Below are 71,563 nucleotides of genomic sequence, written 5' to 3'. Positions count from 1 at the left end.
AATCCATAGCGGAGAAGGATCTGGGGGAATCCATAGCGGAGAAGGATCTGGGGGAATCCATAGCGGAGAAGGATCTGGGGGAGTCCATAGCGGAGAAGGATCTGGGAGAATCCATAGTGGAGAAGGGTCGGGGGGAATCCATAGCGGAGAAGGATCTGGGGGAGTCCATAGCGGAGAAGGATCTGGGGGAATCCATAGCGGAGAAGGATCTGGGGGAGTCCATAGCGGAGAAGGATCTGGGGGAATCCATAGTGGAGAAGGATCTGGGGGAATCCATAGCGGAGAAGGATCTGGGGGAATCCATAGCGGAGAAGGATCTGGGGGAATCCATAGCGGAGAAGGATCTGGGGGAATCCATAGCGGAGAAGATTCTGGGGGAATCCATAGCGGAGAAGGATCTGGGGGAATCCATAGCGGAGACGGATCTGGGGGAATCCATAGCGGAGACGGATCTGGGGGAATCCATAGCGGAGAAGATTCTGGGGGAATCCATAGCGGAGAAGGATCTGGGGAATCCATATCGGAGAAGGATCTGGGGGAATCCATAGCAGAGAAGGATCTGGGGGAATCCATAGTGGAGAAGGATCGGGTGGAATCCATAGCAGAGAAGGATCTGGGGGAATCCATAGTGGAGAAGGATCGGGTGGAATCCATAGCGGAGAAGGATCTGGGGGAATCCATAGCGGAGAAGGATCTGGGGGAATCCATAGCGGAGAAGGATCTGGGGGAGTCCATAGCGGAGAAGGATCTGGGGGAGTCCATAGCGGAGAAGGATCTGGGAGAATCCATAGTGGAGAAGGGTCGGGGGGAATCCATAGCGGAGAAGGATCTGGGGGAGTCCATAGCGGAGAAGGATCTGGGGGAATCCATAGCGGAGAAGGATCTGGGGGAGTCCATAGCGGAGAAGGATCTGGGGGAATCCATAGTGGAGAAGGATCTGGGGGAATCCATAGCGGAGAAGGATCTGGGGGAATCCATAGCGGAGAAGGATCTGGGGGAGTCCATAGGGGAGAAGGATCTGGGGGAGTCCATAGTGGAGAAGGATCTGGGGGAATCCATAGCGGAGAAGGATCTGGGGGAATCCATAGGGGAGAAGGATCTGGGGGAGTCCATAGGGGAGAAGAATCTGGGGGAGTCCATAGCGGAGAAGGATCTGGGGGAATCCATAGCGGAGAAGGATCTGGGGGAGTCCATAGCGGAGAAGGATCTGGGGGAGTCCATAGCGGAGAAGGATCTGGGGGAGTCCATAGCGGAGAAGGATCTGGAGGAGTCCATAGTGGAGAAGGATCTGGGGGAATCCATAGCGGAGAAGGATCTGGGGGAGTCCATAGCGGAGAAGGATCTGGGGGAGTCCATAGCGGAGAAGGATCTGGGGGAGTCCATAGCGGAGAAGGGTCGGGGGAATCCATAGCGGAGAAGGATCTGGGGGAATCCATAGCGGAGAAGGATCTGGGGGTTCTGGTAGATCCTAAGCTTAATAATATCATGCAATGCCAAGCTGCGGTTTCCTTCTTGTATAATAGAGGCATGGACTCCAGAGAGAGATATCCCCCCCCCCCCCCCCCCCCTCTGTACAATCATTAGTAAGACCTCATCTGGAATATGCAGTTCAGTTTTGGGCTCCAGTTCTCAGAAAGGATATCAGGGAACTGGAGAAAGTGCAGAGAAGGGCAACCAAACTGATAAGAGGCATGGAGGAGCTCAGCTATGAGGAGAGATTAGAGGAACTGAATGTATTCTCTCCTGAGGAGAGGAGATTAAGGGGGGGGGGGTTTATGATCTCCATGTATAAATACATAAGGGGGATATGATCTCCATGTATAAATACATAAGGGGGGATATGATCACCATGTATAAATACATAAGGGGGGACATGATCACCATGTATAAATACATAAGGGGGGACATGATCTCCATGTATAAATACATAAGGGGGGATATGATCTCCATGTATAAATACATAAGGGGGGGATATGATCTCCATATATAAATACATAAGGGGGGATATGATCTCCATGTACAAATACATAAGGGGGACATGATCTCCACGTATAAATACATAAGGGGGGGATATGATCACCATGTATAAATACATAAGGGGGGGATATGATCTCCATATATAAATACATAAGGGGGGGATATGATCTCCATGTATAAATACATAAGGGGGGGACATGATCTCCACGTATAAATACATAAGGGGGGACATGATCACCATGTATAAATACATAAGGGGGGACATGATCTCCATGTATAAATACATAAGGGGGGATATGATCTCCATGTATAAATACAAAGGGGGGGATATGATCACCATGTATAAATACATAAGGGGGGGATATGATCTCCATATATAAATACATAAGGGGGGGGATATGATCTCCATGTATAAATACATAAGGGGGGGGGCATGATCTCCACGTATAAATACATAAGGGGGGGGATATGATCTCTATGTATAAATACATAAGGGGGGATATGATCTCCATGTATAAATACATAAGGGGGGATATGATCTCCATGTATAAATACATAAGGGGGGGGATATGATCTCCATGTATAAATACATAAGGGGGGGACATGATCTCCACGTATAAATACATAAGGGGGGGATATGATCACCATGTATAAATACATAAGGGGGGGATATGATCTCCATGTATAAATACATAAGGGGGGATATGATCTCCATGTATAAATACATAAGGGGGGATATGATCTCCATGTATAAATACATAAGGGGGGATATGATCTCCATGTATAAATACATAAGGGGGATATGATCTCCATGTATAAATACATAAGGGGGATATGATCTCCATGTATAAATACATAAGGGGGGGGGTATGATCTCCATGTATAAATACATAAGGGGGGGATATGATCTCCATGTATAAATACATAAGGGGGGGATATGATCTCCATGTAGAAATACATAAGGGGGGATATGATCTCCATGTAGAAATACATAAGGGGGGATATGATCTCTATGTATAAATACATAAGGGGGGGGATATGATCTCCATGTATAAATACATAAGGGGGGGGATATGATCTCCATGTAGAAATACATAAGGGGGGGGTGGTATGATATCCATGTATAAATACATAAGGGGGGGGGATATGATCTCCATGTATAAATACATAAGGGGGGGGGTATGATATCCATGTATAAATACATAAGGGGGGATATGATATCCATGTATAAATACATAAGGGGGGGGGGATATGATCTCCATGTATAAATACATAAGGGGGGGATATGATCTCCATGTAGAAATACATAAGGGGGGGGATATGATCTCCATGTAGAAATACATAAGGGGGGGGTATGATATCCATGTATAAATACATAAGGGGGGGGTATGATATCCATGTATAAATACATAAGGGGGGGGGGGGGTATGATATCCATGTATAAATACATAAGGGGGGATATGATCCCCATGTATAAATACATAAGGGGGGATATGATCCCCATGTATAAATACATAAGGGGGGATATGATCTCCATATATAAATACATAAGGGGGGATATGATATCCATGTATAAATACATAAGGGGGGATATGATATCCATATATAAATACATAAGGGGGGGGTATGATCCCCATGTATAAATACATAAGGGGGGATATGATCTCCATGTATAAATACATAAGGGGGGATATGATCTCCATGTATAAATACATAAGGGGGGATATGATCTCCATGTATAAATACATAAGGGGGGATATGATCTCCATGTATAAATACATAAGGGGGGATATGATCTCCATGTATAAATACATAAGGGGGGATATGATCTCCATGTATAAATACATAAGGGGGGGGTATGATCTCCATGTATAAATACATAAGGGGGGGATATGATCTCCATGTATAAATACATAAGGGGGGGATATGATCTCCATGTAGAAATACATAAGGGGGATATGATCTCCATGTAGAAATACATAAGGGGGGGATATGATCTCCATGTAGAAATACATAAGGGGGGGGATATGATCTCCATGTAGAAATACATAAGGGGGGGGATATGATCTCCATGTAGAAATACATAAGGGGGGGATATGATATCCATGTATAAATACATAAGGGGGGGGGGTATGATATCCATGTATAAATACATAAGGGGGGATATGATATCCATGTATAAATACATAAGGGGGGATATGATCTCCATATATAAATACATAAGGGGGGATATGATCTCCATGTATAAATACATAAGGGGGGACATGATCTCCATGTATAAATATATAAGGGGGGATATGATCTCCATGTATAAATACATAAGGGGGGGGGGGGGTATGATCTCCATGTATAAATACATAAGGGGGGGATATGATCTCCATGTATAAATACATAAGGGGGGGATATGATCTCCATGTAGAAATACATAAGGGGGGATATGATCTCCATGTAGAAATACATAAGGGGGGATATGATCTCTATGTATAAATACATAAGGGGGGGGATATGATCTCCATGTATAAATACATAAGGGGGGGGATATGATCTCCATGTAGAAATACATAAGGGGGGGGGTATGATATCCATGTATAAATACATAAGGGGGGGGGATATGATCTCCATGTATAAATACATAAGGGGGGGGGTATGATATCCATGTATAAATACATAAGGGGGGATATGATATCCATGTATAAATACATAAGGGGGGGGGGGTATGATATCCATGTATAAATACATAAGGGGGGATATGATATCCATGTATAAATACATAAGGCGGGGGTATGATCCCCATGTATAAATACATAAGGGGGGATATGATCCCCATGTATAAATACATAAGGGGGGATATGATCTCCATATATAAATACATAAGGGGGGGATATGATCTCCATATATAAATACATAAGGGGGGATATGATATCCATGTATAAATACATAAGGGGGGATATGATCTCCATATATAAATACATAAGGGTGGGGTATGATCCCCATGTATAAATACATAAGGGGGGGTATGATCCCCATGTATAAATACATAAGGGGGGATATGATCTCCATGTATAAATACATAAGGGGGGATATGATCTCCATGTATAAATACATAAGGGGGGATATGATCTCCATGTATAAATACATAAGGGGGGGGGTATGATCCCCATGTATAAATACATAAGGGGGGATATGATCTCCATGTATAAATACATAAGGGGGGATATGATCTCCATGTATAAATACATAAGGGGGGATATGATCTCCATGTATAAATACATAAGGGGGGATATGATCTCCATGTATAAATACATAAGGGGGGATATGATCTCCATGTATAAATACATAAGGGGGGATATGATCTCCATGTATAAATACATAAGGGGGATATGATCTCCATGTATAAATACATAAGGGGGGATATGATCTCCATGTATAAATACATAAGGGGGATATGATCTCCATGTATAAATACATAAGGGGGGATATGATCTCCATGTATAAATACATAAGGGGGGGGATATGATCTCCATATATAAATACATAAGGGGGGGATATGATCTCCATGTATAAATACATAAGGGGGGGGGCATGATCTCCACGTATAAATACATAAGGGGGGGATATGATCTCTATGTATAAATACATAAGGGGGGATATGATCTCCATGTATAAATACATAAGGGGGGATATGATCTCCATGTATAAATACATAAGGGGGGGATATGATCTCCATGTATAAATACATAAGGGGGGGACATGATCTCCACGTATAAATACATAAGGGGGGGATATGATCACCATGTATAAATACATAAGGGGGGGATATGATCTCTATGTATAAATACATAAGGGGGGATATGATCTCCATGTATAAATACATAAGGGGGGATATGATCTCCATGTATAAATACATAAGGGGGGATATGATCTCCATGTATAAATACATAAGGGGGATATGATCTCCATGTATAAATACATAAGGGGGATATGATCCATGTATAAATACATAAGGGGGATATGATCTCCATGTATAAATACATAAGGGGGGGGTATGATCTCCATGTATAAATACATAAGGGGGGATATGATCTCCATGTATAAATACATAAGGGGGGGGATATGATCTCCATGTAGAAATACATAAGGGGGGGATATGATCTCCATGTATAAATACATAAGGGGGGGATATGATCTCCATGTAGAAATACATAAGGGGGGATATGATCTCCATGTAGAAATACATAAGGGGGGATATGATCTCTATGTATAAATACATAAGGGGGGGGATATGATCTCCATGTATAAATACATAAGGGGGGGGATATGATCTCCATGTAGAAATACATAAGGGGGGGGTGGTATGATATCCATGTATAAATACATAAGGGGGGGGGGTATGATATCCATGTATAAATACATAAGGGGGGATATGATCTCCATGTATAAATACATAAGGGGGGATATGATCTCCATGTATAAATACATAAGGGGGGGGTATGATCTCCATGTATAAATACATAAGGGGGGGATATGATCTCCATGTATAAATACATAAGGGGGGGATATGATCTCCATGTAGAAATACATAAGGGGGATATGATCTCCATGTAGAAATACATAAGGGGGGGATATGATCTCCATGTAGAAATACATAAGGGGGGGGATATGATCTCCATGTAGAAATACATAAGGGGGGGGATATGATATCCATGTATAAATACATAAGGGGGGGGGGTATGATATCCATGTATAAATACATAAGGGGGGATATGATATCCATGTATAAATACATAAGGGGGGGATATGATCTCCATGTATAAATACATAAGGGGGGACATGATCTCCATGTATAAATATATAAGGGGGGATATGATCTCCATGTATAAATACATAAGGGGGGGGGTATGATCTCCATGTATAAATACATAAGGGGGGGATATGATCTCCATGTATAAATACATAAGGGGGGGATATGATCTCCATGTAGAAATACATAAGGGGGGATATGATCTCCATGTAGAAATACATAAGGGGGGATATGATCTCTATGTATAAATACATAAGGGGGGGGGATATGATCTCCATGTATAAATACATAAGGGGGGGATATGATCTCCATGTAGAAATACATAAGGGGGGGGTATGATATCCATGTATAAATACATAAGGGGGGGGGATATGATCTCCATGTATAAATACATAAGGGGGGGGGTATGATATCCATGTATAAATACATAAGGGGGGATATGATATCCATGTATAAATACATAAGGGGGGGGGGGTATGATATCCATGTATAAATACATAAGGGGGGATATGATCCCCATGTATAAATACATAAGGCGGGGGTATGATCCCCATGTATAAATACATAAGGGGGGATATGATCCCCATGTATAAATACATAAGGGGGGATATGATCTCCATATATAAATACATAAGGGGGGGATATGATCTCCATATATAAATACATAAGGGGGGATATGATCTCCATATATAAATACATAAGGGGGGATATGATATCCATGTATAAATACATAAGGGGGGATATGATCTCCATATATAAATACATAAGGGGGGGGTATGATCCCCATGTATAAATACATAAGGGGGGGTATGATCCCCATGTATAAATACACAAGGGGGGATATGATCTCCATGTATAAATACATAAGGGGGGATATGATCTCCATGTATAAATACATAAGGGGGGATATGATCTCCATGTATAAATACATAAGGGGGGATATGATCTCCATGTATAAATACATAAGGGGGGATATGATCTCCATGTATAAATACATAAGGGGGGATATGATCTCCATGTATAAATACATAAGGGGGGATATGATCTCCATGTATAAATACATAAGGGGGATATGATCTCCATGTATAAATACATAAGGGGGGATATGATCTCCATGTATAAATACATAAGGGGGATATGATCTCCATGTATAAATACATAAGGGGGATATGATCTCCATGTATAAATACATAAGGGGGGGATATGATCTCCATGTATAAATACATAAGGGGGGGATATGATCTCCATGTATAAATACATAAGGGGGGGATATGATCTCCATGTAGAAATACATAAGGGGGGATATGATCTCTATGTATAAATACATAAGGGGGGGGTATGATCCCCATGTATAAATACATAAGGGGGGGGTATGATCCCCATGTATAAATACATAAGGGGGGATATGATCTCCATGTATAAATACATAAGGGGGGATATGATCTCCATGTATAAATACATAAGGGGGGATATGATCTCCATGTATAAATACATAAGGGGGGATATGATCTCCATGTATAAATACATAAGGGGGGATATGATCTCTATGTATAAATACATAAGGGGGGATATGATCTCCATGTATAAATACATAAGGGGGGATATGATCTCCATGTATAAATACATAAGGGGGGATATGATCTCCATGTATAAATACATAAGGGGGATATGATCTCCATGTATAAATACATAAGGGGGATATGATCTCCATGTATAAATACATAAGGGGGGGGGGGGTATGATCTCCATGTATAAATACATAAGGGGGGGATATGATCTCCATGTATAAATACATAAGGGGGGGATATGATCTCCATGTAGAAATACATAAGGGGGGATATGATCTCCATGTAGAAATACATAAGGGGGGATATGATCTCTATGTATAAATACATAAGGGGGGGGATATGATCTCCATGTATAAATACATAAGGGGGGGGATATGATCTCCATGTAGAAATACATAAGGGGGGGGGTGGTATGATATCCATGTATAAATACATAAGGGGGGGGGATATGATCTCCATGTATAAATACATAAGGGGGGGATATGATCTCCATGTAGAAATACATAAGGGGGGGGATATGATCTCCATGTAGAAATACATAAGGGGGGATATGATATCCATGTATAAATACATAAGGGGGGATATGATCCCCATGTATAAATACATAAGGGGGGATATGATCTCCATATATAAATACATAAGGGGGGGATATGATCTCCATATATAAATACATAAGGGGGGATATGATATCCATGTATAAATACATAAGGGGGGATATGATCTCCATATATAAATACATAAGGGGGGGGTATGATCCCCATGTATAAATACATAAGGGGGGGTATGATCCCCATGTATAAATACATAAGGGGGGATATGATCTCCATGTATAAATACATAAGGGGGGATATGATCTCCATGTATAAATACATAAGGGGGGATATGATCTCCATGTATAAATACATAAGGGGGGATATGATCTCCATGTATAAATACATAAGGGGGGATATGATCTCCATGTATAAATACATAAGGGGGGATATGATCTCCATGTATAAATACATAAGGGGGGATATGATCTCCATGTATAAATACATAAGGGGGATATGATCTCCATGTATAAATACATAAGGGGGGATATGATCTCCATGTATAAATACATAAGGGGGATATGATCTCCATGTATAAATACATAAGGGGGATATGATCTCCATGTATAAATACATAAGGGGGGGATATGATCTCCATGTATAAATACATAAGGGGGGGATATGATCTCCATGTATAAATACATAAGGGGGGGATATGATCTCCATGTAGAAATACATAAGGGGGGATATGATCTCTATGTATAAATACATAAGGGGGGGGTATGATCCCCATGTATAAATACATAAGGGGGGATATGATCTCCATGTATAAATACATAAGGGGGGATATGATCTCCATGTATAAATACATAAGGGGGGATATGATCTCCATGTATAAATACATAAGGGGGGATATGATCTCCATGTATAAATACATAAGGGGGGATATGATCTCCATGTATAAATACATAAGGGGGGATATGATCTCCATGTATAAATACATAAGGGGGATATGATCTCCATGTATAAATACATAAGGGGGGATATGATCTCCATGTATAAATACATAAGGGGGATATGATCTCCATGTATAAATACATAAGGGGGGATATGATCTCCATGTATAAATACATAAGGGGGGATATGATCTCCATGTATAAATACATAAGGGGGGATATGATCTCCATGTATAAATACATAAGGGGTCCATATAGTGAGCTTTAAGGTCATCACAGAGGACAAGGGGGCGCTCTTTACGTCTGGAGGAAAACAGATTTTGTCTCCAAATACAGAAAGGTTTCTTCACAGTAAGAGCTGTGAAAATGTGGAATAGACTCCCTCCAGAGGTGGGTCTAGTAGGGTCAGTAGATTGCTATAAAAAGTCCTGGATTCTTTCCTAGGTGTACATAATATAAATGGGGAATAACATTTATAGGTAAAGTTGATCTAGGGAATATCCGATTGCCTCTCGGGGGATCAGGAAGGAATTTTTCCCCCTGCTGTAGTAAATTGCTTTGCTGGGGTTTATTTTCACCTTCCTCTGTATCAACAGCGAGTATAGGATTGTGTATTGGGGGCTTCCCCCTGGGGGGGAGGGGCTTGTGTATTGGGGGCTTCCCCCTGGGGGGGAGGGGCTTGTGTATTGGGGGCTTCCCCCTTGGGGGAGGGGCTTGTGTATTGGGGGCTTCCCCCTTGGGGGAGGGGCTTGTGTATTGGGGGCTTCATCCTGGGGGGAGGGGCTGGTTGTGTATTGGGGGCTTCCTCCTGGGGGGGAGGGGCTGGTTGTGTATTGGGGGAGGGGCTGGTTGTGTATTGGGGGCTTCCTCCTGGGGGGGGGAGGGGCTGGTTGTGTATTGGGGAGGGGCTTGTGTATTGGGGGCTTCCTCCGGGGGGAGGGGCTGGTTTTGTATTGGGGGCTTCCTCCTGGGGGGGAGGAGCTGGTTGTGTATTGGGGGAGGGGCTGGTTGTGTATTGGGGGTTTCCTCCTTGGGGGGAGGGTTGTGTATTGGGGGAGGGGCTGGCCTCAGTATATTGGGAGGTAATAACACACCATCTTGTCTTGCAGGACCCGGAAGTCGCCGCTCATGTCGCAGAACGGCGTTCTAGCGGGCAATGTCTGCTTATGCTCCTGGGATTGGCCTTCATCCTTGCCGGGCTGATTGTGGGCGGAGCCTGCATCTACAAGTTCTTCATGCCACGGGTAAGGTAACGCCCCCACACCTCCCATCTGTGCGTCTCTAAATGAGATAATTGTGGGGAGGAGCCCAGAAAGATGGAGGGGGTGGAGATGTGTGTACAGGCGGAGCTGTATTATGGAGGGATTCCAGGTCCTCATTCTTTAGGTGACCCCCCCCCCCCCCCCTCAACATCCTTCTCATTGATTTATAACCCCGCCCTTCAGCTGTGGTTGAACTACAGGTCCCAGGAGGCGATGCAAGACTCCCAGCCCCCCCCCCCCCCATTGGGGGGGAGTCACCAGTAATGACCCAGAGCCTTGGGGGGGGGGGGGGAGTCACCAGTAATGACCCAGAGCCTTGGGGGGGGAGTCACCAGTAATGACCCAGAGCCCTGGGAGGGGGGGGTCACCAGTAATGACCCAGAGCCTTGGGGGGGGGAGTCACCAGTAATGACCCAGAGCCTTGGGGGGGGGGGGGAGTCACCAGTAATGACCCAGAGCCTTGGGGGGGGGGGAGGGGGTCACTAGTAATGAGCCGGGGGGGGGGGGGTCAATAGTAATGGGGGAGGGGGGGTCACCAGTAATAACTGTGAACATCCCTATTTTGCAGCACAAGGTGTTGGAGGGTCACCTCTCATACATGGAGAATAGGAAGGATGTGATGGAGCCGTATTATCTCCCCGTGTCGGAGGAAGCCGATATCCGGGAGGAGGAGAACGTCGCCTTCATCAATGTCCCCGTACCGAGCTTCTCCGAGGGGGACTCCGCCGCCATCGTCCACGACTTCGACAGAGTGAGTGCCGCTTCCTCCCTCTTATACAGTGTGCGGGTTGTGGGTGGAGCTTCCCCCGGGGGGAGTGTTGTGGGTGGAGCTTACCCCGGGGGGAGTGTTGTGGGTGGAGCTCCTCTGATCTCTGCTGTGTTTTTCAGCTCCTGACGGCGTACCTGGATCTGCAGATTCAGAAATGTTACATCATTAATCTGAACACATCGGTGGTCCTTCCCCCGCGGAGCCTGCTGGACCTCTTCATGAAGCTGGCGGTATGTAAGGGGGAGGAGACAAGGATCTGTGCTTTCTGATTGGTGCTTCGGGTTGATCTGGAATGGTGGGGGGAATTGAATGTTCCATTGTATGTATGTATGTATGTAAATACAGTATATAGAGGGGGGGTGTATAATATAGGGGGTGTATATACAGTATATAGAGGGGGGGTGTATAATATAGGGGGTATATACAGTATATAGAGGGGGGTGTATAATATAGGGGGTATATACAGTATATAGAGGGGGGGTGTATAATATAGGGGGTATATACAGTATATAGAGGGGGGTGTATAATATAGGGGGTATATACAGTATATAGAGGGGGGGTGTATAATATAGGGGGTATATACAGTATATAGAGGGGGGTGTATAATATAGGGGGTATATAGACAGTATATATATAGGGGGTGTATAGACAGTATATAGAGGGGGTATATACAGTATATAGAGGGGGGTGTATAATATAGGGGGTATATACAGTATATAGAGGGGGGTGTATAATATAGGGGGTATATACAGTATATAGAGGGGGGTGTATAATATAGGGGGTATATACAGTATATAGAGGGGGGTGTATAATATAGTGGGGTGTATATAGAGGGGGGGTGTATAATATGGGGGGTATATACAGTATGTAGAGGGGGGTGTATAATATAGTGGGGTGTATATAGAGGGGGGGGTGTATAATATGGGGGGTATATACAGTATGTAGAGGGGGGTGTATAATATAGTGGGGTGTATATAGAGGGGGGTGTATAATATAGGGGGTATATACAGTATATAGAGGGGGGTGTATAATATAGGGGGGTATATACAGTATATAGAGGGGGGTGTATAAAATGGGGGGTATATACAGTATGTAGAGGGGGGGTGTATAATATAGGGGGTATATACAGTATGTAGAGGGGGGGTGTATAATATAGTGGGGTGTATATAGAGGGGGGGTGTATAATATGGGGGTATATACAGTATGTAGAGGGGGGTGTATAATATAGGGGGGTATATACAGTATATAGAGGGGGGTGTATAATATAGGGGGGTATATACAGTATATAGAGGGGGGTGTATAAAATGGGGGTTATATACAGTATATAGAGGGGGGTGTATAATATAGGGGGTATATACAGTATGTAGAGGGGGGGTGTATAATATAGTGGGGTGTATATAGAGGGGGGTGTATAATATAGGGGGGTATATACAGTATATAGAGGGGGGTGTATAATATAGGGGGGTATATACAGTATATAGAGGGGGGTGTATAATATAGGGGGGTATATACAGTATATAGAGGGGGGTGTATAATATAGGGGGGTATATAGAGGGGGGTGTATAAAATGGGGGGTATATAGAGGGGGGTGTATAATATAGGGGGTATATACAGTATATAGAGGGGGGTGTATAATATAGGGGGTATATATAGAGGGGGGTGTATAATATAGGGGGTATATATATACAGTATATAGAGAGGGGGGTGTATAATATAGGGGGTATATACAGTATATAGAGGGGGGTGTATAATATAGGGGGTATATACAGTATATAGAGGGGGTGTATAATATAGGGGTGTATATAGAGGGGGTGTATAATATAGGGGGTATATAGACAGTATATATATATAGGGGGTGTATAGACAGTATATAGAGGGGGTGTATAATATAGGGGGTATATACAGTATATAGAGGGGGGTGTATAATATAGGGGTGTATATAGAGGGGGTGTATAATATAGGGGGTATATAGACAGTATATACAGTATATAGAGGGGGGTGTATAGACAGTATATAGAGGGGGTGTATAATATAGGGGGGTATATACAGTATATAGAGGGGGGTGTATAATATAGGGGGTATATAGACAGTGTATAATATAGGGGGTGTATACAGTATATAGGGGGGTGTATAATATAGGGGGGGTGTATATAGAGGGGGGGGTGTATAATATAGGGGGGTATATACAGTATATAGAGGGGGGTGTATAATATAGGGGGGTATATACAGTATATAGAGGGGGGTGTATATACAGTATATAGAAGGGGGGTGTATAATATAGTGGGGTATAATATAGGGGGTATATACAGTATATAGAGGGGGGTGTATAATATAGGGGGTGTATATACAGTATATAGAGGGTGTATAATATAGGGGGGTATATACAGTATATAGAGAGGGGGGTGTGTATAATATAGGGGGTATATACAGTATATAGAGGGGGGGTGTATAATATAGGGGGTGTATATACAGTATATAGAGGAGGGTGTATAATATAGGGGGTATATACAGTATATAGAGGGGGGTGTATAATATAGGGGGTGTATATACAGTATATAGAGGAGGGTGTATAATATAGGGGGGTATATACAGTATATAGAGGGGGGTGTATAATATAGGGGGTATATACAGTATATAGAGAGGGGGTGTGTATAATATAGGGGGTATATACAGTATATAGAGGGGGGTGTATAATATAGGGGGGTATATACAGTATATAGAGAGGGGTGTGTGTATAATATAGGGGGTATATACAGTATATAGAAGGGGGTGTATAATATAGGGGGTATATACAGTATATATAGGGGGTGTATATACAGTATATAGGGGGTATGTAGAGGAGATATATCTCTCTATCTATCAGAGATTGCCGCAGTCGGGGTTCGGCGCTCCTCCTCCTCATTGGTCAGGAAATCCTCGGATTTATACCGGAGGGGGAGAACGGAACAATCAGAGATCATAAATCAGATAAACGTCCCGCACTGAGGGGGGAGGGGGGCATGAAAGAGGGGGGGGGTCGGCCCCCCAGTGTACAGATGGGGGAGGGGGGGCGGATGGAGACAGATGATTGGCTGTCTAGTAAGTGTGAATCATTCAGAACAATGCATGATGGGAAGAATGTAACGCTGTTCTCTGCCCCTCCCCCCAGTCCGGATCGTACCTCCCCCAGACCTACCTGGTGAGCGAGGAGTTGGTGGTGACGGAGAAGATCGATGATTTGTCGGATCTCGGGATCTTCATTTATCAGCACTGTGTGGGGAGGGAGACCTACCGACTGCAACGTCGGGACCAGATCACTGGTGAGTCCATCATAGGAGGGGGGGGAGGGGGATGCATATTATTACAGGAGGGGGGGGGGGGGAGGATGCATATTACAGGAGGAGGGGGGCGGGGGAGGAGAGGATGCATATTACAGGGGGGCGGGGGGGGGGGGAGAGGATGCATATTACATGAGGGGGCCGGGGGGGATGCATATTACAGAAGGGGTCGGGGGGGGAGAGGATGCATATTACAGGGTGAGGGGGGGATGCATATTACACGAGGGGGGTGGGGGGGGAGAGGATGCATATTACAGGGTGAGGGGGGATGCATATTACAGGAGGGGGGCGGGGGGGGAGAGGTTGCATATTACAGGAGGGGGGTGGGGGGGGGAGAGGATGCATATTACAGGGTGAGGGGGGGATGCATATTACAGGAGGGGGCGGGGGGGGGGGAGAGGATGCATATTACAGGAGGGGGGTGGGGGGAGAGATGCATAATCCGGGGTTAGGGGGGGGAGGGGATGCATATTACAGGAGGGGGGGGAGGGGATGCGTATTACAGGAGGGGGGCGGGGGGGAGAGGATGCATATTACAGGAGGGGGGTGGGGGGGGGGGGGGGAGAGGATGCATATTACAGGAGGGGGGGTGGGGGGAGAGATGCATAATCCGGGGTTAGGGGGGGGAGGGGATGCATATTACAGGAGGGGGGGAGGGGATGCGTATTACAGGAGGGGGGCGGGGGGGAGAGGATGCATATTACAGGAGGGGGGTGGGGGGGGAGAGGATGCATATTACATGGTGAGGGGGGGATGCATATTACATGGTGAGGGGGGGATGCATATTACGGGGGGGGGGGGAGGATGCATATTACAGGAGGGTGGGGGGGAGAGGATGCATATTACAGGGTGAGGGGGGGATGCATATTACAGGAGGGGGGGGAGGATGCATATTAAAGGGGGGGGGTAGAGGATGCATATTACAGGAGGGGGGTGGGGGGGAGAGGATGCATAATCTGGGGTTAGGCGCTGGGGGATGCATATTGCATGAGGGGGGGAGGGGATGCATAATACAGGGGGGGAGAGGGGGGCGGGGGGGAAGAGGACGCATATTACAGGAGGGGGGCGGAGGGGAGAGGGGGGCGGGGGGGAAGAGGACGCATATTACAGGAGGGGGGGCGGGGGGGAGAGGACGCATATTACAGGAGGGGGGCGGGGGGGAAGAGGACGCATATTACAGGAGGGGGGCGGGGGGGAAGAGGACGCATATTACAGGAGGGGGGCGGGGGGGAAGAGGATGCATATTACAGGAGGGGGGCGGGGGGGGAAGAGGACACATATTACAGGAGGGGGGTGGGGGAGGGGAGATGCATAATCCGGGATTAGGCGCGGGGGGGGATGCATATTGCATGAGGGTGGGAGGGGATGCATATTCCGGGGTGGGGGGGAGTTGACATCTTAGTATGTTGTAGTTTTGGGCGGAGTTTGTCTTTATTAACCCCTCCCCCATCTTTCAGGACTCCAGAAGCGATCGGCTGAGGTTTGTCGCAGCATCCTTCACTTCGGAACAACTTTGTGACTCAGACTTCCATCTGTGAGCTGTGAGCGGCGCCCCGCCCCCCCCCCTCCCCCCCACGTGCAGTGATAATCAATGCGGTATTTTTTTCTTAGTCGTGTGTGCGTCCGCTTCTAGCTTCAGTAACCGCCTGACGTGACCTCGGCGGGAAGGTGGCTCAGGAATCGTGTAACCTCACTCGCCCATCCCCCGATCCGTCACCATGGTAATGATCCGCACATACGCCCCCCCACAGACCCTACTAATCAATCAGCGCATGTCTGATTCTGTGTGCTACTACTGTATACCGCACCTCCCCCGCCTGGAGGACGCTCCGCATTTATTTGTACTACTATTAAATGTCCCCCCCCCCCTCCCCCGCTACCCCTATATATGATCTATTTTCTATATAGAGATATAAATGGAATATAATGAGTTTGTGATTTGCGTTCCGTCGTCTTTCCTGCCGCGGGGCCCCGCCTGCCCCTCCCCCAGCCTGCCGATAGAATCTGGAGACCCTCATAATGTGGACATTTTTTTTTTTTGATGATTTTTTCTTTGTTACGTTTTGTGCACTGAGGAGCTGAAGGGGTTAAAGACGATGTGAGAGCCAATAAAACGTCTTTCTGTAATCCGTGTCTGTCATCAATAAAGTTCATTCAAGAATTGGAGGGTTACACCCCCAAATGGCTGAGCACGCCCACTCTGTAGATGCTCACGCCCCGCTCTGGGTGTGTGTGAAGGGGCCCTCCCCCGCTCTGTGTGTGGAGGGGCCCTCCCCCGCTCTGTGTGTGTGTGGAGGGGCCCTCCCCCGCTCTGTGTGTGTGTGTGGAGGGGCCCACCCCCGCTCTGTGTGTGTGTGTGTGGAGGGGCCCTCCCCCGCTCTGTGTGTGTGGAGGGGCCCTCCCCCGCTCTGTGTGTGTGGAGGGAGCTCTCCCCCGCTGTGTGTGTGTGTGTGTGTGTGTGTGTGTGTGTGTGTGTGGAGGGGCCCTCCCCCGCTCTGTGTGTGTGTGGAGGGGCCCTCCCCCGCTCTGTGTGTGTGTGGAGGGGCCCTCCCCCGCTCTGTGTGTGTGTGTGTGGAGGGGCCCTCCCCCGCTCTGTGTGTGTGTGTGTGGAGGGGCCTTCCCCCGCTCTGTGTGTGTGTGTGTGTGTGGAGGGGCCTTCCCCCGCTCTGTGTGTGTGTGTGGAGGGGCCCTCCCCCGCTCTGTGTGTGTGTGTGTGGAGGGGCCCTCCCCCGCTCTGTGTGTGTGTGTGTGTGTGTGGAGGGGCCTTCCCCCGCTCTGTGTGTGTGTGTGTGGAGGGGCCTTCCCCCGCTCTGTGTGTGTGTGGAGGGGCCTTCCCCCGCTCTGTGTGTGTGTGTGGAGGGGCCTTCCCCCGCTCTGGGTGTGTGTGTGGAGGGGCCCACCCCTGCTCTGTGTGTGTGTGTGTGGAGGGGCCCTCCCCCGCTCTCTGTGTGTGGACTAAGCGGTGGCGGTGTGAGAGGTGACATCACTCCACTGGCAAGAGTCATGGTGACCGTTGGCTCTTCGTTGTATGTTGCCGGTGCGGTGGATTGATGTCATTTCCTGCGCCACCACCGCTTCAGCTGTCTGGTGCAAGTGTTTCCTGTATCGGTTGTTGTGCGTTTTTATACGTTCGAGAATATTATTCTGATTATTTTCATTTATTACTAAAAGGCGATGTCTGAACTATCAATAGAATTATGACGCGGTGCCTCCAGCCGATTACGGCAAATAATTTTAATAACTAAGAAAAACCCAATCAATTTTGTTCAGACACTCATAGTATACCACAGCAATGCGCAGCTGATAGTCACTTCACTGCAGATGAAGCGAGAATAGGCCATGCAAAACGTGAGACTAATACACCAATATGCGCTAAATCTGATATTAATAAAAATTTTTATAAAAACAAAAATCATCTCTTTAGAGAAAAATCGACATATGGTTTATACGGCTGGGATTGTACTCTCGTTACTGTTAAATATGCAATGTAAAACATTTAAGGAAGTACATAAACAATATAGAATAATAATCAATTAATTAGCAAGGAATATTTACCATATTTAAATGGTGGCTAACTTAAAATGGTCGTTACCAGAGTCCTTAAGATGGCTGCATTTCCAAGATGGTGGCCAATTAGGGAGGAGTTTCATTGACATCCCTCCAAGTTTCAGGTACATGGTGGAGAAAGATGGAGTCTGTATAGATGAGCCTATGCATAGCTGTAGTAGTGTGTGTGTTGTATGTGTCGTGATGTCTGATGTGTTGTCCTATTACATCTCTGGTTCCTTTTTATATTGTGTTGAACAAAAGGGCAGTAAAAATTACCATAAACCAAACCCAGTGGGAGGAACATTATCCCCATTGGTTGGGATTACTCAACCATTAACTGACGAGGTCATTGGGCGACACCTCTACTGGTTAACCAAGATATGGGATATTAAATCTGTATAATTTCTCCATTTAAGATCATAACTAACAACATAATAATTTATCCATGCTCTCATCCTCTATACGTGTCCATCTAATATCCAATATGAAGTAAAGATTGGACCTGGTAATACCATTGAATTAAGAATATTACTAATACAATATATATATTGATTGGAAATGACTGATTTACCCATATACTTTACATTTAGTAGCAGTAGGAATGATATAGATACATATACAGTTATATATATATATATATATATTGCTACACAACAGCTTGTATATGTAAACTTTTCTACACATGGGTTATTTCCAATCAGAATATTATCCGTTAAGGGATTATTATGTTAACCACAATACATTCATGATTTGGGACTGGACATAAAATATGGGAGAAATTCTGACCATTTGACACTACTATATGATATACTGTACTTCTCAATAGAAGATTATCCTAACATTCTAAGTTCCACACCCCCCCTTTTGTATATGATGGGACAAGGATGTTGTATAAGCTTATGATTATATGAATTCCATTTGAAGATATACAGTGGGTACGGAAAGTATTCAGACCCCCTTAAATTTTTCACTCTTTGTTATATTGCAGCCATTCTTCTTCCTCATGAATGTACACATAGCACCCCATACTGACAGAAAAACACAGAATTGTTGACATTGTTGCAGATTTATTAAAAAAGAAAAACTGAAATATCACATGGTCCTAAGTATTCAGACCCTTTGCTGTGACACTAAGTATTCAGACCCTTTGCTGTGACACTCATATATTTAACTCAGGTGCTTTCCATTTCTTCTGATCATCCTTGAGATGGTTCTACACCTTCATTTGAGTCCAGCTGTGTTTGATTATACTGATTGGACTTGATTAGGAAAGCCACACACCTGTCTATATAAGACCTTCCAGATCACAATGCATGTCAGAGCAAATGAGAATCAGGAGGTCAAAGGAACTGCCTGAAGAGCTCAGAGACAGAATTGTGGCAAGGCACAGATCTGGCCAAGGTTACAAAAAGATTTCTGCTGCACTTAAGGTTCCTAAGAGCACAGTGGCCTCCATAATCCTCAAATGGAAGACGTTTGGGACGACCAGAACCCTTCCTAGAGCTGGCCGTCCGGCCAAACTGAGCTATCGGGGGAGAAGAGCCTTGGTGAGAGAGGTAAAGAAGAACCCAAAGATCACTGTGGCTGAGCTCCAGAGATGCAGTCAGGAGATGGGAGAAAGTTGTAGAAAGTCAACCATCACTGCAGCCCTCCACCAGTCGGGGCTTTATGGCAGAGTGGCCCGACGGAAGCCTCTCCTCAGTGTAAGACACATGAAAGCCCGCATGGAGTTTGCTAAAAAAAACACCTGAAGGACTCCAAGATGGTGAGAAATAAGATTCTCTGGTCTGATGAGACCAAAATAGAACTTTTTGGCCTTAATTCTAAGCGGTATGTGTGGAGAAAACCATGCACTGCTCATCACCTGTCCAATACAGTCCCAACAGTGAAGCATGGTGGTGGCAGCATCATGCTGTGGGGGTGTTTTTCAGCTGCAGGGACAGGACGACTGGTTGCAATCGAGGGAAAGATGAATGCGGCCAACTACAGGGATATCCTGGACAAAAACCTTCTCCAGAGTGCTCTGGACCTCAGACTGGGCCGAAGGTTTACCTTCCAACAAGACAATGACCCTAAGCACACAGCTAAAATAACGAAGGAGTGGCTTCACAACAACTCCGTGACTGTTCTTGAATGGCCCAGCCAGAGCCCTGACTTAAACCCAATTGAGCATCTCTGGAGAGACCTAAAAATGGCTGTCCACCAATGTTTACCATCCAACCTGACAGAACTGGAGAGGATCTGCAAGGAGGAATGGCAGAGGATCCCCAAATCCAGGTGTGAAAGACTTGTTGCATCTTTCCCAAAAAGACTTCTGGCTGTATTAGATCAAAAGGGGGCTTCTACTAAATACTGAGCAAAGGGTCTGAATACTTAGGACCATGTGATATTTCAGTTTTTCTTTTTTAATAAATCTGCAACAATGTCAACAATTCTGTGTTTTTCTGTCAGTATGGGGTGCTATGTGTACATTCATGAGGAAGAAGAATGAACTTAAATCATTTTAGCAAATGGCTGCAATATAACAAAGAGTGAAAAATTGAAGGGGGTCTGAATACTTTCCGTACCCACTGTAGTTCTCATCAGTCTGTCTCTTTAATACCATTTAATTTTCAATGGACAATTGTCTGTATGACACAATCTTTACCACCATGTAAGTGTAGGGGAATGAATTACAAATTCTAGTCTTTGTCCAGGCTGATTTCCATTTGTTTGTCTTCTCATGGTTAAGACAATAGTTTATCTGCTGGTGGATGGGTGAACACAGGTGTTATCCTCAATTTGAGTTTTGGCCATGGTGTGATAAACGTCTCATGGCCCGAACATAATGTTTTATGATCCTTCTGGCTCCTCTCATTTCATGACCAGGTATAAGCAATTTAGTTGCCTGCCTTCCCGAGCATTGTATTCAAAGTTTGTCAAACACAATTACCTTTTGTGGGCAGATGACATAGCTTCTCATCTCAAAGTACATGTAAATAAAACCATTTCAACAATGGACGCAATGTGTGCTCCAAACTGAAGGGGTTTTCACTCAATCTGTAACAAGGACAATTGAGGCCTCAAAGTTCACAATTCTTGACCTGTAATAGGAAAATGTATTTCTATTTCGTACTGAAAGTCTAACACGGTCTGTGTACCATTTGTCCACCTGGAGCCCTGTTACATCATCCATCCATCATCCGTGTGACGGCACGGACGTCTGCTGGCGACGTTGACTGGCCAGAAACCCAGATAGCAGTACATCGGGGGGGGGGGCCTCAGCCTGACATCCGACCAGTGTGGGTTTTACCTTCTATTGATTTTCTGCAATAAACGGTTATTGGACTTTCCCTGGAGTGGCGCCTTTTCTACGTTTTCCCACCACAACGCCGTTTCCCATCAGCAGTCTGTGACGGATTTCATGAATAGAATTATTACTAGAAGCTCCCGAACTTCCATACTTCTCACTGCTCCAGAATCTCCTGAACTTCCATCCTTCTCACTGCTCCCGAACTTCCATCCTTCTCACTGCTCCAGAATCTCCCGAACTTCCATCCTTCTCACTGCTCCAGAAGCTCCCGAACTTCCATCCTTCTCACTGCTCCAGAACTTCCATCCTTCTCACTGCTCCAGAATCTCCCGAACTTCCATCCTTCTCACTGCTCCAGAATCTCCTGAACTTCCATCCTTCTCACTGCTCCCGAACTTCCATCCTTCTCACTGCTCCAGAATCTCCCGAACTTCCATCCTTCTCACTGCTCCAGAATCTCCCGAACTTCCATCCTTCTCACTGCTCCAGAAGCTCCCGAACTTCCATCCTTATCACTGCTCCAGAACTTCCATCCTTCTCACTGCTCCAGAAGCTTCTGAACTTCCATCCTTCTCACTGCTCCAGGAGCTCCCGAACTTCCATCCTTCTCACTGCTTCAGAATCTCCTGATCTTCCATCCTTCTCACTGCTCCCGAACTTCCATCCTTCTCACTGCTCCCCAACTTCCACCCTCACTGCTCCCCAACTTCCATCCTTCTCACTGCTCCCCAACTTCCATCCTTCTCACTGCTCCCCAACTTCCATCCTTCTCGCTGCTCCAGAAGCTCCCGAACTTCCATCCTTCTCACTGCTCCAGAATCTCCCAAACTTCCATCCTTCTCACTGCTCCCGAACTTCCATCCTTCTCACTGCTCCAGAAGCTCCCGAACTTCCATCCTTCTCACTGCTCCAGAACTTCCATCCTTCTCACTGCTCCAGAAGCTCCTGAACTTCCATCCTTCTCACTGCTCCAGGAGCTCCCGAACTTCCATCCTTCTCACTGCTTCAGAATCTCCTGATCTTCCATCCTTCTCACTGCTCCCGAACTTCCATCCTTCTCACTGCTCCCCAACTTCCATCCTTCTCACTGCTCCCGAAGCTCCCGAACTTCCATCCTTCTCACTGCTCTAGAAGCTCCCGAACTTCCATCCTTCTCACTGCTCCAGAATTTCCATCCTTCTCACTGCTCCAGAAGCTCCTGAACTTCCATCCTTCTCACTGCTCCAGGAGCTCCCGAATTTCCATCCTTCTCACTGCTCCAGAAGCTCCTGAACTTCCATCCTTCTCACTGCTCCAGGAGCTCCCGAACTTCCATCCTTCTCACTGCTTCAGAATCTCCTGATCTTCCATCCTTCTCACTGCTCCCGAACTTCCATCCTTCTCACTGCTCCTGAACTTCCATCCTTCTCACTGCTCCAGAAGCTCCCGAACTTCCATCCTTCTCACTGCTCCAGAATCTCCCAAACTTCCATCCTCCTCACTGCTTCCAAACTTCCATCCTTCTCACTGCTCTGCCCATGGGTCCCCATTGGAGTTGCTGATGTTCATCCACGGCTTGTTGGGCGCCCTCCACCAGTACCTGTCAAGTAAAAAATTGTTTTGAAATGTACGAAGATATCGGCCAATAGGTATTGGCAAAAATATTGGTATCCGCAATGAAAAACTGATATTGGTTGATCACTACGGCCTTGTATCACCAGTTCAGGCTGGTGATGGCGGTGTAATGATGTGGGGGGGGGGGCAGGGGGTAATGGTTCAGGTTGGTAGTGGTGGGATAATGGTGTGTGGGGAAGGGGGGGGGATAATGGTTCAGGGTGGTGGTGGTATGGTGTGGGGGAGGGGGGGTAGCGGTTCAGGCTGGTGGTGTAATGGTGTGGGGGAGGAGGGGGGACAACTGTTCAGGCTGGTGGTGGTGTAATGGGGAGGGGGGGAGTAATGGTTTAGGCTGGTGGGGGGGATTAAGGTTTAGGCTGGTTGTGGTGGAGGGGGTAACGGTTCACGCTGGTGGTGGTGTGTAATGGTGTGGGGGAGGAGGGAGGTGGGTAATGGTTCAGGCTGGTGGTGGTGTAATGGTGTGGAGGGGGATGGGGGTATAGGTTCAGGCTGGTGGTGGTGTAATGGTGTGGGAGAGGGGGGGGGGGTAATGGTTTAGGCTGGTGGTGGTGTAATGGTGTGGGGGAGGAGGAGGAGGGGGGTATTAGCTCAGGGTGGTGATGGTGTGGGGGAGGAAGAGGGGGGTAATAGTTCAGGTTGGTAGTGGTGGTGTAATGGTGTCGTGGGAGAGGGGGTGGTGGTGAGTATGTGAGGGGAGGGCAGAGTAGGGTGAGTGAGGGGGAGGGGGAAAGTGTATGGGGGGGGGAGGGGATATTGGGACCTTATTTTATTTTGGGAACAATTTTTATAAAAAGTAGAAAGAAATCTTTATTGAATTGATTGGAGAGATCGGTGGAATGGAAAGATTTTATAGAGGGATACAATGTATAACTCTTCCCTCCATGGAGATCCTCCCGGATGGTAAAGTGAAGGTCAACATGTTTCACAGACAAAGCGGCTTCATCAGGACCTCGAATCTCATCCAGAAATAATTGTTCAGTAAATAAAGGAAAATATAAATACATTTCTACATAAAAGGAGATTTCAGCAATATACGGAATTGGGGAATAATCCAACATTAAATGTATAGAATAAATCAGAATAGCTCTCAGCTCCCCCCAATGGCTGAGAGAGGAAAATAAATCTTCCAATAATATACACAGGACTGTATACAGGGGGGGTGACACTAATATATATATATATATATATATATATATATATATATATATATATATACACACACACACACACACACACACACACTGCTCAAAATAATTAAGGGAACACACTATATAATCAGAATATAGCATCACGTCAATGAAACTCCTGGGATATTGATCTGGTCAGTTAAGTAGCAGAGGGGGTTGTTAATCAGTTTTAGCTGCTTTGGTGTTAATGAAATTAACAGGTGCACTAGATTGGCAACAATGAGACAACCTCCAAACCAGGAATGGTTTTACAGGTGGAGGCCACTGACATGTTTTCCCCTACTCATATTTGCATTTGGCTTGGGTCAGCGTCACTACTGGTAGTATGAGGCCATACCTGGACCCTATAGAGGGGGTCAGTGTCACTACTGGTAGCATGAGGCCATACCTGGACCCTATAGAGGGGGTCAGTGTCACTACTGGTAGCATGAGGCTATACCTGGACCCTATAGAGGGGGTCAGTGTCACTACTGGTAGTATGAGGTCATACCTGGACCCTATAGAGGGGGTCAGTGTCACTACTGGTAGCATGAGACCATACCTGGACCCTATAGAGGGGGTCAGTGTCACTACTGGTAGCATGAGGCCATACCTGGACCCTATCGAGGGGGTCAGTGTCACTACTGATAGCATGAGGCCATACCTGGACCCTATAGAGGGGGTCAGTGTCACTACTGATAGCATGAGGCCATACCTGGACCCTATAGAGGGGGTCATTGTCACTACTGGTAGTATGAGGCCATACCTGGACCCTATAGAGGGGGTCAGTGTCCCTACTGGTAACATGAGGCTATACCTGGACCCTATAGAGGGGGGTCAGTGTCACTACTGGTAACATGAGGCCATACTTGGACCCTATAGAGGGGGTCAGTGTCACTACTGGTAGCATGAGACCATACCTGGACCCTATAGAGGGTGTCAGTGTCACTACTGGTAGTATGAGGTCATACCTGGACCCTATAGAGGGGGTCAGTGTCACTACTGGTAGCATGAGACCATACCTGGACCTTATAGAGGGGGTCAGTGTCACTACTGGTAGCATGAGGCCATACCTGGACCCTATCGAGGGGGTCAGTGTCACTACTGATAGCATGAGGCCATACCTGGACCCTATAGAGGGGGTCAGTGTCACTACTGGTAGCATGAGGCCATACCTGGACCCTATAGAGGGGGTCAGTGTCCCTACTGGTAACATGAGGCTATACCTGGACCCTATAGAGGGGGGTCAGTGTCACTACTGGTAACATGAGGCCATACTTGGACCCTATAGAGGGGGTCAGTGTCACTACTGGTAGCATGAGACCATACCTGGACCCTATAGAGGGGGTCAGTGTCACTTCTGGTAGTATGAGGCCATACCTGGACCCTATAGAGGGGGTCAGTGTCACTACTGATAGCATGAGGCCATACCTGGACCCTATAGAGGGGGTCATTGTCACTACTGGTAGTATGAGGCCATACCTGGACCCTATAGAGGGGGTCAGTGTCCCTACTGGTAACATGAGGCTATACCTGGACCCTATAGAGGGGGGTCAGTGTCACTACTGGTAACATGAGGCCATACTTGGACCCTATAGAGGGGGTCAGTGTCACTACTGGTAGCATGAGACCATACCTGGACCCTATAGAGGGTGTCAGTGTCACTACTGGTAGTATGAGGTCATACCTGGACCCTATAGAGGGGGTCAGTGTCACTACTGGTAGCATGAGACCATACCTGGACCTTATAGAGGGGGTCAGTGTCACTACTGGTAGCATGAGGCCATACCTGGACCCTATCGAGGGGGTCAGTGTCACTACTGATAGCATGAGGCCATACCTGGACCCTATAGAGGGGGTCAGTGTCACTACTGGTAGCATGAGGCCATACCTGGACCCTATAGAGGGGGTCAGTGTCCCTACTGGTAACATGAGGCTATACCTGGACCCTATAGAGGGGGGTCAGTGTCACTACTGGTAACATGAGGCCATACTTGGACCCTATAGAGGGGGTCAGTGTCACTACTGGTAGCATGAGACCATACCTGGACCCTATAGAGGGGGTCAGTGTCACTTCTGGTAGTATGAGGCCATACCTGGACCCTATAGAGGGGGTCAGTGTCACTACTGATAGTATGAGGCTATACCTGGACCCTATAGAGGGGGTCAGTGTCACTTCTGGTAGTATGAGGCCATACCTGGACCCTATAGAGGGGGTCAGTGTCACTACTGATAGTATGAGGCTATACCTGGACCCTAAAGAGGGGGTCAATGTCACTACTGGTAGTATGAGGCCATACCTGGACCCTATAGAGGGGGGTCAGTGTCACTACTGGTAGCATGAGACCATACCTGGACCCTATAGAGGGGGTCAGTGTCACTTCTGGTAGTATGAGGCCATACCTGGACCCTATAGAGGGGGTCAGTGTCACTACTGATAGTATGAGGCTATACCTGGACCCTATAGAGGGGGTCAATGTCACTACTGGTAGTATGAGGCCATACCTGGACCCTATAGAGGGGGGTCAGTGTCACTACTGGTAGTATGAGGCCATACCTGGACCCTATAGAGGGGGTCAGTGTCACTACTGGTAGCATGAGGCCATACCTGGACCCCATAGAGGGTGGTCAGTGTCCCTACTGGTAACATGAGGACATACCTGGACCCTATAGAGGGTGGTCAGTGTCACTACTGGTAGTATGAGGAGATACCTGGACCCTATAGAGGGGGTCAGTGTCACTACTGGTAGCATGAGGCCATACCTGAACCCTATAGAGGGGGTCAGTGTCACTACTGGTAGTATGAGGAGATACCTGGACCCTATAGAGGGTGGTCAGTGTCCCTACTGGTAACATGAGGACATACCTGGACCCTATAGAGGGTGGTCAGTGTCCCTACTGGTAACATGAGGACATACCTGGACCCTATAGAGGGTGGTCAGTGTCACTACTGGCAGTATGAGGCCATACCTGAACCCTATAGAGGGGGTCAGTGTCACTACTGGTAGTATGAGGAGATACCTGGACCCTATAGAGGGTGGTCAGTGTCCCTACTGGTAACATGAGGACATACCTGGACCCTATAGAGGGTGGTCAGTGTCACTACTGGTAGTATGAGGAGATACCTGGACCCTATAGAGGGGGTCAGTGTCACTAATGGTAGTATGAGGCCATACCTGGACCCTATAGAGGGGGTCAGTGTCACTACTGGTATCATGAGGCCATACCTGAACCCTATAGAGGGTGGTCAGTGTCACTACTGGTAGCATGAGGCCATACCTGGACCCTATAGAGGGGGTCAGTGTCACTACTGGTATCATGAGGCCATACCCGAACCCTATAGAGGGTGGTCAGTGTCACTACTGGTAGTATGAGGAGATACCTGGACCCTATAGAGGGACGTCAGTGTCTCTACTGGTAGTATGAGGTCATACCTGGACCCTATAGAGGGGGTCAATGTCACTACTGGTAGGATGAGACCATACCTGGACCCTATAGAGGGGGTCGGTGTCACTACTGGTAGCATGAGGCCATACCTGGACTCTATAGAGGGGGTCAGTGTCACTACTGGTAGTATGAGGCCATACCTGGACCCTATAGAGGGGGTCAGTGTCACTACTGGTAGCATGAGGCCATACCTGGACCCTATAGAGGGGGTCAGTGTCAATACTGGTAGTATGAGGTCATACCAGGACCCTATAGAGGGGGTCAGTGTCACTACTGGTAGTATGAGGCCATACCTGGACCCTATAGAGGGGGTCAGTGTCACTACTGGTAGCATGAGGCAATACCTGGACCCTATAGAGGGGGTCAGTGTCACTACTGGTAGTATGAGGAGATACCTGGACCCTATAGAGGGGGTCAGTGTCACTACTGGTAGTATGAGGAGATACCTGGACCCTATAGAGGGGGTCAGTGTCAATACTGGTAGTATGAGGTCATACCAGGACCCTATAGAGGGGGTCAGTGTCACTACTGGTAGAATGAGGCCATACCTGGACCCTATAGAGGGGGTCAGTGTCACTACTGGTAGTATGAGGCCATACCTGGACCCTATAGAGGGGGTCAGTGTCACTACTGGTAGCATGAGGCCATACCTGGACCCTATAGAGGGGGTCAGTGTCACTACTGGTAGTATGAGGCCATACCTGAACCCTATAGAGGGGGTCAGTGCAGTGGCGTACCTAGAGCATTTGGCACCCGGGGCGGATCCTATATCTGGCACCCCCCCCCCCCCCCCCCACTTTAAAATGTAAAAACACCCGCAAAAAATTGTAATGTCTCCAAGAATATTTATTGCACAAATTTCCCAGCCCCCCTATCACAGTGCCCTTTGCAGTCTGCCCCCCCCCCCCTGTCTCTCTAATCACAGTTCCCCCTTTTGCACTCTCTGCCTCCCTACCTTTGGCATAGACAGATAGCTAATACTATTATCAATGTGTTTAAGTTTGAGTAGGAGATTGGAGACATGCTAAAGGAGATAGTCAGAGACTGAGGACATGATGCAAGAGATGGTAAGAGACTACGGACCTAAAACAAAAGAAATCAGATACTGAGGACATGATACAAGAGATGGTCAGAGACTGAGGACATGATACAAGAGATGGTCAGAGACTGAGGACATGATACAAGAGATGGTCAGAGACTGAGGACATGATACAAGAGATGGTCAGAGACTACGGACCTAATACAAGAGAAATCTGATACTGAGGATATGATACAAGAGATGGTCAGAGACTACGGACGGGATACTAGAGATGGTCAGAGACTGCAGAAAACACACAGGAGATGGTCAGAGACTGAGGACATGATACAGGAGATGATCAGAGACTGTGGACATGATCCAAGAGATGGTTGGTCAGAGACTGAGGACATGATCCAAGAGATGGTCAGAGACTGAGGACATGATCCAAGAGATGATCAGAGACTGAGGACATGATCCAAGAGATGGTCAGAGACTGAGGACATGATCCAAGAGATGGTCAGAGACTGAGGACATGATCCAAGAGATAGTCAGAGACTGAGGACATGATCCAAGAGATGGTCAGAGACTGAGAAGAGCATTAGGGGGGCCGGAGAGCACAGGGCAAGCAGAGAGCACTGGAGGAGCTGAAGGGCGCGGGGGGGGGGGACTGGAGAGAATTAAGAGGGGTTTGAAAAGCATTGTAGGGGGGTTGGAAGGCGCAGGGGTAGAACTCACTGAGGGGGGAGGCAGGGAGCACAGGGGGGTGGAGAGCACTGGGGGAGCCAGAGAGCATAGGGGGGAGATGAAAAGCACTGCGGGGAGCTGAAGAGCACTGGGGGGCTAAGGAGCGCTGGGGGGCAAGAGCACTGAGGGTGTTAAGAGCAAGGGGGGTGTTAAGAGCAAGGGGGGTGTTAAGAGCAAGGGGGGTGTTAAGAGCAAGGGGGGTGTTAAGAGCAAGGGGGTGTTAAGAGCAAGGGGGTGTTAAGAGCAAGGGGGTGTTAAGAGCAGGGGGGGTGTTTAGAGCAAGGGGGTGTTTAGAGCAGGGGGGTGTTTAGAGCAGGGGGGTGTTTAGAGCAGGGGGGTGTTTAGAGCAGGGGGTGTTAAGAGAAGGGGGGGTGTTAAGAGCAGGGGGGGTGTTAAGAGCAGGGGGGGTGTTTAGAGCAGGGGGGGTGTTTAGAGCAGGGGGGGTGTTAAGAGCAAGGGGGTGTTAAGAGCAAGGGGGTGTTTAGAGCAGGGGGGGTGTTTAGAACAGGGGGGGGTGTTAAGAGAAGGGGGTGTTAAGAGCAGGGGGGGGTGTTAAGAGCAGGGGGGTGTTTAGAGCAGGGGGGGGGTGTTAAGAGCAGGGGGGGTGTTAAGAGCAGGGGGGGGTGTTAAGAGCAGGGGGGGTGTTAAGAGCAGGGGGGGGTGTTAAGAGCAGGGGGGGTGTTTAGAGCAGGGGGGGTGTTTAGAGCAGGGGGGGTGTTAAGAGCAGGGGGGGGGTGTTAAGAGCAGGGGGGGGTGTTAAGAGCAGGGGGGTGTTTAGAGCAGGGGGGTGTTTAGAGCAGGGGGAGGGGTGTTAAGAGCAGGGGGGGGGGTGTTAAGAGCAGGGGGGGTGTTAAGAGCAGGGGGGCGTTTAGAGCAGGGGGGTGTTTAGAGCAGGGGGAGGGGGGGCTGGAGAGCACTAGGGGGCCAGCAAGTTGTATAGGAGAGGGGATGGGACAGCTGCATATAGATGATTTGATCTTTACATATTCCTTCTGCTGCCGCTAACTGACTGCAGGAGGGAGAGGAGAATCGGCCATTCAATGGCAGCAGGAGAAATACGGAAAGATGAATCCTTCTATATCCAGCTGTCCCATCTCCTCTCCAGTCCAGACAGTCACACAGGAGGAGACTGCTCAGTGCTCACCTTCTTCCCGCCGGCCGCCGCCCCCGCGAGCAGCGCGGACTTTAGAAACTGCAGCTCCTTCACACTGACTGATATTCCGAGCAGCCTGACACCCCCCAGTGCGTGGCACCCGGGGCGGCCCGCCCCCCCGCCCCCCCCGTAGGTACGCCACTGGGTCAGTGTCACTACTGGTAGTATGAGGAGATACCTGGACCCTATAGAGGTTGCACAGGCAGTCCAACTCCTCCAGGATGGCACATCAATACGTGCCATTAGCAGAAGGTTTACCGTGTCTCCCAGCACAGTCTCAGGACCATGGAGGAGATTCCAGGAGACCGGCAGTTACTCTAGGAGAGCTGGACAGGGCCGTAGAAGGTCCTTAACCCATCAGCAGGACCGGTCTCTGCTGCTTTGTGTAAGGAGGAACAGGATGAGCTCTGCCAGAGCCCTACAAAATAACCTCCAGCAGGCCACTGGTGTGAATGTCTCTGACCAAACAATCAGAAACAGACTTCATGAGGGTGGCCTGAGGGCCCGACGCCCTCTTGTGGGCGCTGTGCTCACTGGCCGGCACTGTGGAGCTGGATTGGCATTTGCCATTGAACCCCAGAATTGGGAGGTCCACCACCGGCACCCTGTGCTTTTCACAGATGAGAGCAGAGTTCACCCTGAGCACATGTGACAGACGTGAAAGGGTCTGGAGAAGCCGTGGAGAACATTATGCTGCCTGTAACATCGTTCAGCATGACCGGTTGGGTGGTGGTCAGTGATGGTCTGGGGGGGGCAAATCCATGGAGGGACGCACAGACCTCTACAGGCTGGACAATGGCACCCTGACTGCCATTAGGTATTGGGATGAAATCCTTGGACCCATTGTCAGACCCTACACTGGTGCTGTGGGCCCTGGGTTCCTCCTGGTGCACAACAATGCCCGGCCTCATGTGGTGAGAGTATGCAGCCAGTTCCTGGAGGATGAAGGAATTGATACCATTGAATGGCCTCCACGCTCGCCTGACCTAAATCCAATAGAACATCTCTTGGTTACACCTCAGTCTGTTCAGGAGCTCAGTGACAGCCTGGTCCAGATCTGGGAGGAAATACTCCAGAACACCATCCGTCGTCTCATTAGGAGCTTCCCCCGATGTTGTTAGGCATGCATACAAGCACATGGGGGCCACACACACTACTGAGGACCATTCTGAGGTCCTGCAATGACATTTCACCAAAATGGACTCACCTGCTGCATCATTTCTTCACTTTGATTTTTGGGGTGTCTTTGAATTCAGCCCTCTGTAGGGTGATCATTTCAAATTTCCATCAACTGGCATCCTTTCCTTCCTAACACATTCCCCAGTCCATACCAGTATAGATCCTAACACATTCCCCAGTCCATACCAGTATAGATCCAAACACATTACCCAGTCCATACCAGTATAGATCCTAACACATTACCCAGTCCATACCAGTATAGATCCTAACACATTACCCAGTCCATACCAGTATATATCCTAACACATTACCCAGTCCATACCAGTATAGATCCTAACACATTCCTCAGTCCATACCAGTATAGATCCTAACACATTCCCCAGTCCATACCAGTATAGATCCTAACACATTCCCCAGTCCATACCAGTATAGATCCTAACACATTCCCCAGTCCATACCAGTATAGATCCTAACACATTCCCCAGTCCATACCAGTATAGATCCTAACACATTCCCCAGTCCATACCAGTATAGATCCTAACACATTATCCTGCCCATTTATCACTCTACAGAGGGCTGAATTCAAAGACACTCCGAAAATTAAAGTGAAAAAATGATGCAACAGTCTAGTCCATTTTGGTGAAATGTCTTTGCAGGACCTCAGAATGGTCCTCAGTAGTGTGTATGGCCCCCACGTGCTTGTATGCATGCCTGACAATGTTAGGGGATGATCCTAATGAGACGACAGATGGTGTCCTGGGGTATTTTCTCCTAGATCTGGAACAGGGCATCACTGAGCTCCTGAACAGACTGAGGTGCAACCAGGTGGTGTCTTCTGTTTCTTGGCAAGCATGGCCTGGAGGGGGGCTTTATCGCTAAAGACTTTGTACAGAGGAGCTGAAAGCTTCATGCTTCTGAATGGTTGGACTGGACGGCCCTTTGAGGTTGGCTCGGGTGTGTGCCAGGGGTGTCCTTTGTGTCCTCTGTTATACGCGTTCGCAATCGGTCCCTTCATCAGGAGATTAGAGTGCGGACCGTTGTGGGGGGTGCCTTTGGGCATTCCTGGTGAGCCCCCTTTGAGGGTTGTGGCCTATGCCGATGACTTGTCTGTTTTCATCTCTGGGACAGAGGAGGCGGAGGAGGTGGTCTCAGTGATGGAGCAGTATGCTGAGGCATCTGGCTCAAAGATCAATCTGGATAAGAGTGAAGTTTTCTGGATGGGAGAAGAAGGTGATAGCTTTGAGCTTCCGATCACCTTCCCAGAGCCCCGGCAGGAAATTAAAGTTTTAGGCATCAAATTTGGTCCTGGCGATTACAGCCTTGAAAATTGGGAAAGCAGGCTACAAGATGCAATTGCCAAGGTTGCCAGCTGAAAGGAGTGAAAACTCTTTTAAAGGGAAAGGATTGACCTGATTAAACCTTACCTGATCCCGGTATTTCTGTATGTCAGTTTTGTCTGTGTTTTGCCAGTGTCTCTCTATGCAAGGATCTACAGCTGTTTTTTCCAGCTGTTATGGGGGAACAAGCTGAACCTCGTTAGGAGGTCTGTAACTTATCTTCCCAGGCAGATGGGTGGCCTAGGTATGGTGAACCCGTTGGTATTTTTTTCTCTGATGTTTTTGAAACATAATTTTGGTAACATTCTGGCAGAGGAACCGCCTGGGTGGATTGGTATTTTTCAGTCCTGGTTTAGGCCTTTTCTGCGAATCTGGGAGAATGGTGGGCCAGTGAAAAGTCTGAGGGTCCGACATGGTGAGCTCCCGACTTACATTTCCCCATGCCTGAAAATGCTCTGGTAGTGGCGAGTGACAGCAGAGGAAATTAAGTCTCTTCCTTGGAAGACCCTGGAGAAGAGGGTTGTTGAATCTGCCTTTAGGGAGCCACTGGTCTTGAAAGATTGCCCATGCCCTGTTATGAGGGAGGGTCTGCGTTTGATTATTCTGAAGAGAATCCCTTTGAAGTTTCGGGATTTGGCCTGGCTCTCGTTCCATGGCAGACTCTGTGTGAAGGGCAGCCCCCGTTAAAGAACTTTTATTCAATAACAATCAATGTTAATTAATTATTATTTACATTGATTGTTATTGAATAAGAGTTATTTAACGGGGGCTGACTACCAGTGTTGGAAGTAACTGCGTTTAAGTAAACGGCGTTACTTAACGCAGTTACTTTTCATGGTAACGAGTAATCTATCAGATTACTCATTTTCTCCAAGTAACGGCGCTGCCGCTACTTCCGGCTCCGTTACCGCAATTACATCTACCGCTACTAGATGGCAGTAGATGTAATTGTATTCCCCCTCTCCAGACTATGACCGCTGTCCGTGGTCCTGGAGAGAGAAGAGGAGGAGACTCTGACTCATCGAGTGAGTCACGTGACGTCACGCGGCGCCGGTCCGACACACACTGTCTCACAGGCACGGCAGCAGCAGAACAGCGCGCCAGGAGCAAGAGTACAGAGGGCATAGATCCGACCCAGCCGTTGCCTCCCACCCACAGTGCTGTGCCAGTCTGCCAGTGCCTGCAGCCTGCCAAGTGCCAACCAATATAGCATACACAGTTAACTTACTGTACTTAGAGACCACTGAGACCAGAGACCACCACCAGTCATAAACCATATAGTCCAGCCCAGGCCAGGAGGAGACTCCACCACCAGTCCACCACCTCCACCACCACAGGGCAGTAGGGCACTGGGCAGCAGCCAGCCAGCAGGAAGTCCACCACCACCAGTCCACCAATGACACGAGCCAGAGGGACCTCACCCGGACAACAGTGTGCCTGCCAGGCCAGAGGCCACACCACCACCAGCAAGCCCAGCACAGCAGGTAAGAAAAAAAAAAAAAACCTCACAGACAGTCAGGAGTCAGGACTCAGACCCCCACCAGCCACCCACCACACCACCACCAGTGTGCCATGTCACCACAAGTGTGCCAAGTGCCCACGCCACCACCAGTGTGCCATGCCACCACCAGCCAGGCAGCCACCCACCACCAGTGTGCCACACCCACGTCACCACCAGTGTGCCACACCCACGTCACCACCAGTGTGCCACGCCATCACCAGTGTGCCGCCCACGTCACCACCAGTGTGCCAAGCGCCCACGCCACCACCAGTGTGCCACGCCACCACTAGCCAGGCAGCCACCCACCACCAGTGTGCCACACCCACGTCACCACCAGTGTGCTATGCCATCACCAGTGTGCCGCCCACGTCACCACCAGTGTGCCACGCCACCACCAACCAGGCAGCCGCCCACCACCAGTGTGCTGCCCACGTCACCACCAGTGTGCCAAGTGCCCACTCCACCACCAGTGTGCCACGCCACCACCAGCCAGGCAGCCACCCACCACCAGTGTGCCACACCCACGTCACCACCAGTGTGCCACACCCACGTCACCACCAGTGTGCCACGCCATCACCAGTGTGCCGCCCATGTCACCACCAGTGTGCCAAGCGCCCACGCCACCACCAGTGTGCCACGCCACCACTAGCCAGGCAGCCACCCACCACCAGTGTGCCACACCCACGTCACCACCAGTGTGCTACGCCATCACCAGTGTGCCGCCCACGTCACCACCAGTGTGCCAAGCGCCCACGCCACCACCAGTGTGCCACGCCACCACCAGCCAGGCAGCCACCCACCACCAGTGTGCCACACCCACGTCACCACCAGTGTGCCACACCCACATCACCACCAGTGTGCCACGCCATCACCAGTGTGCCGCCCACATCACCACCAGTGTGCCAAGCGCCCACGCCACCACCGGTGTGCCACGCCACCACCAGCCAGGCAGCCACCCACCACCAGTGTGCCACACCCACGTTACCACCAGTGTGCCACACCCACGTCACCACCAGTGTGCCACGCCATCACCAGTGTGCCGCCCACGTCACCACCAGTGTGCCACGCCACCACCAGCCAGGCAGCCACCCACCACCAGTGTGCCACACCCACGTAACCACGTTTCAATATTTATTTTTTATATGTTTCTATGCATATCATTCATATCTATGGCAGGCTGCAATCTATTGAGTTCGGTTAAAATAAATACCAAATGTTCTAAAATACTGCATATAGTATTTTTATTCTTCAATCAGTTAATATAAACATCTTTGCTATTAAAGATGTTATAGAACGTAATTGCATTATAGAATATTAAAAAAAAAAGTCACAGTTACTTTGCTGAGTAACTAATTACTTTTTCTATGTGGTAACTCAGTCAGTAACTAATTACTTTTTTAAACTAAGATGAGCAACACTGCTGACTACATACTGATATCAATTTGTTATATTGTTATGTAGGTTGGCCCTCTGTTTTCTATTTGTATATTTTGTATTTTTTAAGTTTATTTTTATTTCTTATTGAGTTTGAGTTGTTTTTATGTCTGATTTTTCCTCTTTGGTTGGGGGACTCTGAGACTATTTGTCTTTCATCACACGGTTTAGAGGTGATTAACCGGCATTTGCTAATTCTCTTTTCATCATTGATTCAATTCACGTGAGACCAATTACAACGCAGCGCTATCAGCTGACGCTCTGCCGGTCTGTTACCAATATTCCAGTGTGTGGTTATGAGTAAGCGATTATTTATATTGTGAAACGCGTCAATCTGACATGTCTCTCAATGCACTGTCTGTATGGATTCGATGAGGAATAAAGAACAGTTTTGATTTCATATTTCCAAGTGCGGTCCAACTTCTTTATTTGCACTGTCTCTGGACGGTGGATCTGATCAGCACCGGTTCATTCAGTCTCACCAATTTCTATACCTCTGTGTGAAGGGCAACTTGAAGCATCGCTCTGTGGAGAAACGTGGTTGTCCAAAGAGTGGAGTGTGGCGGTGTGGAGGAGACAATGGACCATTTATTTCTTGCTTCAGTGCCCCTTCAATATAGAAGTCTATAAGGGGGGGGGGGGCTCTGGGTACCCCTTTCCTTTCCTTTTGAGTTATGCGGAGTGGTCGTACGGGTCTTTTGAGTCGCATCGGGATTTTGATTTCGAGACACTTTTTCTAGTTAGCTTAGTAGTCCGTTACTTCACGTGGAATGCACGGTGTCAGGTGTCCACTCGGAAAAAAGTCCTTCCTGTTTAGGTGGTGGTGCACAATATTCTGGCAGAGGCGGCTCTAGTTTTTGTGAGGCCTAAGGCAAAACTTGGACATGAGGCCCCACTCACGCCCATAATGGGAAAAATAATTCAAGTGATAAAAATGAACTGTATACATTGCATATATTAAGAGCCTTCACCTTTGTACTATGAATTCAGTTTCTAGAATTTTCTCTAACCAATTCTTCTTTAATCAAAGATCATTAAACATTGGGTATGTATGTATATATACAGTATATATATGTCTGCTCTTACATCACAGTCCCCAGCATTTCCCTATAGGTCATGATTCCCTGAGTCCCTCCTTACATCAGAGTTCAGTGTCCCCCCTTACATAAGAGTTCTCCTTTAAATCAGATTCCCCCCAGCATCTCCTCCTTACATCAGAGTCCACAGAATTCCTGTTTTTATTTGAGTCCCCCTCTTAAATCAAATTTCATAGAGCCCCCTTCACATCAGAGTCTCCAGAGTTTCCCCCTTACACTGTAAGAGGGAACTCTGAAGACTCTGATGTAGGAGGAGTTTTGGGAACCCTCATTTGGGAGGAATTTTGGGGACTCTGAAGTAAGGGGAGTTCTGGGAACCCCGATTTAAGGGGGAATGCTGGAGACTCTGATGTAAGTAGAGTTCTGGGAACTCTGATTTGAGGGGGAAAGCTGGGGACTCTGGTGTAAAAGGGAACTCTCTGGTCACCAAAGCTCCCCCTTGCATCAGAGTTTCCAGAGACCCCTTACACTTCCCTTCCTCGGTCCGCCACAGTCTAGGGCATGACAAGTCCCACTGCAGAAGGCTGCCATACCTGAGTCCCCACAGAGGGCGCTGTAAATTCCAGTATAGTGCACTGCCATTCCTCCCTGAGGAATGGAAGCCTGCTATGCTATGACTTGTAGTGCCCTCTGTGGGGACTAAGGCATGGAAGCCTGCTATTCTGGAATTTATAGTGCCCTCTGTGAGGGACTGAGGATTCCTCAGTCCTCCACATTCTAGGGCACTATAAGTCCCAGCATAGTGGACTGTCATTCCTCAGTCCCTCATAACTGGGGGGGGGGGGGAGGGGAATAACAGAGTTAAACATCTAAAGGACAACTCCAACCAAAACTACCAATAATGTACAGAGTCCATATGCTATATAATGTCACAGCCCTGCTACCCCTCACCTTCCACCTCTGGTGCTGTCATTGTGTAGGGCAGTGTTTCTCAACTCTGGTCCTCAGGGCACACTAACAGGCCAGATATTAAGTATTACCTTGGGGAGATGCAGACTAGAGTACTGCAATTTACTGAGCAGGAAATGATATCACCTGGGATGTATTTCAGTTTTCTCGCAAACCTGGCCTGTTAGTGTGCCCTGGGGACCGGAGTTGAGAAACACTGGTGTAGGGCAAAGGGCTCCAGCTCCACCATGCTCGGCTTTGATGTCAGATATGCAGGACTGGCTCAGCTTCACTCTCTTCCCTGGCAACTGACTCTGGTGTCATGGGGGGGGGGGGGTCTCCTCCTCCCCCAGCCACCCAGGGGCCCTCTCCTTCTCCCCCAGACACCCAGGGGCCCTCTCCTTCTTCCCCAGCCACTCAGGGGCCCCTCTCCTTTTCCTCCAGCCACTCAGGGGCCCTCTCCTTCTCATCCTCCAGCCACCCAGGGCGCCTCTCCTTCTCTTCCAGCCACCCAGGGGCCCTCTCCTTCTCCTCCAGCCACCCAGGGGCCCTTTCCTTCTCCCCCAGCCACCCAGGGTCCTTCTCCCCCAGCCACCCAGAAGCCTTCTCCCCCAGTCACCCAGGGGCCCTCTCCTTCTCCCCCAGCTACCCATGGGCCCTCTCCTTCTCCTCCAGCCACCCAGGGGCCCTCTCCTTCTCCTCCAGTCACCCAGGGGCCCTCTCCTTCTCCCTCAGGGGCCCTCTCCCTCTCCCCAGCCACCCAGGGGCACTCTCCCCCAGCCACCCAGGGGCTCTCTCCTTCTTCTCCCGCCACCCAGGGGCCCTTTCCTTCTCTTCCAGCCACCCAGTGGCCCTCTCCTTCTACCCCAGCCACCCAGGGGCCATTTCCCCTTCTACCCAAATCACCCAGGGGCCCTCTCCTTTTTTCACAGCCACCCAGGGGCCCCTCTCCTTTTCCTCCAGCCACCCAGGGTCCCTCTCCTTCTCCTCCAGCCACCCAGGGGCCCTCTCCTTCTCCTCCAGCCACCGAGGGGCCCTGTCCTTCTCACCTAGCCACCCAGGGTCCTTCTCCCCCAGCCACCCAGGGGCCCTCTCCTTCTCCCCCAGCCACCCAGGGTCCTTCTCCCCCAGCCACCCAGGGGCCCTCTCCTTCTCCCCCAGCTACCCATGGGCCCTCTTCTTCACCTCCAGCCACCCAGGGGCCCTCTCCTTCTCCCCCAGCCACTTAGTGGCCCTCTCCCTCTCCCCAGCCACCCAGGGGCCCTCTCCCCCAGCCACCCAGGGGCTCTCTCCTTCTCCTCCAGCCACCCAGGGGCCCTTTCCTTCTCCTCTAGCCACCCAGGGGCCTTCTCCTTCTACCCCAGCAACCCAGGGGCCCTCTTCTTCTACCCCAGTCACCCAGGGGCCCTTTCCTTCTCCCCCAGCCACCCAGGGGCCCTCTCCTTCTCCCTCAGCCACTCAGGGGCCCTCTCTTTCTCCCCCAGCCACCTAGGGGCCCGCTCATTTTCCCCTAGCCACCAAGGGGCCCTCTATTTCTCCCCCAGCCACCCAGGGGCCCTCTGCTTTTCCCCTAGACACCAATGGACCCTCTCCTTTTCCCCTAGCCACCCAGGGGCCCTCTCCTTTTCCCCTAGCCACCCAGGGACCCTCACCTTTTCCCCTAGCCATCCAGGGGCCCTCTCCTTTTCCCCTAGCCACCCAGGGACCCTCACCTTTTCCCCTAGCCACCCAGGGGCCCTCTCCTTTTCCCCTTGCCACCCAGGGGCCCTCTCCTTTTCCCCTAGCCACCCAGGGACCCTCTCCTTTTCCGCTAGCCACCCATCGCCCCTCTCCTTTTCCCCTAGCCACCCAGGGACCCTCTCCTTCTCTTCCAGACACCCAGGGCCTTCTTCTTCTCCTACTAATCCACCAACCATTCTAAGACTCTTCCAACTTCCCTGGGGTACTCACCCCCTTTGCGTAGTAGACACCACAAATCTATGACCAGCCTGCAGAGTGACAAGTCAGGGCTTGGTTACCTGTATGTTCCTGGGCCAGGGCAGAGCTCTCCTCCCAGAGCAGCAACCAATGATAGCAGAGTGAGCTGACCGGGCAGTCACTTCCTACTGATGCAGGTACACGCCCACCGATTCCTCCACATCTTAGGATTACATGATCAGACGGCCAATCCCCAGGCAGAGAAGGCGGGGTAAGTGTCAGCGGACAACGGACACCTGGCAGCCGCAGTGAAGGGACTGCAGCACACTGCTGCAAATTTTATATCCGAGGATCTAAAACAATCTTTTACTTGGGAGATTTCCCTGACTGCGCCCTTCTAAATGTTGTCGCTCCACCACTGGCCGCGAGGCCCCTGTAGGTGCGAGGCCTTAGGCGACCGCCTAATTTGCCTAATTAGAGAGCCCCCTATGTCTGGGTGAGGTTGGGTAGGACAGGTGGCGGCCAGGAGCCTGGACAAAGGCGTGGAGGAATGTCAGGTCCCTGTAGCTGCTGTCTGTCAGTCTCTGGGTGTGCGGCTTTTCTTTCTGTCCTTTCACATCCCCTAGATTTTTATGGGATCAGATATTTGAAAAAAAGGCTGCATGCATGGGATCAATGTGTAATCATTTCTTAGCCTGAGGGGGTGTTTAGGTGGAGGTTAGGGGGGTGTGTAGGTGGAGGTTGGGGTGTGTGTAGGTAGAGGTTAGGGGGGTGTGTAGGTAGAGGTTAGGGGGGTGTGTAGGTAGAGGTTAGGGGGGTGTTTAGGTGGAGGTTAGGGGGGTGTTTAGGAGGAGGTTGTAGGGGTGTAGGTGGCAGTGGCGTAGCGTGGGGGGTGCAGGGGGGGGGCGGCCGCACCGGGCGCAGCATCTGGGGGGGCGCATCCGCAGTGTCACTCTGTCTGTCTGACTCTAACATACACAGTTCACACACTGTCTGCGGCTGCCTCCATCTTTAGGCTGGGAGATGTCCAGCGCGGCCGCCCTATGGCTGAAAATGGCAGGGCGGGGCGGGGCTGGACTGTGCCTCACCTGTCCATTGGTGTAGTGTGGGGTGGCGTTGCAAACCAATCCCTGCCTATGCCGCCTCTCCTCACTGCTCAGTCAGTTTAGCAGAGAGTGAGTCAGCAGCCTGGGCGTCACAAAGTGGGTTTTTTTTTTTTTAATCACCTGATTAGAGCCAGAGGCTCTAATAGGCTTCAAAAAAGGGTGGACCCGGGGGGCAGAGCAGTGCGCCCCGAGCCCACCCATTGTGTGACAATAGCTAATGAAAATTCGCTATTGTCACACGGATCATTCTCCTGGCCAATCAGGAAGCGGGTCTGAGACCCGCTTCCTGATTGGCCGAAAGGCGAACGCATACCATTGGCAGAGGAGGAGACGGGAGGACTCGAGGAGACGCGGGGAACTGAGGAGAAGCCGCCGCTGCAGGTAAGTCTCTCTGCATTGAAGGGGGCACGCTGGTCTGTCTGCATTGAAAGGGGGCACGCTGGTCTCCCTGCATTGAAGGGGGGGCACGCTGGTCTCTCTGCATTGAAAGGGGGCACGCTGGTCTCTCTGCATTGAAAGGGGGCACGCTGGTCATTCTACATTGAAAGGGGGCACGCTGGTCTCTCTGCATTGAAAGGGGGCACGCTGGTCTCTCTGCATTGAAAGGGGGCACGCTGGTCATTCTACATTATAAGGGGGCACGCTGGTCATTCAAACTTGTATTTAGATGCATTTTTTCTTTAATTACATCAGTATTTTCATAACAAACAATACATGTGCTTAGGGGGTGAGGGTTTCTTTAACTAATCTAGTGGAAGAGACTCGAGTGCTAAAATCTCGTGGGTTTGGGGGCGCAAATTACTTGCCTTGCCCCGGGTGATGACAACCCATGCTACGCCACTGGTAGGTGGAGATTAGGGGGGTGTTTAGGAGGAGGTTAGGGGAGTGTTTAAGGGGGTGTAGGTGGAAGTTAAGGGGGGTGTTTAGGTGTAGGTGGGGGTTAGGGGTGTGTGTAGATGGGGACTAGGGGGGTGTAGGTTAAGGCTAGGGGGGTGTTTAGGGGGAGGTTGGGGGGTGTAGGTGGGGGTTAGGGGTGAGTGTAGATGGGGACTAGGGGGGTGTAGGTTAAGGCTAGGGGGTGTTTAGGGGGAGGTTGGGGGGTGTAGGTGGAGGTTGGGGGGTGCTTAGGTTGAGGTTAGGGATTTGTTGTCTTTAATCATGATAATAATATGAAAATGTGTCTTTGTTGGTATATTTAGTTTTCTTTATATTTTTTTTCTGGCAAAAAAAAACAATTTTCGGTTTCTATGGTGATGTGAGCTATTTTTGTTTATATATTTTTTAGTTATTTTGTTTATATGTAAATATGTTTTTATTATGTTTGTAAGATGTTTAATAAACAAAAATGTACTCTTATGTCCCTATAATATACACACTGTCGGGTTGTCTCGATGGAGGAGTTGTCTGATAAGGATCGGTCTTTAGAGGTTTTCTCCTTGTTCTGCCCCGGGGGGGGGGGGGGGGGGGGGTTGACCAGACTCATAAATGCTCTAGAAATGGTTGTTTAAAAGCTGACATGTTTCAGAGGTCGGGGGACTCCTTCATCAGGGCTTCTACAATAATAGAGATAGGAACGTTGGGACAGAAAGTCAGATTCCCAGGAAAAGTATTTTTCTCTGAATTGTAGCAAACTTGCTTAACTGCAACATTTCCCCTAAAACAGAGCCCCCCCCCCCCCCCTCCAAGTTCAACTCTGTCTCTTCCAGAACCTCCTCCCCCCAGAGAGCCTGACATGGAAGGTGACCTTCTATCCATTTACAGATTGACAAATATAATGAGGATTATGCTATGTGTGCAGTACCCCAAACTCCCCACCAGATGGCAGTACTGCTGCACAGTATGTGTATCTCTCTCCATGTAAAGTACAGTATCTGCGGTTTAGACATTAATGGCTGTGTGTTATCACTTAGGGGTGTACTGACTTTTGTTGCCAGCGGTTTAGACATTAATGGCTGTGTGTTGAGTTATTTTGAGGGGACAGTAAATTTACACTGTTATACAAGCTGTACACTCACTACTTTACATTGTAGCAAAGTCTCATTTCTTCAGTGTTGTCACATGAAAAGATAGAATAAAATATTTACAGAAATGTGAAGGGTGTACTTACTTTTGTCAGATACTGTATATTTGGACACAGGCACAATTTTCATATTTCCGGCCCTGTATGCCGCCTGAATGAAATTAAGATGAAACAATCTAAATGAATTTGAAGTGTGGACTTTCAGCTTTAATTCAAGGGCTTGAACGGAAATCTCAAGTACAAGTTTTAGGAACTGCATCCATTTCTATACACAGCCCCCCCCCCCCCCCCATTTTCAGGGGCATTATGATAAAGGATTTATATAGCACCAACAGTTTGCGCAGCACTTTACAATATGAGGGAAGACAATACAGTTTCAATACAGGAGGAATTGGACGGCCTTGCTCGTTAGAGCTTACAATCTAGAAGGGAGGGGGGTAAAGTGAAATAAAAGGAAATAACTGTGGGGGATGGGCTGATGGAGAAAATGGAAGTACAGTTAGGGGTTGGTAGGATAGGCTTCTCTGAAGAGGAGGGCTTTCAGGGATCTTCTAAAAGCTAATAGAGTAGGAGATAATCGGACAGATAAGGGTAAGGAGTTCCATAGGATGGGAGAGGCTTTGGAAAAGTCCTGGAGGCGAGCATGGGAGGAGGTGACGAGGGGGCTAGAGAGCAGGAGGCTTTGAGAAGAACGAAGAGAACGATTAGGTTGGTATTCGGAAAACTAGGCTAGTGATGTAGTTGGGGGCTAAGCTGTGGATGGCTTTGTAAGTTAGTGTTTTGAACTGTTATTCGTTGGGTGAGCGGAAGCCAGTGGAGGGATTGGCAGAGAGGAGCGGCGGAAACTGAGCGATCGGTAAGGTGGATGAGTCTGTCAGCAGAATTCGTGATGAATTGAAGGCGGGAGGAGCCTATGTAGAGGTAAACCAATGAGAAGGGAGTTGCAGTAGTCGAGGCGAGAGATGACCAGGGAGTGAATTAGGAGTTTTGTTGTGTCTTTGGTTAGAAAGGGGCGTATTTTGGAGATGTTGCGGAGGTTGAGGCGGTAAGATTTGGACAGCGATTGGATGTGGGGTGAAGGAGAGTTCAGAGTCCAGGACAACACCTAGGACCTTGGCATACGGGGAAGGGCTAATATTTGTGCCATCGATATTGACAGAGAGATCGGGGGAAGGGGCACGTGGTGGAGGAAAGATTATAAGCTCGGTTTTGGATGGATTGAGTTTGAGGAAGTGGTGAGACATCCAGACCGATATATCTGATAGTAAATTAGTGATACGTGAGGAGACTGAGGGAGAGAGCGGAGGAGTGGATAGGGAGATTTGGGTATCGTCAGCGTAGAGATGGTATTGGAAGCCGTGGGAGGCGATCAGCTGACCCAGAGAGGAGGTGTAGATTGAAAATAGGAGGGGTCCAAGAACAGAGCCTTGGGGGACCCCAACAGAGAAGGGAAGAGGAGAGGAGGAAGTGGAATTGTAAGTAACGCTGAAGGTGCGGTTGGATAAGTAGGAAGATAACCAGTGAAGAGTGAAGTCACGGGGACCAAAGGCGAGGAGTTTTTTGAGGAGGAGGGGATGGTCAACCATATCAAAGGCAGCAGAAAGGTCCAGGAGGAGGAGTACAGAATGGTGTCCATTGGTTTTGGCCGTTAGCAGATCGTTTGTCAGCTTTAGGAGAGAAGTTTCTGTGGAGTGTTGAGGCCGAAATCCAGACTGAAGAGGATCAAGGAGGCTATTCTCGGCAAGGTGGTCGCACAGTCGGTTGTAGACCAGACGTTCGAGGAGTTTGGATGAAAAGGGGAGCAGGGAAATAGGGCGTAGGTTGGTCAGATCGGTTGGGTCCAGTGAGGGCTTTTTATGGGGGGTGACTAGTGCATGTTTTAGAGAGTTGGGGGAAGATGCCAGAAGAGAGGGAGAGATTGAAGATGTGGGTTAGAGAGCGTAGAACAGTGGCGGCCCGTGCATAGGGGGCGCCAGGGCGCCGCCCCCCTACCCCTAAAAAAAAGAAAAAAAAAATTACAAAGTGAACAAATAAAGTTGTAAAAAAAAAAAAATTGGGTTCGCCGGCCTCTGTGATGGAACTGGTGGCTAGGGGGGGGGGGGGGGGGGGTGGGGTTTACGTCCCAGAAGAGGCACGATTGGCTGCCTTCTGGGGACTTAACCCGGGCGCAAGCCTTTGCGATTGGACACCCCCACTTTCTGATATCCTGGCTGTGATTGGTCCAGTCTCCAGCCTGGACATCCGATCCCTGACGTCACAATGGGGGCGGTGCCGGTGCGTGAGTCAGTCACTCACCGTCACCGCCGCTCGGAGGACGAGGGAGAAGCCGCCGCCGCAGAGAGGACGAACTGGATCGAGGAGGGAAGAACCCGCCGCCGCCGCCAGGTAAGTGCTTTAAATTGAAGGGAGCACGCACGCTGGTCTCTGCATTGATTGGGGGACAATGCTGTGGGCACTCTGCATTTATTGGGGTACAATGCTGTGGGCACTCTGCATTTATTGGGGTACAATGCTGTGGCACTCTGCATTTATTGGGGTACAATGCTGTGGGCACTCTGCATTTATTGGGGTACAATGCTGTGGGCACTCTGCATTTATTGGGGTACAATGCTGTGGGCACTCTGCATTTATTGGGGTACAATGCTGTGGCACTCTGCATTTATTGGGGTACAATGCTGTGGCACTCTGCAATCATTGGGGTACAATTCTGTGGCACTCTGCAATCATTGGGGGACAATGCTGTGGCACTCTGCAATCATTGGGGGACAATGCTGTGGCGCTCTGCAGTGATTGGGGTACAATGCTGTGGGCACTCTGCAATCATTGGGGACAATGCTGTGGCGCTCTGCAATCATTGGGGTACAATTCTGTGGCACTCTGCAATCATTGGGGTACAATGCTGTGGGCACTCTGCAATCATTGGGGGACAATGCTGTGGCACTCTGCAATCATTGGGGTACAATGCTGTGGCACTCTGCAATCATTGGGGACAATGCTGTGGCGCTCTGCAATCATTGGGGTACAATTCTGTGGCACTCTGCAATCATTGGGGTACAATGCTGTGGGCACTCTGCAATCATTGGGGGACAATGCTGTGGCACTCTGCAATCATTGGGGTACAATGCTGTGGCGCTCTGCAATCATTGGGGTACAATTCTGTGGCACTCTGCAATCATTGGGGTACAATGCTGTGGTGCTCTGCATTGAAGGGGGCATGCATGCTGAACTCTGCATTGTGGGGGCACAGCACAGTGTTTATTGCATTGAAGGGGGCACAGCACAGTGTTTATTGCATTGAAGGGGGCACAGCACAGTGTTTATTGCATTGAAGGGGGCACAGCACAGTGTTCATTGCATTGAAGGGGGCACAGCACAGTGTTCATTGCATTGAAGGGGTCACAGCACAGTGTTCATTGCATTGAAGGGGGCACAGCACAGTGCTCATTGCATTGAAGGGGGCACAGCACAGTGTTCATTGCATTGAAGGGGGCACAGCACAGTGTTTATTGCATTGAAGGGGGCACAGCACAGTGTTTATTGCATTGAAGGGGGCACGCACGCTGGTCTCTGCATTGAAAGGGGGCACAGCACAGTGTTTATTGCATTGAAGGGGGCACAGCACAGTGTTTATTGCATTGAAGGGGGCACAGCACAGTGTTTATTGCATTGAAGGGGGCACAGCACATTGTTCATTGCATTGAAGGGGGCACAGCACAGTGCTCATTGCATGGAAGGGGGCACAGCACAGTGTTCATTGCATTGAAGGGGGCACAGCACAGTGTTTATTGCATTGAAGGGGGCACAGCACAGTGTTTATTGCATTGAAGGGGGCACAGCACAGTGCTCATTGCATTGAAGGGGGCACAGCACAGTGTTTATTGCATTGAAGGGGGCACAGCACAGTGTTTATTGCATTGAAGGGGGCACAGCACAGTGCTCATTGCATTGAAGGGGGCACAGCACAGTGTTTATTGCATTGAAGGGGGCACAGCACAGTGTTTATTGCATTGAAGGGGGCACAGCACATTGTTCATTGCATTGAAGGGGGCACAGCACAGTGCTCATTGCATGGAAGGGGGCATAGCACAGTGCTCATTGCATTGAAGGGGGCACAGCACAGTGTTTATTGCATTGAAGGGGGCTCAGCGCAGTGTTTATTGCATTGAAGGGGGCACAGCACAGTGCTCATTGCATTGAAGGGGGCACAGCACAGTGTTTATTGCATTGAAGGGGGCACAGCACAGTGCTCATTGCATGGAAGGGGGCATAGCACAGTGCTCATTGCATTGAAGGGGGCACAGCACAGTGCTCATTGCATTGAAGGGGGCACAGCACAGTGCTCATTGCATTGAAGGGGGCACAGCACATTGTTTATTGCATTGAAGGGGGCACAGCACAGTGTTTATTGCATTGAAGGGGCACAGCACAGTGTTCATTGCATTGAAGGGGGCACAGCACAGTGCTCATTGCATGGAAGGGGGCATAGCACAGTGCTCATTGCATTGAAGGGGGCACAGCACAGTGTTTATTGCATTGAAGGGGGCACAGCACAGTGTTTATTGCATTGAAGGGGGCACAGCACAGTGCTCATTGCATTGAAGGGGGCACAGCACAGTGTTTATTGCATTGAAGGGGGCACAGCACAGTGTTTATTGCATTGAAGGGGGCACAGCACATTGTTCATTGCATTGAAGGGGGCACAGCACAGTGCTCATTGCATGGAAGGGGGCATAGCACAGTGCTCATTGCATTGAAGGGGGCACAGCACAGTGTTTATTGCATTGAAGGGGGCTCAGCGCAGTGTTTATTGCATTGAAGGGGGCACAGCACAGTGCTCATTGCATTGAAGGGGGCACAGCACAGTGTTTATTGCATTGAAGGGGGCACAGCACAGTGTTTATTGCATTGAAGGGGGCACAGCACAGTGCTCATTGCATGGAAGGGGGCATAGCACAGTGCTCATTGCATTGAAGGGGGCACAGCACAGTGCTCATTGCATTGAAGGGGGCACAGCACAGTGCTCATTGCATTGAAGGGGGCACAGCACATTGTTTATTGCATTGAAGGGGGCACAGCACAGTGTTTATTGCATTGAAGGGGCACAGCACATTGTTTATTGCATTGAAGGGGGCACAGCACAGTGTTTATTGCATTAAAGGGGGCACGCACGCTGGTCTCTGCATTGAAGGGGGCATATACCATCTCCTGTACCATCACCTGTGCCATGCCTGTACCATGACTTCAAAGTCACGCAATTTTTTTACTGCGTTTTTTGACGCGAAGCAATACCTATTACATTTTTCTTTTTGCGCCCCCCCAAAAATTTTGAGCACCAACCGCCACTGGCGTAGAATAGAGCCAGAAGGGGAACGTAGCATTTGGGAGGGAACGGGATCCAGAGGGCAGGTGGTTAGCAAAGAGTTTAGAAACCTCGTCTATATTAGTGGGGATGAATGAGGGAAGTAATGATCTCACCTGTGGGCATGAGGCATGAGGCATGGAAGGTATCTGAACAGCAATGATCTCCTCACAAATTGTATCAATCTTCTGTTTGAAGTGATTGGTGATCTCCTGGGCAGTGAGTGAGTCGGTGGGGGGAGGAAGTGGAGGATAAAGTAGAGAGTTGAAGGTAGATAAGAGTTGCGGGGGATGGGATGATAAGCTGTTAATGAGAGTGATAAGATCGGTCTGCTTGGCAGTGTGGAGACTGAAATTGAATATTTGGAGGGCAGATTTATATTGGTTGAAATCTTTCTGAGACCGAGTCTTACGCCATAGGCACTCCTGAGCATGCCTAGGCTTTCTCAGACTTCTAGTGTTATCTGTTTGCCAAGGTTGAAGGGGTCGGGGTCTGATTTGATGTGTAGGGGGGGGGGGGGGGGGGGGCAGTGTGTTCAGGGAGGCTGAAAGTGAAGCGTTGTAGACAGAAGTGGCCAGGTTGGTGCAGGACAGGGGTGCAATATTGTCATAGAGGTGGTCGGTGGCAGAGTAGAGAAGGGAAGGGTTAAAGTTTATACTATACAGTATATAGAGGGGGTGTATGTGTGTATATTATAGGGGGGGATATAGGGGGTGTGTAGAGGTTTTATATATACACAGTCAGGTCCATAAATATTGGGACATGGACACAATTCTAATCTTTTTGGCTCTATACACCACCACAATGGATTTGAAATGAAACAAACAAGATGTGCTTTACCTGCAGACTTTCAGCTTTAATTTGAGGGAATTTACATCCAAATCAGGTGAAAGGTGTAGGAATTACAACAGTTTGTATATGTGCCTCCCACTTTTTAAGGGACCAAAAGTGATGGGACAATTGGCTGGTCAGCTGTTCCATGGCCAGGTGTGTGTTATTCCCTCATTATCCCATTTACAAGGAGCAGATAAAAGGTCCAGAGTTCATTTCAAGTGTGCTATTTGCATTTGGAATCTGTTGCTGTCAACTCTCAATATGAGATCCAAAGAGCTGTCACTATCAGTGAAGCCATCATTAGGCTGAAAAAACAAAACAAACCCATCAGAGAGATAGCAAAAACAATTAGGTGTGGCCAAATCAACTGCTTGGAACATCCTTAAAAAGAGAGAACGCGCTGGTGAGCTCAGCAACACCAAAAGACCCGGAAGACCACGGAAACAACTGTGGTGGATGACCGAAGAATTCTTTCCCTGGAGAAGAAAACACCCTTCACAACATTTGGCCGGATCAAGATCACTCTCCAGGAGGTAGGTGTGTGTGTGTCAGATCAGGAACACTCTCCAGGAGGTAGGTGTATGTGTGTCAGATCAGGAACACTCTCCAGGAGGTAGGTATATGTGTGTCAGATCAAGAACACTCTCCAGGAGGTAGGTGTATGTGTGTCAGATCAGGAACACTCCCCAGGAGGTAGGTGTATGTGTGTCAGATCAGGAACACTCCCCAGGAGGTAGGTGTATGTGTGTCAGATCAAGATCACTCTCCAGGAGGTAGGTGTATGTGTGTCAGATCAGGAACACTCTCCAGGAGGTAGGTGTATGTGTGTCAGATCAGGAACACTCTCCAGGAGGTAGGTATATGTGTGTCAGATCAAGAACACTCTCCAGGAGGTAGGTGTATGTGTGTCAGATCAGGAACACTCCCCAGGAGGTAGGTGTATGTGTGTCAGATCAGGAACACTCCCCAGGAGGTAGGTGTATGTGTGTCAGATTAAGAACACTCTCCAGGAGGTAGGTGTATGTGTGTCAGATCAAGATCACTCTCCAGGAGGTAGGTGTATGTGTGTCAGATCAGGAACACTCTCCAGGAGGTAGGTGTATGTGTGTCAGATCAGGAACACTCTCCAGGAGGTAGGTATATGTGTGTCAGATCAAGAACACTCTCCAGGAGGTAGGTGTATGTGTGTCAGATCAGGAACACTCCCCAGGAGGTAGGTGTATGTGTGTCAGATCAGGAACACTCCCCAGGAGGTAGGTGTATGTGTGTCAGATTAAGAACACTCTCCAGGAGGTAGGTGTATGTGTGTCAGATCAAGAACACTCTCCAGGAGGTAGGTGTATGTGTGTCAGATCAGGAACACTCTCCAGGAGGTAGGTGTATGTGTGTCAGATTAAGAACACTCTCTAGGAGGTAGGTGTATGTGTGTCAGATGAAGAACACTCTCCAGGAGGTAGGTGTATGTGTGTCAGATCAGGAACACTCTCCAGGAGGTAGGTGTGTATGTGTGTCAGATCAGGAACACTCTCCAGGAGGTAGGTGTATGTGTGTCAGATCAAGAACACTCTCCAGGAGGTAGGTGTATGTGTGTCAGATCAGGAACACTCTCCAGGAGGTAGGTGTATGTGTGTCAGATCAAGAACACTCTCCAGGAGGTAGGTGTATGTGTGTCAGATCAGGAACACTCTCCAGGAGGTAGGTGTATGTGTGTCAGATCAGGAACACTCTCCAGGAGGTAGGTGTATGTGTGTCAGATCATGGAACACTCTCCAGGAGGGAGGTGTATGTGTGTCAGATCAGGAACACTCTACAGGAGGTAGGTGTATGTGTGTCAGATCAAGAACACTCTCCAGGAGGTAGGTGTATGTGTGTCAGATCAGGAACACTCTCCAGGAGGTAGGTGTATGTGTGTCAGATCAGGAACACTCTCCAGGAGGGAGGTGTATGTGTGTCAGATCAAGAACACTCTCCAGGAGGTAGGTGTATGTGTGTCAGAACAGGAACACTCTCCAGGAGGTAGGTGTATGTGTGTCAGATCAGGAACACTCTCCAGGAGGTAGGTGTATGTGTGTCAGATCAAGAACACTCTCCAGGAGGTAGGTGTATGTGTGTCAGAACAGGAACACTCTCCAGGAGGTAGGTGTATGTGTGTCAGATCAGGAACACTCTCCAGGAGGTAGGTGTATGTGTGCCAGATCAGGAACACTCTCCAGGAGGTAGGTGTATGAGTGTCAGATCAGGAACACTCTCCAGGAGGTAGGTGTATGTGTGTCAGATCAGGAACACTCTCCAGGAGGTAGGTGTATGTGTGTCAGATCAGGAACACTCTCCAGGAGGTAGGTGTATGTGTGTCAGATCAAGAACATTCTCCAGGAGGTAGGTGTATGTGTGTCAGATCAGGAACACTCTCCAGGAGGTAGGTGTATGTGTGTCAGATCAAGAACATTCTCCAGGAGGTAGGTGTATGTGTGTCAGATCAAGAACCCTCTCCAGGAGGTAGGTGTATGTGTGTCAGATGAAGAACACTCTCCAGGAGGTAGGTGTATGTGTGTCAGATCAGGAACACTCTCCAGGAGGTAGGTGTATGTGTGTCAGATCAAGATCACTCTCCAGGAGGTAGGTGTATGTGTGTCAGATCAAGAACATTCTCCAGGAGGTAGGTGTATGTGTGTCAGATCAGGAACACTCTCCAGGAGGTAGGTGTATGTGTGTCAAAGTCAACAATCAAGAGAAGACTTCACCAGAGTGAATACAGAGGGTTCACCACAAGATGTAAACCATTGGTGAGCCTCAAAAACAGGAAGGCCAGATTAGAGTTTGCCAAACAACATCTAAAAAAGCCTTCACGGTTCTGGAACATCCTATGGACAGAGGAGACCAAGATCAACTTGTAGCAGAGTGATGGGAAGAGAAGAGTATGGAGAAGGAAAGGAACTGCTCATGATCCAAAGCATACCACCTCATCAGTGAAGCATGGTGGTGGTAGTGTCATGGCGTGGGCATGTATGGCTGCCAATGGAACTGGTTCTCTTGTATTTATTGATGATGTGACTGCTGACAGAAGCAGCAGGATGAATTCTGAAGTGTTTCGGGAATATTATCTGCTAATATTCAGCCAAATGCTTCAGAACTCATTGGACGGCGCTTCACAGTGCAGATGGACAATGACCCGAAGCATACTGCGAAAGCAACCAAAGAGTTTTTTAAGGGAAAGAAGTGGAATGTTATGCAATGGCCAAGTCAATCACCTGACCTGAATCGGATTGAGCATGCATTTCACTTGCTGAAGACAAAACTGAAGGGAAAATGCCCCAAGAACAAGCAGGAACTGAAGACAGTTGCAGTAGAGGCCTGGCAGAGCATCACCAGGGATGAAACCCAGCGTCTGGTGATGTCTATGCGTTCCACACTTCAGGCTGTAATTCACTGCAAAGGATTTGCAACCAAGTATTAAAAAGTGAAAGTTTGATTTATGATTGTTAATCTGTCCCATTACTTTTGGTCCCTTAAAAAGTGGGAGGCACATATACAAACTGTTGTAATTCCTACACCGTTCACCTGATTTGGATGTAAATTCCCTCAAATTAAAGCTGGAAGTCTGCAGGTAAAGCACATCTTGTTTGTTTCATTCCAAATCCATTGTGGTGGTGTATAGAGGGGGGAGGGGGTGTATATAGAGGGGGGTGTATGGAGCCAAAAAGATTAGAATTGTGTTGATGTCCCAATATTTATGGACCTGACTGTACATATTGCAGAGGTTGCAGCAGTCGGTGTTTGACGCTTACATCAGCTCCTCATAATCGGACAGGAAATCCATCTGATTAGAAAGTATCAGGCGAGCGATTTATACAGGAAGGGGAGAATGGAACAATCAGAGATCATAAAGAGGTAAAACAACAAAACTGCAATATATCAGATTAGCCACGCCTCCCTGACCTTCCCCAGCAAAAAAAGTAACAATATAATCACAGGAGAAATGAAAGCAACAAATCGTTATTCGGAGCCCAGTGTTCCGTGAAAAATTTATACCCTCGTCACTTCCTGTGCACCGACGTCAGCACTACGTCCCTGTCACTTCCCTGACCTCATCTCCGCTCCTACCCCTGTCACTTCCCTGACCTCATCTCCGCTCCTACCCCTGTCACTTCCCTGACCTCATCTCCGCTCCTACCCCTGTCACTTCCCTGACCTCATCTCCGCTCCTACCCCTGTCACTTCCCTGATCTCATCTCCGCTCCTACCCCTGTCACTTCCCTGATCTCATCTCCGCTCCTACCCCTGTCACTTCCCTGATCTCATCTCCGCTCCTACCCCTGTCACTTCCCTGATCTCATCTCCGCTCCTACCCCTGTCACTTCCCTGATCTCATATCCGCTCCTACCCCTGTCACTTCCCTGATCTCATCTCCGCTCCTATCCCTGTCACTTCCCTGATCTCATCTCCGCTCCTACCCCTGTCACTTCCCTCATCTCATCTCCGCTCCTACCCCTGTCACTTCCCTCATCTCATCTCCGCTCCTACCCCTGTCACTTCCCTCATCTCCGCTCCTACCCCTGTCACTTCCCTGATCTCATCTCCGCTACTACCCCTGTAACTTCCCTGATCTCATCTCCGCTTCTACGCCTGTCACTTCCCTGATCTCATCTCCGCTCCTATCCCTGTCACTTCCCTGATCTCATCTCCGCTCCTATCCCTGTCACTTCCCTGATCTCATCTCCGCTCCTACCCCTGTCACTTCCCTGATCTCATCTCCGCTCCTATCCCTGTCACTTCCCTGATCTCATCTCCGCTCCTACCCCTGTCACTTCCCTGATCTCATCTCCGCTCCTACCCCTGTCACTTCCCTCATCTCATCTCCACTCCTACCCCTGTCACTTCCCTGATCTCATCTCCGCTCCTATCCCTGTCACTTCCCTGATCTCATCTCCGCTCCTACCCCTGTCACTTCCCTGATCTCATCTCCGCTCCTACCCCTGTCACTTCCCTGATCTCATCTCCGCTCCTATCCCTGTCACTTCCCTGATCTCATCTCCGCTCCTACCCCTGTCACTTCCCTGATCTCATCTCCGCTCCTACCCCTGTCACTTCCCTGATCTCATCTCCACTCCTATCCCTGTCACTTCCCTGATCTCATCTCCGCTCCTACCCCGGTCACTTCCCTGATGTCATCTCCGCTCCTACCCCTGTCACTTCCCTGATCTCATCTCTGCTCCTATCCCTGTCACTTCCCTGATCTCATCTCCGCTCCTACGCCTGTCACTTCCCTGATCTCATCTCCGCTCCTATCCCTGTCACTTCCCTGATCTCATCTCCGCTCCTACCCCTGTCACTTCCCTGATCTCATCTCCGCTCCTACCCCTGTAACTTCCCTGATCTCATCTCCGCTCCTACGCCTGTCACTTCCCTGATCTCATCTCCGCTCCTATCCCTGTCACTTCCCTGATCTCATCTCCGCTCCTATCCCTGTCACTTCCCTGTTCTCATCTCCGCTCCTACCCCTGTCACTTCCCTGATCTCATCTCCGCTCCTATCCCTGTCACTTCCCTGATCTCATCTCCGCTCCTACCCCTGTCACTTCCCTGATCTCATCTCCGCTCCTACCCCTGTCACTTCCCTCATCTCCGCTCCTACCCCTGTCACTTCCCTCATCTCGGCTACTAAATATGAAAGCGGTGGATTTACTAGCCCAGATCAGGGAAGTGACAGGGGTAGGAGCGGAGATGAGATCAGGGAAGTGACAGGGGTAGGAGCGGAGATGACTCATATTGCTGACAAGCTGTTTTAATGTAACCGCCGCAACAGCTGAGGCGGTGTACCGTTACACACACTACCATTAAAAATCCATACCCTCCGTGCATGTGCACTACTCAGCTCCTCAGCTGCTCAATGACGTATCCGGAGTTGTGAGCATGCGCACTGCTACGCTGCTCAGCTGTTACTGACAGGAAGTGACGTGGGTATGAATTCTAATGGGGTATGCTTTTCTAACGTTACACCGGGGCTGCAGCGTAAGGGGGGGGGGGGCGCACATTGGACTTCGCCTCCCCCCGGAATGTGATAAATATCTATGAATTTAGATTTCCGGTTCAGCTCCTGACGGCGTACCTGGATCTGCAGATTCAGAAATGTTACATCATTAATCTGAACACATCGGTGGTCCTTCCCCCGCGGAGCCTGCTGGACCTCTTCATCATGGAACGTCATTCATCTGCACTTTATTTGCCATGTGCATTGCACTGTTTTTATTTAACCTTATTTTTATTTATTTTTTGGTGTTTTTAGAATTTTAGGCGGTATTGTTGGTGTTATCTGTATGCCCCGGGGGGGGGGGGGGGTCTAAGAGTAATGTCATTTCGATTCTCGGTATGTATTGTACATGTGGAAGAATTGACAATAAAGTAGCTTTGACTTTAAGTTGGCAGTATGTAAGGGGGAGGAGACAAGGATTGGTGGCTGGGGGAGGGGGGGGGGTGAATGTTCCATAAGTTGACTGTTCCCGTGGTCTGTGTCCACACGGTAGAAAATTCTTTCACTTCCTCTTAGGGTGACACTAAACAGAAAGTAATAACAAATCCTAAACCCTCCCCCACTCTATTCAAAACTAAACCCCTTCCAGAAAACTTGGGGGATCCTGATATCGGGGTCCCGGGAACTTCATCAGTCTGTTATCCGTGAATCCCGACCAATGCAGGATAGGACTTACCAGACACGCCCCCTGCAGGCACCGCCCCATCTCTCACAGAAAACCAATGGATCAAAGTATCAGATGTTCCTCCCAGCCACCAATCAGATTCAGGCCTGGAAGAGAGGATGCGGATTCCTTTTGCAACAGAATAGCGAGAAATCCGGTGACCAATCAGAGTTTATTGGTCGGTTTCATGTGTTGGTACCTGGTGGGTGGAAGGTTCCCTGGCACATGGTGAATAAGGAAGGGAGGGGTATCTGGAAGGGAATGAGGAAGGGGGGTATCTGGGAGAGAATGAGAAAAGAAGGGGTGTCTGGGAAGGAATAAAGAAGAGGGGTAACAGGGAGGGTATGAGAAATAGAGGGGTATCTGGGAGGGAATGAGAAAGGAAGGGGGACCTGGCACATAGTGAATCAGGAAGGGAGGGGTATCTGGGAGGGAATGAAGAAGAGGGGTAGCTGAGAGGGAATGATGAATGGAGGGGACCTGGCACATAAAGAATGAGGAAAGAAGGGGTATCTGGGAGGGAATGAGGAAAGAAGGGGTACACGGGAGGGAATGAGGAAGGGAGGGGTATCTGGGACCTGGCACATAAAGAATGAGGAAAGGAGGGGTATCTGGGAGGGAATGAGGAAAGAAGGGGTACACGGGAGGGAATGAGGAAGGGAGGGGTATCTGGGAGGTAATGAGGAAAGGAGGGGTATCTGGAGGGGTACCTGGGAGGGAATGAGGAAGGGAGGGGGACCTGGCTTATGGTGAATGAGGAAAGGAGGGGAACCTGGGAGGAAATGAGGAAGGGGGGAACCTTGGAGAGAATGAGGAATGGGGGGGGGGTACCTGGGAGGGAATGAGGAAGGGAGGGGGACCTGGCACATGGTGAATTAGGAAAAGAGCGGTATCTGGGAGGGAATGATGAAGGGAGGGGGACCTGGGAGAGAATGAGGAAGGTAGGCATATCTGGGAGGGAATGAGCAAGGGAGGGGTGTCTGGCACATGGTGAATGAGGAAGGTAGGGGGACCTGGGAGGGAATGAGGAAAGGAGGGGTATCTGGGCGGGAATGAGGAAAGGAGGGATATCTGGAAGGGAATGAGGAAGGGAGGGGTATCTGGAAGGGAAAGAGGAAGGGGGTATCTGGGAGAGAATGAGAAAAGAAGGGGCATCTGGGAGGGAATGAGGAAGGGAGGGGTGTCTGGAAGGGAATGAAGAAGAGGGGTAGCTGGGAGGAAATGAGAAATGGAAGGGACCTGGCACATGAAGAATGAGGAATGGAGGGGTATCTGGGAGGGAATGAGCAGAGGAGGGGTACATGAGAGGGAATGAGGAAGAGAGGGGTATCTGGGAGGTAATGAGGAAAGGAGGGGTATCTGGAGGGGTACTTGGGAGGGAATGAGGAAGGGAGGGGGACCTGGGAGAGAAAGAGGAGAAGGGATACTTGGGCGGGAATGAGAAAGGGAGGGGTACTTAGGACATGATGAATGAAGAATGGAGGGGGACCTGGGAGAGAATGAGGAAGTGGGTGACCTGGGAGGAAATGAGGAAGAAATGGGGTATCTGGGAGGAAAAAAAGGAAGGGAGGGGTACCTTGCACATGGTAAATGAGGAAGGGGGGGGGGGGCTGGGAGGGAATGAGGAAGGGAGGGATATCTGGGAGGAAATAAGGAAGGGGGGTACCTTGCACATGGGGAATGAGGGAGTGAGGGGACCTGGGAGGGAATGAGGAAGGGAGGGGAAGCTGGGAGGGAATGAGGAAGGGAGGGGTATTTTGGAGGAAATTAGAAAGGGAGGGGTACTTGGCACATGGTGATGAGAAAGGGAGGGGTATCTGGGAGAGAATGAGGAAGGGAGATGTATTTGGAAGAGAATGAAGAAAGGAGGGGTATCTGGGGGAGAATGAGGAAAGCATGGGTATCTGGGAGGGAATGAGGAAGATAGGGGTACCAGGCACATGGTAAATGAGGAAGGCAGGGGTATCTAGGAGGGAATGAGGAAAGGAGCGGCATCTGGGAGGGAATGAGGAAAGGAGGGGTATCTGGGAGGGAATGAGAAAGGGAGGGGTACCTAGCACATGGTGAATGAGGAAGGGAGGGGTATCTGGGAAGGAATGAGGAAAAGAGGGGTTTCTGGGAGGGAATGAGAAAGGGGGGTATCTGGGAGGGAATGAGGAAGGTAGGGGTATCTGGAAGGGAATGAGGAAAAGAGTGGTAACTGGGAAGGAATGAGAAACGGAGGGGACCTGCCACATGCTGAATGGGGAAAAGAGGGGTATCTGGGAGGGAATGAGGAAAGGAGGGCTACACGGGAGGGAATGAGGAAAGGAGGGGTACCTAGGAGGGAATGAGAAAGGAAGGGGGAGCTGGCACATAGTGAATGAGGAAGCGAGGGGTATCTGGGAGGAAATGAAGAAGAGGGGTAGCTAGGAGGGAATGAGCAATGGAGGGGACCTGGCACATAAACAATGAGGAAAGGAGGGGTATCTGGAGGGGTACCTGGGAGGGAATGAGGGGGACCTGGCACATGATGAATGAGGAAAGGAGGGGTATCTGGGAGGGAATGAGGAAGGGAGGGGAACCTGGGAGGGAATGAGGAAGGGAGGGGAACCTGGGAGGGAATGAGGAAGGGGGGGGGGGGGTACCTGGGAGGGAATGAGGAAGGGAGGGGGACCTGGCACATGGTGAATGAGGAAAGGAGCGGTATCTGGGAGGGAATGAGGAAGGGAGGGGGACCTGGGAGAGAATGAGGAAGGTAGGCGTATCTGGGAGGGAATGAGGAAGGGATGGGTATCTGGCACATGGTGAATGAGGAAGATAGGGGGACCTGGGAGGGAATGAGGAAAGGAGGGATATCTGGGAGGGAATGAGGAAAGAAGGGGTACCTGACACATGGTGAATGATAAAGGGAGGGGTATCTGTGAGGGAATGAGGAAGGTAGGGGGATCTGGGAGGGAATGAGGAAGGGAGGGGTATCTGGGAGGGAATGAGAAAGGAAGGGGGACCTGGCACATAGTGAATGAGGAATGGAGGGGTATCTGGGATGGAATGAAGAAGGGAGGGGTAACTGGGAGGGAATGAGAAATGGAGGGGACCTGCCTCATGCTGAATGGGGAATGGAGGAGTATCTGGGAGGGAATGAGGAAGGGAGGGAATGAGGAAAGTAGGGGTACATGGGAGGGAATGAGGAAAGGAGGGGTACCTGGGAGGGAATGAGGAAGGGAGGGGGACCTGGCACATGGTGAATGAGGAAAGGAGGGGTATCTGGGAGGGAATGAGGAAGGGAGGGGTACCTGGCACATGGTGAATGAGGAAGGGAGGGGTATCTGGGAGGGAATAAGGAAAGGAGGGGTACCAGGCACATGGTGAATGAGGAAAGGAGGGGTATCTGGGAGGGAATGAGGAAGAGAGGGGTACCTGGCACATGATGAATGAGGATGGGAGGGATATCTGGGAGGAAATGAGGAAGAAATGGGTATCTGAAAAAGAATGAGGAAGGGAGTGGTATCTGGGAGAGAATGAGAAAAGAAGGGATATCTTGGAAGTTATGAGGAAGGGAGCGGTATCTGGGAAGGAATGAGAATGGGGGGGGGGGGGGGTATCTGGGAGGGGATGAGGAAAGGAGGGGTATCTTTGAGGGAATGAAAAATGGGGGTATCTGGGAGGGAATGAGGAAGTTAGGGGTATCTGGGAGGGAATGAGGAAGGGAGGGGTATCTGGGAGGGAATGAGAAATGGAGGGGAGCTGCCGCATGGTGAATGAGGAAAGGAGGGGTATATGGGAGGGAATGAGAAAGGGAGGGGTATCTGGGAGGGAATGAGAAAGGGAGGGGTATCTGGGAGGGAATGAGAAAGGGAGGGGTATCTGGGAGGGAATGAGAAAGGAAGGGGGACCTGGCACATAGTGAATAAGGAATGGAGGGGTATCTGGGAGGGAATGAAGAAGGGAGGGGTAACTGGGAGGGAATGAGAAATGGAGGGGACCTGCCACATGGTGAATGAGGAAAGGAGGGGTATATGGGAGGGAATGAGGAAAGTAGGGGTACACCGGACGGAATGAGGAAGGGAGGAGTATCTGGGAGGCAATGAATAAGGGAGGGGGGCACTGGAGGGAATAAAGAAGGGAGGGGTATCTGGGAGGCAATGAGGAAGGGAGGGGGACCTGGCACATGGTGAATGTGGTAGAGGGAGCAGTACCTGGCAATGAATTGTGGCACATGATTAACGTGGGAGGGGGAAGGGTACCTGCCATTGATGAGTGGTACACGGTAAAGGTGGGGGGGAGGGGGGTACCTTCCATTGATGAGAAGTACACAGTGAAGGTGGGAGGGGTACCTGGCATTAATGAGTGGGACATGGTGAAGGTGGGAGGGGGAGGGGTACCTGGCCTTGATGATGGGTACATGGTGAAGGGGGGAGGGGTACCTGGAATTGAAGATTGGTATACAGTGAAGGTGGGAGGGGGAGGGGTACCTGGCACTAAAGAGTGGTATACGCTGAAGGTGGGAGGGGAGGGGTACCAGGCATTGATAAGCGGCACACAGTGATGGTGGGAGGGGTACCTGGCATTGATGAGTGGCACACTGTGATGGTTAGATGGGGAGGGGTACCTGGCATTGATGAGTAGTACACAATGATGATTAGATGGAGAGGGGTACCTGGCATTGATGAGTAGTACACAATGATGATTAGATGGAGAGGGGTACCTGGCATTGATGTGTGGCACATGGTGAAGGTGGGAGGGGGAGGGGTGACTGGCATTGATGAGTGGCACATGGTGAAGGTAGGAGGGGAGGGGTACCTGGCATTGATGAGTGGTACACAGTAATGGTTGGAGGGGGAGGGGTACCTGGCAATGATGAGTTGCACATGGTGAAGGTAGGAGGGGGAGGGATACCTGGCATTAATGAGCGGCACACGGTATAGGTGGGAGGGGGAAGGATACCTGGCATTGATGAATAGTACACAGTGAAGGTGGGAGGGAATGAGGAAGGGGGGGGGGGCTGACACATGGTGATGGTGGGAGAGGGAGGGGTACCTTGCATTGATGATTGGTACACGGTGAAGGTGGGAGGGGGAAGGGTACCTGGCAATGATGAGTGGCATGTGATGAAGGTGGGAGGCAGAGGGTTACCTGGCATTGATGAGTGGCACATGGTGATGGTGGGAGGGGGAGGGGTAACTGGCATTAATGAGTGGTACATGTGAAGTTAGGGGGAGGAGGGGTACCTGGCATTGATGAGTGCTACACGGTGAAGGTGGGAGGGGGAAGGGTACTTGGCATTGATTGGTACACGGTGAAGGTGGGAGGGGGAAGGGTACTTGGCATTGATTGGTACATGGTGAAGGTGGGAGGGGGAAGGGTACTTGGCATTGATTGGTACATGGTGAAGGTGGGAGGGGGAAGGGTACCTGGCATTGATGAGTGACAAATGGTGAAAGTGAAAGAGGGAGGGGTACCAGGCAATGATGAGTTGCACACGGTGATGGTGGGAGGGGGACGGGAACCTGGCATTGATGAGTGGCACACAGTGAGAATGAGAGGGGGAGAGGTACCTCACATTCATCAGTGGCACACGGTAATGGTTGGACGGGGAAGGGTACCTGGCAGTGATGAGTGGCATATGGTGAAAGTGGAAGGGGATGGGTACCTGGCAGTGATGAGTGGTACATGGTGATGGTGGGAGGGGGAAGGGTACCTGCAGTGATGAGTGGCATATGGTGAAAGTGGAAGGGGATGGGTACCTGGCAGTGATGAGTGGTACATGGTGATGGTGGGAGGGGGAAGGGTACCTGCATTGATGAGTGGCACACGGTGAAGGTGGGAGGGGGAAGGGTACCTGCCATTGATCAGTGGCACAGAAGATGGTGGGAGGGGGAAAGGGTACATAGCATTGATAAGTGGCAGACAGTGAAGGCGGAAGGGTACCTAGCTTAGATGAGCAGCACGTGGTGGATGTGGAAGGGGGAAGGGTACCTGGCATTAATGGGAGATGGTGGGAGGGGTACCTGGCAATGATGAGTTGTACACGGTGATGGTGGGAGGGGGGAAGGGTTCCTGCATTGATGAGTGGCACACTGTGAAGATGGGAGGGGTACCTGGCATTGATGAGTGGCACACGGTGAAGGTGGGAGGGGGAAGGGTTCCTGGCAATGATGAGTGGCATGAGGTGAAGGGAACCTGGCATAATGGGTGGCACATGGCACATGGTGAAGGTGAGAGAGGGAAGGGTACGTGGCATTGATGAGTGGTGGAAGGTGAAGGTGGGAGGGGGAAGGGTACCTAGTAATAATGAGTGGCACATGGTGAAGGTGGAAGGGGGAGGGGTACCTGGCAATGATGAGTTGCACATGGTAAAGGTGGGAGGGGAAAGGGTACCTGACTCTGATTAGTAGCACATGGTGATGGTGGGAGGGGAGGGGTACCTGGCATTGATAAGTGGCACACGGTGAAGGTGAGATGGGGGGTACCTGGCATTGATAAGTGACACATGGTGAAGGTGGGAGGGGGAGGGGTACCTAGCAATGATGAGTGAGACACAGTGATGGTGGGAGGGGGAGGGGAACCTGGCAAGGATGAGTGGCACACGGTGAAGGTGGGAGGGGGAGGAGTATTTGGCAATGATGAGTGGTACATGGTGATAGTGGCAGGGGGAAGGCTACCTGACAATGAAGGGAGGCACATAGTGAAAGTGGGAGGGGGAGGGGTATATGACAATGATGAGTAGTACAAGGTGAACGTGAGAGCAGTACCTGGCATTGATGAGTGGCACATGGTAAAGGTGTGAGGGGGAAGGGTACTTGACAATAGGTGGTACATGGTGAAGGTGGGAGGGGAGAGGTACCTGGCATTGATGAGTGGCACATGGTGAAAGTGGGAGAGGGAATGGTACCTTGAACTGATGAGTGGCATACAGTGAAGTTGGGAAGAGGAGGGGTACCTGGCAATGAAGAGTGGCATGTAGTGAAGGTGGGAGGGGAAGGGGTACCTGGCAATGATGAGTGGCACGTGGTGAAGGTGGGAGGAGGAAGGGTACCTGGCACTGATGAGTGGTACATGGTGAAGGTGGGAGGGGGAAGGGTACCTGGCAATAATGAGTGGCACGTGGTGAAGGTGGAAGGGGAAGGGTTCCTGGCATTGATGTGTGGTACACAGTGAAGGTGGGAGGGGGAAGGGTATCTAGCATTGATTAGTGGCACATGGTGAACAAGGAATGGAGGGGTTCCAGGCAATGATAAGTGGCTCACGGTGAAGGTGGGAGAGGGACCTGGCAATGTTGGGTGGCACATGGTGAAGGTGGGAGAGGGTAGGGTACTTTGAGCTGATGATTCGCACACGGTGAAGGTGGGAAGGGGAAGGGTACCTGGAATTGATGAGTGGCACACCATGAAGGTGGGAAGGGAAAAGGTACCTGGCATTGATGAGTGGTACACGGTGAAGATGGGAAGGGGAAGGGTACCTGGCATCGATGAGTGGCATATGGTGAAGGAGGGAGGGGGAAGGGTACCTTGCATTCATGAGTGGCACATGGTGATTGAGTAATAGAGGGGTACCAGGCAATGATGAGTGACACATGGTGAAGGGGGAAGGGTACATGGCATTGATGAATGGCACACAGTGAAGGTGGGAGCGGGAGGGGTTCCTGGCATTGGTGAGTGGCACACTGTGAAGGTGGGAAGGGGAAGAGTACCTGGCATTGATGAGTGGCACACGGTGAAGGTGGGAAGGGGAAGGGTACCTGGCATTGATGAGTGGCACATGGTGAAGGAGGGAGGGGGAGGGGTACCGGGCATTGATAAGTGCCACATAGTGAAGGTGGGAAGGGGAGGGGTACCTGGCAATGATGAGTGGCACATGGTGAAGGTGGGAGGGGGAAGGGTACTTGTAACGGATCAACTGTCGACCCCGACTGGGTACCTCCGTTGACAGATGCTCCTAGTGCTTCCCGAGGGTTCCAAGCACTCCACCAAACACCATAGCTACCTCAGACCCCACGAACTGCAGCAGCTTGGTTGGGGTCTCACCGTCTCCTACCACAAGGCTCCAGGTTCTAGTGGGTGAACCTCTCTTTCCCCAGAGAGTGAAGCAGGAACAGGAACAAACTCTTACAAGAGTTTATGGATTATCCAAGTGAGTATGAAGAGCATAGCAATCCCTTGTAGCAGCTTCCCCCAATGAGAGACAGGACTCTAGATTGAGGGTGAAGTAGAACTCAAACTTGAATGTTACAGCTGCACTTTTATACAGTTTTCCCCCACAAGGTTACCGCCCAGTTGGACCTTGTGGAGAACTGGACATGACATTCACAATCCAATGAAAACAGAGTTTTACACTTAGTCACTCCCATACAGTGTACACAAATTCCCCCCCCCCCCTCTGCCTGATTACATTATCATATGCAGATGAAAGTGTATGCAGGAACAGAATTAACCTAAACTAATTATCTAGCCATCTGGACAGAACAATGTGACATCATTAACATTTAACAATGGGACAGGCACAACCCACCTTCCATTTCAATACACAAACAATAGGGAAGTCTGCCAATGACAGTCTGTGTGTCTCTCACAGACAAGCACACAGAATACACATTATCTAGGAGTCAGACTTCATGGCAATGGTCTATAACAGTCTAAGTCTCCCAGTGTAAAGTGGGAATAAATCTTAATATTTATATGTGAAGATATTGCTGACAAATATTACTGTCCCACCTGAAGCAATTCAAACCATTAATTATCTGTTCCTCACCTCCCAGTGATGGTGAATACCAGGCAATGATGAGTGGCACACAGTGAAGGTGGGAGGGGTACCTGGCATTGATGAGTGGCACACAGTGAAGGTGGGAGGGGTACCTGGCAATGGTAAGTGGTACATGGTGATGGTGGGAGGAAGATGGGTACCTGGCAATGATGAGTGGTACATGGTGAAGGTGGGAGGGGTACCTGGCAATGATGAGTGGCACACGGTGAAGGTGGGAGGGGTACCTGGCATTGATGAGTGGCACACAGTGAAGGTGGGAGGGGTACCTGGCAATGATGAGTGCCACACGGTGAAGGTGGGAGGGGTACCTGGCAATGGTAAGTGGTACATGGTGATGGTGGGAGGAAGATGGGTACCTGGCAATGATGAGTGGCACATTGTGAAGGTGGGAGGGGTACCTGGCAATGGTAAGTGGTGCACGGTGAAGGTGGGAGGAAGATGGGTACCTGGCAATGATGAGTGGTACATTGTGAAGGTGGGAGGGGGAGACAGAAGAAGAGGGGGGAAACGATTGGGATTCGGAGTGTTCAGGTAATATCCAGCGGTTGGTAATTGGGTGATTTCTCTGATAGAATATTTCTGACATACAATTCCATCTTTCTAGTTTGTTCCCTACATAATACAATGTACAGAACATGGGGGATCTGAGGGGGGGGGGGGGGAGGGGGGACATGTGTGCTAAGAGCCCAACAAAGTGCTCCCTGGTGTCTTATATGATCTCAGTTGACAAGTCTTGCTGGTGTGTACAGATCACATGCACTGTACATGTATGATCTTTATATATATACAGTATCTCACAAAAGTATGTACACCCCTCATGTAAAGTAGTGAGTGTACAGCTTGTATAACAGTGTAAATTTACTGTCCCCTCAAAATAACTCAACACACAGCCATTAATGTCTAAACCGCTGGCAACAAAAGTCAGTACACCCCTAAGTGACAATGTCCAAATTGGGCCCAAAGTGTCAATATTTTGTGTGGCCACCATTATTTTCCAGCACTGCCTTAACCCTCTTGGGCATGGAGGTCACCAGAGCTTCACAGGTTGTCACTGGAGTCCTCTTCCCCTCCCCCATGATGACATCACAGTGCTGGTGGATGTTAGAGACCTTCCCCTCCTCCACCTTCTGTTTGAGGATCCCCACAGATGCTCAATAGGGTTTAGGTCTGGAGACATGCTTGGCCAGTCCATCACCTTTACCCTCAGCTTCTTTAGCAAGGCAGTGGTCATCTTGGAGGTGTTTGGGGTCGTTATGTTGGAATATTGCCCTGCCCCCCAGTCTCTGAAGGGAGGGGATCATGCTCTGCTTCAGTATGTCACAGTACATGTTGGCATTCATGGTTCCCTCAATGATCTGTAGCTCCCCAGTGCCGGAAGCACTCATGCAGCCCCAGACCATGACACTCCCACCACCATGCCTGACTGTAGGAAGACACACTTGTCTTTGTACTCCTCACCTGGTTGCCCCCACACACGCCTGACACCATCTGACACCAAATAAGTTTATCTTGGTCTCATCAGACCACAGGAGATGGTTCCAGTAATCCATGTCCTTAGTCTGCTTGTCTTCAGCAAACTGTTTGCAGGCTTTCTTGTCCATCATCTTTAGAAGAGGCTTCCTTCTGGGACGACAACCATGCAGACCAATTTGATGCAGTGTGCGGCGTATGGTCTGAGCACTGACAGGCTGACCCCTCCCCCACCCCTTCAACCTCTGCAGCAATGCTGGCAGCACTCATACGTCTATTTCCCAAAGACAACCTCTGGATATGACGCTGAGCACGGCACTCAACTTCTTTGGTGGACCATGGTGAGGCCTGTTGTGAGTGGAACCTGTCCTAATAAACCACTGTATGGTCTTGGCCACCGTGCTGCAGCTCAGTTTCAGGGTCTTGGCAATCTTCTTATAGCCTAGGCCATCTTTATGTAGAGCAACAAAGATCCTCAGAGAGTTCTTTGCCATGAGGTGCCATGTTGAACTTCCAGTGACCAGTATGAGAGAGTGAGAGCGATAACACCAAATTTAACACACCTGCCCCCCATTCACACCTGAGACCTTGTAACACTAACGAGTCACATGACACCGGGGAGGGAAAATGGCTAATTGGGCCCAATTTGGAGATTGTCACTTAGGGGTGTACTGACTTTTGTTGCCAGCGGTTTAGACATTAATGGCTGTGTGTTGAGTTATTTTGAGGGGACAGTAAATTTACACTGTTATACAAGCTGTACACTCACTACTTTACATTGTAGCAAAGTCACATGGGAGGGGTGTACTTACTTTTGTCAGATACTGTATGATCTGTACAGGTATGATCGGTGGTATGGTGGAGCTCTGTGTGTAGGAGAAGTGTCAGATTCGTGTCCTCTCTGGCTGCACTTCTATACCTGGGCGGGGGGGGGGGGGTGCAGGAAGTGGTAAGTGAGGAGTCATGGCGGACGGCGAATTGATTGACAGCTTGTGTGGGTTCAGTGTGGAAATAACCATCGCGGGGCGAGAACAGCGGCGACTTTCTACAGAGGAGGGGGGAGAACTGTGTCACCCGATTGGAGGGAAAGTCCAGCCAAGATAATTCCACCGCTAACCCAGAACTAGAAAAATTATAATCTACCAAAAACATTTCCATCACTATGGCAACCCGAGAATGTCACAGCAACGGTGAAATCCAAGCGATACAATTTCCTTTAATGTAACAAACTTCAGACCCCCCCATGATGTCCTCCTCCGGGGAATACAGAACTCTGGGAAATCTCATGTAGGGTGGTCGGATGGGCCGGCCTCCTGTTTCCAACCTTATAAACAATGTAACAACATATTAGAAGCAACAATGTAAAGAGAAGTGAAAGGAAATTCTGGGTGGGGGATGGGCTTGCTCTGCTCTTCTCCGGCTGGAGGAAGCAATTCAGAGACGCTCCACACACTTCTGGTTTTCCCAAAGGGGCCGTTATGTCATGTGACCCCCCCCCCGAGAGCCCCAATAGTAATGGTGGAGGCCCAGTGCAGGACATGGGCAGACTGTGATGAATACGGAGAGATATCTTCACAAATAAACAAGATGGTGAGATGTGATAATCGCTGAGAGAACCGACCACACGGCAGTGATAATCGCTGAGAGAACCGCCCACACGGTAGTGATAATCGCTGAGAGAACCACCCACACGGTAGTGATAATCGCTGAGAGAACCGCCCCCACGGCAGTGATAATCGCTGAGAGAACCGACCACACGGTAGTGATAATCGCTGAGAGAACCGACCACACGGCAGTGATAATCGCTGAGAGAACGGCCCACACGGTAGTGATAATCGCTGAGAGAACCACCCACACGGTAGTGATAATCGCTGAGAGAACCGCCCACACGGTAGTGATAATCGCTGAGAGAACCGCCCACACGGCAGTGATAATCGCTGAGAGAACCGCCCACACGGCAGTGATAATCGCTGAGAGAACCGACCACACGGTAGTGATAATCGCTGAGAGAACCGACCACACGGCAGTGATAATCGCTGAGAGAACCGACCACACGGCAGTGATAATCGCTGAGAGAACCGACCACACGGCAGTGATAATCGCTGAGAGAACCGACCACACGGCAGTAATAATCGCTGAGAGAACCGACCACACGGCAGTGATAATCGCTGAGAGAACCGACCACACGGTAGTGATAATCACTGAGAAAACCGACCACACGGTAGTGATAATCGCTGAGAGAACCGACCACACGGCAGTGATAATCGCTGAGAGAACCGACCACACTGCAGTGATAATCGCTGAGAGAACCGACCACACGGCAGTGATAATCGCTGAGAGAACCGACCACACGGCAGTGATAATCGCTAAGAGAACCGACCACACGGTAGTGATAATCGCTGAGAGAACCGACCACACGGCAGTGATAATCGCTGAGAGAACCGACCACGCTGCAGTGATAATCGCTGAGAAAACCGACCATGCTGCAGTGATAATCGCTGAGAGAACCGACCACACTGCAGTGATAATCGCTGAGAGATCCGACCACACGGCAGTGATAATCGCTGAGAGAACCGACCACACGTCAGTGATAATCGCTGAGAGAACCGACCACACGGTAGTGATAATCGCTGAGAGAACCGACCACACGGCAGTGATAATCGCTGAGAGCACCGACCACACAGCAGTGATAATCACTGAGAGAACCGACCACATGGCAGTGATAACCGCTGAGAGAACCGACCACATGGCAGTGATAATCGTTGAGAGAACCGATCGCACTGCAGTGATAATCGCTGAGAGATCCGACCACACGGCAGTGAAAATCACTGAGAGAACCGACCACACGGCAGTGATAATCGCTGAGAGAACCGACCATGCTGCAGTGATAATCGCTGAGAGAACCGACCACACGGCAGTGATAATCGCTGAGAGAACCGACCATGCTGCAGTGATAATCGCTGAGAGAACCGACCACACGGCAGTGATAATCGCTGAGAGAACAGACCACGCTGCAGTGATAATCGCTGAGAGAACCGACCACACTGCAGTGATAATCGCTAAGAGAGAACCGACCACACGGCAGTGATAATCGCTGAGAGAACAGACCACGCTGCAGTGATAATCGCTAAGAGAGAACCGACCACACGGCAGTGATAATCGCTGAGAGAACCGACCACACGGCAGTGCCATCTTAAGAGCATTATAGGCCCCTGGGCAATGCAGTGCACTGGGGCCCTGCCTACACAATCACCCACGAGAATAAAAATGCAAATTATCGATAAGGCGATATTTATTGGTACAGCAGTGCCAGGCTAACGACAGCTTCCAAGTTGGGCGGCTGGGTGCAGTGAACACACGCAAGGACGGGAGTCAGACTCAACTGTCCTGTGTGTGCCTGTTTCCGTGGAGGCGGACTGGCATTCGTGCAATTGTGGGCTCCCCCTCCATGGCCCAAGTGGCCTGACAACATTGCAAGGCCAACATGTGCTTGCCACCTGCTAAGTTCGGTGGTGGGATGCACACAGGAATCAGGAGTAATGCTTGGCTGGGGCTGCGGCGCTGGGCAGGTGGGGCCCCCAGGCAAGTTGGGCCCCCGGGCAACTGCCTGGCGTGCCCATTCGGTAAGATGGCCCTGCCACACGGCAGTGATAATCGCTGAGAAACTGACCACGATACAGTGATAATCATGGAGAGAACCGACCACACGGCAGTGATAATTGCTGAGAGATCCGACCACACTGCAGTGATAATCGCTTAGAGATACGACCATGCTGCAGTGATAATCGCTTAGAGATACGACCATGCTGCAGTGATAATCGCTTAGAGATACGACCATGCTGCAGTGATAATCGCTTAGAGATACGACCATGCTGCAATGATAATCGCTTAGAGATACGACCATGCTGCAGTGATAATCACACTCTGTACTTTGTACGTTACTTACTCCTGACCTCTGTACTGCGTGCGTTACTTACTCGAGAGCCCTGTACTCTGTGCGTTTCTTACGCCTAGCCTCTGTACTGTGTAAGTTTCTTACTCCTGACCTGCATTTCTTACACTTAACCTCTGTACTCTGTGCGTTACTTACTCCTGACCTCTGTACTCTGTGCATTTTTTCCTCCTGACCTCTGTACTCCGTGCGTTACTTACTGCTGACCTCTATACTGTGTGCGTTACTTACTCGTGACCCCTGTACTCTATGCGTTACTTACTCCTGACCTCTGTACTCTATGCGTTACTTACTCCTGACCTCTGTACTCAGAGTGTCACCTACTCCTGACACCTTTACTCTGTGCGTTTCTTACTCTTAACCTCTGTACTGTGTGCGTTACCTACTCCTGACCTCTGTACTCTGTGCGTTACTTGCTCCTGACCTCTGTACTCCGAGTGTTACCTACTCCTGACCCATGTACTCTGTGCATTTCCTACACTTTACCTCCGTACTGTGTACGTTACTTCCTCCTGACCCCTGTACTCTGTGCGTTACTTACTCCTGACCCCTGTACTCTGTGCGTTACTTACTCCTGACCTCTGTACTGTATGCGTTACTCCTGACCCCTGTACTCTGTGCGTTACTTACTCCTGACCCGTTTACTCTGCGCGTTACTTACTTCTGACCTCTGCACTGTGTACGTTACTTACTCCTGACCCCTGTACTCTGTACATTACTTACTCCTGACCTCTGTACTCTAATCGTTACTTACTCCTGTCCTCTGTACTCAGAGTGTCACCTACTCCTGACACCTTTACTCTGTGGGTTTCTTACTCTTAACCTCTGTACTGTGTGCGTTACCTACTCCTGACCTCTGTACTCTGTGCGTTA

At 49.5% G+C, this 71,563-nt stretch overlaps 1 protein-coding gene across 1 annotated transcript; it reads left to right on the top strand.

The window, feature by feature from the left end:
* Positions 1-10,945: 10,945 nt before the first annotated feature.
* Positions 10,946-16,728, top strand: LOC309543543 (integral membrane protein 2A-like). The gene is made up of 5 exons (XM_082276016.1): positions 10,946-11,076; positions 11,663-11,845; positions 11,983-12,093; positions 15,012-15,162; positions 16,638-16,728. The coding sequence occupies exons 1-5, from the start codon at positions 10,999-11,001 to the stop codon at positions 16,697-16,699; spliced, it is 585 nt and encodes a 194-aa protein (XP_082132142.1). The 5' UTR covers positions 10,946-10,998; the 3' UTR covers positions 16,700-16,728.
* The last annotated feature ends 54,835 nt before the right edge of the window (positions 16,729-71,563 follow it).

The sequence above is a fragment of the Pelophylax lessonae genome, assembly GCF_965119305.1.
Source record: "Pelophylax lessonae genome assembly, contig: HAP1_SCAFFOLD_193, whole genome shotgun sequence".
NCBI classification, from domain to species: Eukaryota; Metazoa; Chordata; class Amphibia; order Anura; family Ranidae; genus Pelophylax; species Pelophylax lessonae.
This window is presented reverse-complemented; position numbering and strand designations above follow the sequence as displayed.

Bases quoted from the DNA above. Each gene is read 5' to 3' on its own strand.
- LOC309543543 (XM_082276016.1), top strand. From the start codon at position 10,999: ATGCTCCTGGGATTGGCCTTCATCCTTGCCGGGCTGATTGTGGGCGGA. The intron at 11,846-11,982 runs GTGAGTGCCGCT...TGTGTTTTTCAG, and splicing joins TCGTCCACGACTTCGACAGA to CTCCTGACGGCGTACCTGGA. The intron at 12,094-15,011 runs GTATGTAAGGGG...CCCTCCCCCCAG, and splicing joins ACCTCTTCATGAAGCTGGCG to TCCGGATCGTACCTCCCCCA.